General features: G+C 42.3%; 1 protein-coding gene across 1 annotated transcript; it reads right to left on the reverse strand.

The window, feature by feature from the left end:
* Positions 1-10,620: 10,620 nt before the first annotated feature.
* Positions 10,621-54,819, reverse strand: LOC126484825 (probable cytochrome P450 6a14). The gene is made up of 4 exons (XM_050108421.1): positions 54,225-54,819; positions 45,472-45,708; positions 20,151-20,402; positions 10,621-10,670 (listed from the first exon to the last, which is right to left on the reverse strand). Exons 1-4 carry the CDS (start codon positions 54,817-54,819, stop codon positions 10,621-10,623), a joined length of 1,134 nt encoding a protein of 377 aa, XP_049964378.1.
* Positions 54,820-72,089: the final 17,270 nt, after the last annotated feature.

The raw sequence follows: 72,089 nt of genomic DNA on the forward strand, positions 1-72,089 counted from the left end.
TCCTAAACAGGCCTCTGCAGTATATTCTTATAACACGTTCCTAGACTTGGAAAACTTAAGCATGGCTTGATGATTTACCCTGAAAAATAATCGTGTATGATATTTTCGTACATAAGTAACCATGGTTTGCAGCTTTACTATTTTTATACCACCTATGTCTGAGAACATTCACATTGCAAATAGAAGTTTGTTCAGGCGCTTCACCAGTTCTGTGATACGCTCCTCCCACTTGAATCTGTTATCGTGCTGTAATCTCAAGAATATAACGCTATCAACTTCTTCTATCTGTTTGTCATATTTTAGACATATACTGGCAGAAAACCAATTACAGGTTGTAATGGTTCTTTATTTATGTGACCATTACGACACTCCAACCCTAGTTCTCGATACCAGTAATATTGTACTACTTTTCTGCGAAGTAACAGACATATTTTTGTGACAATATTCACATTTGGTTTTATTAATGTATAGGTACTCCGATGTATCGACATACACTCCTGGAAATGGAAAAAAGAACACATTGACACTGGTGTGTCAGACCCACCATACTTGCTCCGGCCACTGCGAGAGGGCTGTACAAGCAATGATCACACGCACGGCACAGCGGACACACCAGGAACCGCGGTGTTGGCCGTCGAATGGCGCTAGCTGCGCAGCATTTGTGCACCGCCGCCGTCAGTGTCAGCCAGTTTGCCGTGGCATACGGAGCTCCATCGCAGTCTTTAACACTGGTAGCATGCCGCGACAGCGTGGACGTGAACCGTATGTGCAGTTGACGGACTTTGAGCGAGGGCGTATAGTGGGCATGCGGGAGGCCGGGTGGACGTACCGCCGAAATGCTCAACACGTGGGGCGTGAGGTCTCCACAGTACATCGATGTTGTCGCCAGTGGTCGGCGGAAGGTGCACGTGCCCGTCGACCTGGGACCGGACCGCAGCGACGCACGGATGCACGCCAAGACCGTAGGATCCTACGCAGTGCCGTAGGGGACCGCACCGCCACTTCCCAGCAAATTAGGGACACTGTTGCTCCTGGGGTATCGGCGAGGACCATTCGCAACCGTCTCCATGAAGCTGGGCTACGGTCCCGCACGCCGTTAGGCCGTCTTCCGCTCACGCCCCAACATCGTGGAGGGACGAATGGAGACGTGTCGTCTTCAGCGATGAGAGTCGCTTCTGCCTTGGTGCCAATGATGGTCGTATGGGTGTTTGGCGCCGTGCAGGTGAGCGCCACAATCAGGACTGCATACGACCGAGGCACACAGGGCCAACACCCGGCATCATGGTGTGGGGAGCGATCTCCTACACTGGCCGTACACCAATGGTGATCGTCGAGGGGACACTGAATAGTGCACGGTACATCCAAACCGTCATCGAACCCATCGTTCTACCATTCCTAGACCGGCAAGGGAACTTGCTGTTCCAACAGGACAATGCACGTCCGCATGTATCCCGTGCCATCCAACGTGCTCTAGAAGGTGTAAGTCAACTACCCTGGCCAGCAAGATCTCCGGATCTGTCCCCCATTGAGCATGTTTGGGACTGGATGAAGCGTCGTCTCACGCGGTCTGCACGTCCAGCACGAACGCTGGTCCAACTGAGGCGCCAGGTGGAAATGGCATGGCAAGCCGTTCCACAGGACTACATCCAGCAACTCTACGATCATCTCCATGGGAGAATAACAGCCTGCATTGCTGCGAAAGGTGGATATACACTGTACTAGTGCCGACATTGTGCATGCTCTGTTGCCTGTGTCTATGTGCCTGTGGTTCTGTCAGTGTGATCATGTGATGTATCTGACCCCAGGAATGTGTCAATAAAGTTTCCCCTTCCTGGGACAATGAATTCACGGTGTTCTTATTTCAATTTCCAGGAGTGTATTACAGTGATATGATTCTTGTGTTTATTCATTTATGTGAGACTGTCATAATCTTTGACTTACTTGTAACCGTTTTGGAGCGAATACGCACAGAGCAGTCTTTGTTTCACTTTGCAGAAGTTAAGTTGTTATTACGATTTGTAAAAGAACAGTCAAGTCTTGTGTTTGCTTAAAGTGAAAATTAAATATATGAAAATTGATACAAAACCGTTTTCTTGATGATGTGACAGTTAAGAAGAAGTATATGTGAATTTACAAGAAGTTTAATAAAAATGTGGATCGTGAACACCAAGTCAAAAATTATTTCTGCCATACCATTGTTCTGATCTGGGATTGTTTGATCGTTAAGAATTTCCTGAAAAACGCATTTGTTAGGTCTTCAAATATTGCTAAAATACAGATCTGGACCTTCTAGCAGTCAAAGTGGAATCACCCTAGAATCAACAAGATGAGCCATAACAACATGGACGAAATCCACATGGGAATCCATTCAAGATAAGTGCCAAAATTAATGACTTTTTTACAGTGACTTCATAATTTCCATTTTGACGATACCATCCACAGTCAATAACTTTGTTGTTGCCCAATAAAGCGAACATATGCTGCGTGAGCAACATTATTAATCTGATTTCTAACCTACTTTGCAAGTGGTGGTATTGTTAGAAGGTTCTAAACTGTATGTAGTGTGTTTTTTGAAAGTTGTTTGACAAATGGCTCTGAGCACTATGGGACTTAACAGCGAAGGTCATCAGTCCCCTAGAACTTAGAACTACTTAAACCTAACTAACTTAAGGACATCACACACATCCATGCCCGACGCAGGATTCGACCCTGCGACCGTAGCGGTCGCGCGGTTCCAGACTGACGCACCTAGAACCGCTCGGCCACATTAGCCGGCTGTTTGACAAAGAATTAGCTAGGAATTATTTATTAATGTCCATGGTAATTTCATTAACCCAGCCTTCTAAGATTATACTTGATTTGTATTTGATGGAAATGTTTGCGTCATCTGCATCAAAACTAATTTGGTATAGTTACAGATGAAAGATCATTGATACACACAAGAAAAAGTAAGGGTCCTGAGATGTAACCTTATGGGACACTACATGTATTTAATTCTGAGTTGGGACATATCTGATAGTTAATGCCCATCTCTTTTCTAATGACACTCTTTGTTTACTGTTAGATAATATGGAGTTTGAACCATTTGGCAGCATTTCCTATTTCCTGTAAAATTGTAATTGACTTATATGGTGTTATGATTTCCAGTCAAATGCCATTGACAGATCGCAAAATATACGAGTAGCTTGTAATTTACCGTCTAATTAATTAAGTACATTCTTGGTGCCTGTGTAGATAGCCTTCTCAATATCTGAACCCTTTATGAAGCGAAACTATGACTTCCACATTATATCATTTGTTGTGAGGTGCTTACGAAGCCAACTGTATACTACCTTTTCTTAAATTTTCGAGATTCTGACATAGGTGGAATTGGAGGAAAATATGTATTTTTTATCTCATTTGTTTAAGACTGGCTTAAATTCAATGTACGAGGTGCATTCAAGTTCTAAAGCCTCCGATTTTTTTTCTAATTAACTACTCACCCGAAATCGATGAAACTGGCGTTACTTCTCGACGTAATCGCCCTGCTGACGTACACATTTTTCACAACGCTGACGCCATGATTCCGTGGCAGCGGCGAAGGCTTCTTTAGGAGTCTGTTTTGACCACTGGAAAATCGCTGAGGCAATAGCAAAAAAATGGTTCAAATGGCTCTGAGCACTATGAGACTCAACTGCTGAGGTCATTAGTCCCCTAGAACTTAGAACTAGTTAAACCTAACTAACCTAAGGACATCACAAACATCCATGCCCGAGGCAGGATTCGAACCTGCGACTGTAGCGGTCTTGCGGTTCCAGACTGCAGCGCCTTTAACCGCACGGCCACTTCGGCCGGCTTGGCAATAGCAGCACGGCTGGAAAATGTGCGGCCACAGAGAGTGTCTTTCATTGTTGGAAAAAGCCAAAAGTCACTAGGAGCCAGGTCAGGTGAGTAGGGAGCACGAGGAATCACTTCAAAGTTGTTATCACGAAGAAACTGTTGCGTAACGTTAGCTCGATGTGCGGGTGCGTTGTCTTGGTGAAACAGCACAAGTGCAGCCCTTCCCGGACGTTTTTGTTGCAGTGCAGGAAGGTATTGTTCTTTAAAACAATTTCGTAGGATGCACCTGTTACCGTAGTGCCCTTTGGAACGCAATGGGTAAGGATTACGCCCTCGCTGTCCCAGAACATGGACACCATCATTTTTTCAGCGCTGGCGGTTACCCGAAATTTTTTTGGTGGCGGTGAATCTGTGTGCTTCCATTGAGCTGACTGGCGCTTTTGTTTCTGGATTGAAAAATGGCATCCACGTCTCATCCATTGTCACAACCAACGAAAAGAGAGTCCCATTCATGCTGTCGTTGTGCGTCAACATTGCTTGGCAACATGCCATACGGGCAGCCATGTGGTCGTCCGTCAGCATTGTGGCACCCACCTGGATGACACTTTTCACATTTTCAGGTCGTCATGCCGGATTGTATGCACAGAACCAACAGAAACGCCAACTCTGGAGGCGATCTGTTCAACAGTCATTCGGCGATCCCCCAAAACAATTCTCTCCACTTTCTCGATCATGTCGTCAGACCGGCTGGTGCGAGCCCGAGGTTGTTTCGGTTTGTTGTCACATGATGTTCTGCCTTCATTAAACTGTCGTACCCACGAACGCACTTTCAACACATCCATAACTCCATCACCACATGTCTCCTTCAACTGTCGATGAATTTGAATTGGTTTCACACCACGCAAATTCAGAAAACGAATGATTGCACGCTGTTCAAGTAAGGAAAACGTCGCCATTTTAAGTATTTAAAACAGTTCTCATTCTCGCCACTGGCGGTGAAATTCCATCTGCCGTACGGTGCTGGCATCTCTGGGACATATTGACAATGAACGCGGCCTCATTTTAAAACAATGAGCATGTTTCTATCTCTTTCCAGTCCAGAGAAAAAAAATCGGAGGCTTTAGAACTTGAATGCACCTCGTATTTCTTTCATTCACGAAATGATCCTCTAATAGATGACTGGTTACACAAGTAACTTAATATGTTACTAAATTCAGAAGCATGCTATTTAATTAACTTTATTGATGTTCTGTCATAACCACCAATTTTTTATTTTAATGGTTATATTCCATGGCAGCATCTACTGAACCTCACAACCCCATCTTTTCAGTAAGGGTTATGAAATGTTTATTAACAAGTTTTGCAATGTTGCACTCATTTGTTACCAATGCATCATCTACTCCTCACAAGGTCGTCCTGTTGTCAAGATGAGTTGGGCATAGTGTCTGCCGGCCAAGTCTCATTCACACATCATGCACTATGGACCATGGATTCGATGCCCGCTACCCTCTGCCTGTTTGACATGGTCACAAGTCATTTGTAATAAACTGTTGAGAAATAAGTAAAGGCTTTAAGTGCTTTCGATCTGTCTGCGAATTATGCTGCTTCACCAGAAAACCAATGCACATCCTACAAAAAATGTGATGTGAGTCATGTAACCAGGTAAATCTGAGTATTTGTAAAGATGTAGCTGAAGTTAATTAATATTTGCGTCTATATCGAATGACCATTTACTTCTTCTGAACAACTTCTTGTATGCTGGTAATGGAAACAACCTGCACTTTGTTCACATCAGAAAGGTGTGTACTGTGTGGCTGTTCCCTGGCAAATGTAGCAGTTCTTCATGTCTCTATGTACACTGCAAAGACGACCTGATTAAGCCATTGTCCTGTAGTGTGAGATGTGGGGAGTACAGTAACAGGCTGTTCTAAATGCACAGTAAAATGATTATTATTGCTATCGATGAACCATCAATACCGTAATTCATGTGATAGAATGTGTTTTTAATTTTCACTTAATAAAACCACCCTTGACTGTTTTGTTTTGCTCCAAGGAAATTATCAGATTAGGTCTGACGTCTATAAAGGTATGAAAATGGTGCATAAATCATAGTAAAATTATTTGAACTTTCATAAAAAATTAGTGGTAGTCTCATTTAAGAACCTGAGATTAGGAACAAAGAGCCAAATATCCAAATATTGAAATAGATAGAACGCAAATCTTCATCATGTGAGAATGTACACATGTATATAGCTTCATTTTAAGTGGTAATAGCTCAGGCGAGTTCCATAAAATAATGCATGAATAAAATTTAAACAAAGCCCAAATGTTTTAAACTAAAACAACACATAGTTAAACTGGACTATCAGTCCTGAATATAAAATAAATCACACATAACCAGCAATATAGTAGTCATAAATTACTAAGAGGAATCAAACCCGATTTATAGGAACTAGACAACTTGGCTTGACTAACTGTGGCATAAGAAGTTTTAGCAGTGTAATTTAGCCAAGTAGTTACCGATAAACTGTTTAAATAAAATCAGGGTTAACTCAAACTTAAAACAATATAACACACATAGTTTAAAGACCCCTTCAGCATGGCTGATAGCTCAGAATAACTGTTTGTACAATCTACACGCAAATGTGCTACAAAAATGGTATAACGAGCGCCGATGTTTGTAGCTCACTAATCCCACTTTGCCTATGAAACATACAGATACAAATAACAAAGTTCCAATGCTATCCTACAACAAATCCAAGTGACACGCTTCTCGGCTATGTAAGTTGATAAAACAGAGTATCACACATGCACTCAAAGTCATATTCAGCTTTGGCAAATATTCACAGCGTACACATGGCTTACACCACTTGTCCCTGGATGGTCATCCTTAGGTTATCGGTGGTAAACGACTGAACAAGTGCTCATGACCAACTCCATTAAGTCGGCATAGTGGAGAGTGCACAGATGGGACGCAAAGGAGACAGTTGCTTAGGTAAACAGGCAAAGAGATCATACCATGCTTCGAATTCATATCGAAGCACCGCACATGTCACTGTACTTGAGAGATCGAATTTATCCTTACTCGTATTTGTTCTGATGGAGTAACTTCAATGAAAGGGATGCCCTATTCTACATTCAGGGTACCCTTTCGCGCCCACCAATAGTTTTGGGGCGTGGCAGTTGATCAGTCGATCCTGCAGGATAGGTCCTGGGTGCATGCGCTTAAAAAGTGAGATAGTTTCGTAGGAAGATTAATATTGGCGACGTAATATAATATCTGAGTATTTATAGTCTGAGTCTGGTCGCTATGCTGAGCGTATCGTGTGCACGATTGGTGTGCAAAGTCCCATCTACAAGTGCATAATTTGTTGAACATATTGAGGCGAACAGAAATGGCAAACTCTGAAGAAATATGTAAACGAGCAATTTAACTGCGAAAGTAGTGTGATTACGTCAAGTAGGGACAATGTATATGCTTAAAGAAAGATAAATTGCAGTGTTAACTTAAACTGACGTTTTTCCAGAAACCCATTCATCATATTTTATTATTTTGTTGTAAATTCATGGGTAGAAGGCGATTAAGATTGATAGGACACATGTCAGTAGGCACACAGATAGGAACTTTAGCAAACAGGTATATGTGCTTTGGGAGTAAGTTTCATAACAGGGTAAGAGGAGTAAATGGCGAACGCAGAACGGTCTTCCCCACGGCAGTGTGCTCGCTCCAGCACTGTACAATATCTACACAAATTATCAGCCAATACCAGCAAGTACTAGGCTCTTCATCTATGCCTATGACATAGCAGTAGCTATTCAGGGGCCAACCTGTAAAGAAGTAGAGGGAAAACTGTCTCTAGCAATGGATAAACTCTCCAAGTACTGTGATGCCAACCACCTGAAGTCCAATTCCAGTAAAACTCAAGTGAACAACTTCCACTTACGAAACAGGGAAGCGCAGCAAAAGCTGGACATCACATGGCGACGAGAGCAACTGAAACATTGCCCAACATCAGTCTACCTAGGTATCACACTGGACAGGGCTCTAACGTACAGGCAGCAATGTCTAAACGTGAAACAGAAAGTCATTGCTCGCAATGGGATACTTAAGGAGCTGATTGGCAGCCGCTGGGGAGCCAATCCGCACCTCCTAAGGACTTCTGCACTAGCGGTTTGTGTGTCAGCCGCTGAGTATGGAGCTCCTGTGTAGAACGCTTCATCTCATGCTAAGCAAGTCGATACTGCAAGGACCATCTCAGGATGCTTGAGGCCAACACCTGTGCAGAAATTGTATCCGATTGTTGGAATAGACCCACCCAACATCCCGAGGGCCATTGCTGCAGACAATGAGAGAACAAAGCAGTAGAATGGCCGCCGACATCCTCTGCATGGTCATCAGGCAGCAACATCCCGCCTTAAATCCCGCAAGAGTTTCCTTGCTAGGACTGCGCCACTGGAGGGAGCACCAGAGGCAATTCGTCTCGCAACATGGAAGAGCTCACTGCCCGTAGACGTCTCACCAAAAGAAGAACTAGCTCGTGGTGCAAACCTACAATACCCTGTGTGGAGGTCCCACAACCGCCTAGGAGTGGGCGTCCCCCGATGCGAGACCAACTTGAAGAAATAAGGAATCCTTCCAGCGAGCGCTGACACCTTTTGCGACTGCATGGCTGAAGAAGATCCAAGCCACCTACTTGTATGCCCCCTCCTGGACAACCCGTGCACAATACAAGATGTTTACGAAGAAAACGACAAAGCTATCGCAGCTGCTATTTTTTAGAAATGCTGACCAGACACGGAAATGAAGAATGATTAAAGTTATTTCTATAACAATCAGGGGTTAACAATGCTGCAACCAACAGTTTTGATCACTTACCCATTGACATAAAATGCCTGACACATAGCAAAATAAAATTTGAAACTAAACTGAAAACGTTTCTCTTTAGTAACTCCTCCTATTCCGCATAAAATTATGTATTACTGTAATGAGTGAATTATTATGGGTAGAAATTACTAACATCTGCCTGTCTTTAATTTAAAAAATATAAAAACTAATAAATGATCAACATCGAGGCATATTTACAATTTATCGTGCAAATGATACATGTAACATGAAACTAAGTAACTATTGGTATATCACAGAGCATGGTATATATACTTTGAAATCCTCAAAACGAAATTCAAAAGTAAAATGGAGCAGATGCTCAAAGTAGACGTACATTCCAGTTGTACTGTGTTTGGTTACTTCTGAAAACCTGATGAAGTTACTGGCTAGAAATATTCCGGGAGAAGAATCAAACAGGCTGCTGTTGGGAAGGTAGGCCTACATCTTACACAGTTTAGGTTACCATTACTAAAAAGTTACTCATATACATGTTAAAGCAAAATATCGACCTTAAGGGGTCTTACGCGTTTGATGTCATCCTCTAAATCACATTTATAGCATACCACAATGGTGGAAGATGTTTAAAAAGTTATTTATTTATTTTTTTACTCTGTAAGTTTCTGTTATTGGCCACACACTGAATGACGCATCGTAGTTAAGATTCGAAGTGAGGAGATAGCTAAACTACAGCCAGTGAGACTAATGCGCTGACAATCTAATAGAACAAGAACTCTGTTCTGCGTGGAGGTATACCTGTATACAGTTCTGTTTCTTTGACATTTCAATAATCATTCACTTTGTTGACATGCATGCTTTGCTTCTGTCCTCACACGTTTATGGGCTAGCGAAGAACACGGAGGTAAGTTTTTTGCAAACGTGAACACAAAAAATGTTGTGCGTACGAGTTGAAAGCTGAAAATCTAACGACCAAAAAGCAGTAGTGAAACGACACATTTGGCCTCGTTAATGTATCTTGTCTTCGTTAATATATTTCGAATAATCAAGAGGAGAAATATGTGATGTGAAAAAGTTGTTTTCGTAATCCAATCAATTCCACTTTTATTATATTTGTATCGTTAGCAAACGAAGCTGGAACTCCGAAACCAATGATTGCTTACTGGTACAGCTTCTTTTTTGTCACATTTTCTGCTTTCTGCCCGTATGCTCAACATTTTTAATAGTCACGTTTGCAAGAAACTTACCAACATGCTCTTCGTTGGCCCAAAAACGTGACCAATGAGGAAAGAAGCAAGGCACGCTACTGTATTTGTGCATGTCAACAAAGTGAACGATTTTTGAAATGTCAGAGAACCTAGACTGCGTAGAGGTACACCTACATGCACTCCATGCAGAATACTATTCTTGTTTTATTAGTTTGTCACTGCATTAATCTCACTGCAGTTTACACCTCGTCTCACTTTGAAATCTTCTATGATGCGTCATTCAATGTGTGGGAAACAATAGCAATTAACAGGGTAAAAAAAGAAAACAATTTTTTCAAATATCTTCCAGCACTGTGCAACGTTACAAATGTGATTAAGGAAATGCTCTCCAACGCTTAGGTCTCGTAAAATGTTACTTGAATGGCTCCACTTACGAATGAAATGTGATTTCTTCAAACTTTAGATAACGATCGGATCGATTAGCTCACCCATGAACGACACAAGCTGGAATTTTTGATGAAACAGCTACGTTTCCACACAACCAAAACGCAAGATGCTATTTGGGATACGACTATGAAAGTCGACAGATATCCCAGGTGGTCGAAACGTGAACCACGGAGGTATAAATGCGGTAAACCTAGTGTTTTGGGCTATGTAGGTGATGGACGCCAGCTTCAAGTCTGTGACTAAATGACAACTCCCTTCTTTTTTTACCTACCTGGTATTAGGTTGTGACTTAACACACGAGCATCACTATTGGTAGACGGCAGCAATGATATGCAACCGCATAGCAGCCACAACAACTGAAACACGGAAGTACGTTTTGCACAAATTCATCTTATACTCACGACGCCTTGGGTTTACAATTATTTAATACTGTGCTTGTGAGTCGTTGGTGACTACTAGCCATGTGCGCAGACGAATTGCAGAAACAGAAAACACTGATACTGACTAAATGCACGAGGCATTCGACATTCCTTGATGTTTGAGTGCTCAACATCTACTTATTCTTTTGTATGCTTCGTCATTTCTGTATAGCGAAATTTACCTCGTAATCATGGTAAAATTCTCGTAGCTTTAGAGATCCCTATGCCCATAAAGTATGAGCATAAGCTTACATGGACAAGCATGATAGATAAAATCGGCGTCAATGGTATTTGAGAGAGGCAACACGGTACTGCCACGAAACGAATAAGAGTGTTAACTCAGCATTGCAGGACTGTTTATGATCCTTACTTACCTCAAATACGAGGCAGTCTCATCCACTGCGCTGTCTCATTCAGTAAGGACAGAGTTTCGTTTCATCGTGGAGGGAAAAATAATACTTTGGAAATACCCAGCATTGTTGCTAATTAATTAAAATATGTTTTCGTCTTCACCTTTAAAGATAATTTTATCAAAAGCAGTCTCGTTGATATTCTGATTTATAGGCACAACTGTACATGAAAGAAATGATTGTGTAATAAAAGTAATACTGTAGAACAAAAGCAAACTAGTGCTTTTCATTTATTATAATGTTGTTCTACCAAGAACCGACAGAAGACTCAGTTAACATGATCAAAGAAGTGCTTTTGTCTGTAGGCCGACTGTATTCCTTTGATGTTTTCCTTTAATCTGACCTGGTGTGGAAATCGTACATTCGAGCAGTACTCAAGAATGGGTCGGACTAGCGTTCTGTATGTGGTCTCCTTTACAGATGAACCACACTTTCCTAAAACTTCCAAAAAGTCAGACTCAGACATTTCCCTTCTGTACTATCTGCTTTGCAATGTTATGCCAATTATTGAACCGATGTGGCGGTATCAAGTAGTACACTAGTAATCAGGTTACCCCCCCCCCCCCCTTCAGAGGCTATTGCACGCAGCAACTGTTGTATTGACTTGTAATTAATAGATTTCAACCATCAGTCGTCCTTTGGAATTTTTATTGGCACATCTAGATTTCAGCTAGAAACTAGCCATTCTCAATGTCTCCTTTTTGATCAATGAATGGATGAAGCCAGACCAACAGGCATTGCATGCATTGATCAAAAATGATACATTAAGAATGGCTAATTTCTAGCTGAACACTAGTAATGCTATAGTCGACCATAACTGGATTGTTTATCCTATTCATCTGCATTATTGTATATTTAGAGCATGCTACATGGTCAAATAAAGGGGGGGGGGTTAGTGATCGTTAAAGAAGAAGAATACATCAGCAAAACACTAGAACTTTTTGGTGAACACAGAGTAATGGAAATCCTAAAGATTTAACTATCGAGTTTCAAAAGGAACACAGTAGGGCTCTTAGGTGTATGTGTTTCCTGTTTATAATGCCGAGAAAGGTAAATGAAGCTGGCAACAGGGAAGTAAATATGAACAGTCAGACGTTTATAAAATGCATTGTTCATGGTGTAAAGCCAAATACCCTCTAAGCCAAAAAAAAAGAAGCGCCATGAGGGAATTATCTGAATGGGACAGAGATTGGTAAATGTGATGGAAATGCGCAGATGTACAGACAAACAAATGATTACAATTGTAGAGAAACTGAGCAAGTCAATAGTGTGTTAGTCCACCTCTAGCCCTTATGCAAGCAGTTATTTGGCTTGGCACTGATTGATAGAATTGTTGGACAACCTACTGATGGATATCCTGCCAAATTATGTCCGATTGGTGCAATAGATCGTCAAAATGCTGAGCTGTTAGGGGGACCCTACCCATAGGGATCTAAACGTTCTCAACTGGAAAGAGTTCTGGCGACATTGATGGCCAAGTTAGGGTTTGGTAAGCACAAAGACAACAGCATAAACTTTTGCCATCTGCAGGCAGGCATTATATTCCTGAAAATGTAAGCCCCGGATGGCTTTCCATGAAGGGCAACAGACGTGGTGCAGAGTATAATCGACATATCGCTGTGCTGCAAGGGTGCCTCAGATATGACAACCGAAGGGGTCCCAGTATGAAAAGAAAAGGCACCCGTGACAATCGTTACTGGTTGTTGGGCTGTATGGTGGGCGACAGTAAGGCTGATATATTCCTGCTGTCTGGGGCGTTCACAGACACGTCTTTACTGGTCATTGGGCCTATTTCGAAGCGGGACTCGTCACTGAAGACAGTTCTACTACAGTTAATGATATTCCTTGCCGAAGAGGTGTCTGGAGACTCTTTGGACAGTGCTAGGATACCAACCTGACTGTCGCCCACCGTATAGCCCTATAACCAGGAGAGATGGTCTGGGATCCCATTTCTTTCCATAGCAGGACCCCTTTAGTTGTTATCCGCGGCACTCTTGCAGCACAGCGGTACGTCAAAGATATTCTACTCCCCGTTTTGTTGCCCTTCATGGCAAGCCATCCTGGGCTTACATTCATTGGCTGCTTCCATGTGACAGCACAAAAGCACATGAACACCCTAATTTTTAGCACCTTGTAAATTTATTGGTTATTTTTCCTTGAATGCTATTAAACTTAACACACATGCAGTAACCTAAAATACAACCTCTGACAATAAAGTTTGGGGAATAGTCCTGTAACATTAACGTATATGAACTGCGAACTATAGTTATGTCACTGTCCTTCGAAATAGTCACCTCCCATAAATATGCACTGCTGAGCTCTACGATGGGGAAGGAAATCAGCCCTGCGCTTTCAAAGAAAACATCCCGTCATTTGCCTCAAACGATTTAGGGAAATCACGGAAAACTTAAATCAGGATGGCCGGACACGGGTTTGAGCCGTCATCCTTCCGAATGCGAGTCCAGTATGCTGACCACTGCGCCACCTCACTCAGTGCCAAGCTTAATACAGAACTTTAAATTGGTCCTTTGCTCGTTCATTGTCCAGTTCTCAGTTCAGAACCAACGCACTAAACAACCACTTCGTCCAAAAGGTCTAACACGGAACACACACGATGCTCAACTGATCTACGATAGGGGCAAGCTGTCAAAACCGGCTGCTACGCAGTTGCAGCGTTGTCAGTCGCCCGTGTTGCCCGATCGACCGCTCTGACTTCATTCACCAGACTTTATTGTTAGAGGTTGTATACGGCACTTAATCTACCGTGCTCTGCTACATTGCTACTCTTCTAGACTCACTGAAACTTGGCATCAGGGCAGCGAGCACACCTTCAGCTGTGCACGTTTTGAATGAGATTTTGCTGATGTGACACTGGCGTGACGTAATTGCCTTATGGGTCAAATACATAAGGATTTGATAAACCACGTGTCCGAAAGAACAGATACCATCTTCATATATAAGCATAAATGGTTGTGTGGGTGCAACGTAAAAATGTCTGATTTTCAGCCCAGAAATTAATTCGTGGACTTAGTGGACTTCCTTTCCTCGGCGGTTTCTGTCGGTCACGGTTACGACGGTACTCACATTATTGTAAGTCTCTTGAGGGACTGTGCTGCGCTGCTTATCGACCGCCATCGAACTATCGTCACTCATGGTTCGCTTTCGCTTGTAACCGTGGCAGTATTCTCGTTAAGGATCCGGTACACTTGTCTGGAAAAACAAATAACCACGAAAACTCCCACTCACACAAAAATGCGAAACAGAGAGTAACGAAAGTTTACACATTACTTCGCTCTTTCCCCAAACTGAATTACGTTCAAAACAACAAAATTCCACATAAACAATTCTTTTTATTGTCAAGCAATTTATGCTCATTATTAGTATTACTACCATTATTATTATTGGCAGTGGCTGCAGTGGTATTAATTTGTTCATACGCATAACTGTGATAGGCCTACGACATATTCTATTCCACTCTCAAATTTATCTAAATCTAAAAATTTGTGAACGGCCAGAATGTATACTCACGATTCGTCACTGCTTACATTTCAGGTTTGAACACTCTAAGGACTGTAATTTCATATGAATAAGCATTGAACTATGTTATATCAGTCACGGAACCGAAATTGTTCGAGGGTGTCACGAACTATTATATATTCCATAAATACGTCCGTGTCGCGTATTGTAAGGTGCACACTTCGGAATTTCAGTCCCACGATATTAAAGCTCACGACGACGGCTGCGAGTGTGCTGCAGTCCTACACCTGCGACAGATGTGTAACGGATCTGGTGACCTTATTTTAAACGCTGATTCGCTAAATACCAGCACCGCGCGTCATCGTCGCTACACTATCATGGAATCTTGCAACGAAGTGAGGTGCAATAAAAGTGGAGATTTTTAAAAAATACTGCTTCATGAAAACCGGCTCTAAATTATAAACATTGTGCAGTACCAGTTTTATCTTTAAAATAAAGTATTGAGGCAGTCGTAAAATTGTAATTTGTCGATCTATGACAACACGGGCGCATTAACGGTACCAACATGTAAATATACTGCTTGCTCCCCATCCTTCCCTACAATTTTTCTGATTATTTCGAAGAAAGTACTCACATGTGCTCCCATCGTTCTGTGCATTAACGTTATTTTACACATTCAAATTTCTCATACAGTAAATAAATTTTTTTTCTGAACACATTTGCAAACCACCATTGCATGAACCTGCAATAAATTTGCTCTTCTGATTGGCCAAGAACCGCAGCCCGCAGCTATTTGAAACTGACGTCTAATGTAGACGCGTTTGGGGCTGGTTTGTTTATAATATTACTCGAGGTGCATGGGTTTTGCACTCAGTGTATTGCGAGTATTGAATACACGCCTCACTCTGTGGATACTCATTATTCAACCAAATTGATAATATTGACTTGTGCGATCTATATTTAATGTCAGAGAATGATGTTTATTAAATGTTCTTGATCCTGATTCTTGAATGTTTGAATAAAGATACAGGGAGAGTATTTGAATATGGTTTTATTGCTTATGAGCGGCACAGTAAATTTTATTTCATTCCTTTGGCACAGAATCCCACAATGGAATTACTGGTTGTTAACTAACAAACTTAAGTTCTTCCAGCTAACACAACGAGATTAGGTCACCAGTTGATTACATGATCTTTTATACTATTTCAATATAAGACGGCCATCCTATTATGGTATAAGATGTCCACTGCAGCTCTTCAGCATGTAGGCACTTGTCGTAGTTCCACTCTCAGATCGATTCCGCCGATTGGTCTCAGCAAGAGGTTGTTGGAATCCATGCGTACTTCTACCTGCTTGTCTCCAACAGGCAGAAAATCAAATTTTGACAGTAGATGTATCATCGCCAACTTCACCAGCATGAATCCGAAACGCCTGCCTGCAACAAAATAGATGTGTCAGCCGTTCTTTGTAGGTGTGACTGATAATGCTACATGTTTTCAACATTGAATTTCCAGAATCAGTCAGAAACTTAATCCCATTCAACCCACATAAGACTGCAAAAAATTTTGAAATAATTCCTTATATTGAACATTTGTGGAATTGTATCAAGTCGTAGAGAGGCCAAAGAGGCCCTGCAGGAAAACTTCTTAAATTTATTCAGGGCGTACAGAAACTTGCATCCATTCTCTGTAGGGACAGTGCTGTTTCGAAAACTGTAACAAAATCACTCTGTCTTGTGTTTTCATTCCATCGTTTGCAGTAAGCCTTTTGATAAAATATACTGTTCAACAATGCGATACGATGACCTTCTTTCATTCATAAATGTCTTAATTGCATTTGTTGGATTTATGACAGTTTACCAGTTACATCAGAACTAGAACTCCAGAAGAAAACAAAAATTACTACTAAATATAATTAAAAGGTATTAAAAAAGTTAAGATAAAGAGAAAAAAGTATACCCGCTACCTTGTATGTGTTTATGGCTTTTTTCTTTTTATCTTGTACTTTTTAACATTTTTAACTGTTTCTATGTAACAGAAATTTTGCATTTTTGTTATTTCTGGCTAGTTAGTTATAATGATGACTCAGCAGAACCGAAAATAGTTGACTGTAATAAATCAACAAAATGCGAGCAACAAATTCGTGAAAAAGAAGCGTATTTCAAATAGATCACTTGCTCAGGTTAACAACGCAAAATGTTATTGCAGTAGTATAGGGAGCATGGTTTAATTTTTTTTCTCCACTCAAAATCTACTTCCACTACTTCCTGTTGTAGATGACTATTGAGGATCTGTGGTCTTTTCATCTTCTAAAACGAAGTATACACAATAGCACACAAACAAGAAACGTATTGAAAGTGCTTGTTTCAAACAGGTGAATGAAAGCATGAAAGGTCGGTAATATGGCTCCACCTAATGAAAATTTTGTGTTCAAATACCCATCAGTTCTAATAGATCTATTACCAATTGACTTAGCAGTGATCTGATTCTCACGTTGAAATTTGGCTTACTACACAAGAAGAAAATCAAAAGAAAATGAAACAAGACGTAAAGTCTTTGATCTGGCTTAGTTGCTGTGGTATGGTTGATTATTATTACTACACGTCAGAATTAATTAATACAAAGCTCGACAATAACAACATTTTGCTGTATTCCTGTTATCTTCCGCCACATCTCTCTGTTCAGGGCATTCTCATTACAAACATTGCGATGCTCCAGTATTTCATTGATGTGTTATTTCCAAGAACATCGTGTTCTGTGGCGTTTATGTATACCAGGCGATTTCCATTCAAACCCTACCAATAACCCGACATTCTCAACAACTCGGCATACCTCAGCAATGATATTGTTTCAGTTCCATCTATCACTCTTATATTTGCCCTCATTCTTGCTCTTAGTTCATCATTAATTTAATCTGTACCTTAACGTCTTTGTAGATTTCAATAATAATGAGTAAAATATGGACATCCCCATCTATATTTTTCATAGCCTCCCACAGTTAATCTGTACCTTATAATCTCTCTACATTTCGACAATAATCTGTAAAATATGGTTATCCATGTCTAAATTTTCCCTGCTTTCCACAGTTTTCCTCTAGGAAGTATGTCATAAGCTTTTGCTACATCTACAAAGGCGATATGTAAGTCCTTTCCTACTGCTATAAGTTTCTCCATTAGTTGTTGTAAAAGAAAGAGATTATTTGCACAGCATCTGTTCTGTCTGAACCGTCTTTCGTCTTCCCTAATAAAAAAGCCAACCCTCTGCGTTTTTTTCTCACAATAATTTTTCGGTAGACATTTTCATTATTTAAAAGACAAAACAGGAAACTTAAAAAGAAGGGCTCCTTAAATAAGTACATTTTTGGACATCCTCAGCGAAGGAAAGAGGTCAGGTTAACAAAATAAATATTCTGTAGTTCTGGAAAACAAAGTCAACGGTGCCTGAATCACGAAAAGAAGAAAAGAACTGGAAAGAAACATTAAAGTATTAAAATTACAGACAGAAACTCGTTTGAATTTAGGAGTCTCCCAAGTGAACGTAACAAACTTAAGAAAGAACATAGATGTAAGAAACTGAATGGCAATATGGTGGAGAAGTTTATGGAGTACTGAAAACTGGAAACTAGGAAAGTAGAAGAAATATGTTTTTTCTTAAACAGTCACATTCGTATTCCTGTATGACTGGCTTTAAACGTGTCAGATGATCATCTGAGCAACAGTAGGCAGTACTGTGGTCTTAGACTCAATGAAAAGCATTTATTGTCGCTCATTGAGTAACAATTGACGTTCCTGGAAGAGTTACAAGACCACAATGCTACATGTTGTTCTAAACATGACCATTTGACGGGTTGAAATCTGTCAAGTAATACACCATGGGTGGGTAGCGTCAGGAAAGAAAGAAATTTTCAACAAACAAATAAAGAAAAATTTAGCTTTTTTTTCAGTTGAAGAAATGAGATTAAAAACGCTGTTCGTTCTATTTTTACGAAATAAATGTGCATCCACAGTTTCCCAACACACCAGTGTTGCCCAAATTTCTGTTTGTCGAATCACATTCATTACACTGATGGTTCATAATTTCTAAATTGATTTCAGAGATTTTAGTTTATGTTACTCCATTTTATTTAGTGTATCGCCGTTGATTCCATTCTGTTTATCTGAGTAAATTTCATCCAATTAACCAGTAAGAAGCGCTTCTCCCCTTTTTAATACAAGTGAATCAGTTGTAACATTTTGTGCACAAATCAACATTATCTATGACAGGTGTTGATAGACGACTTGTTGCTAATCTATTTGTGCATAACACTCTGAAGATAGTCTCAGTTTTATTCAATCTGTACACTGACTCGGTTGTGAACGAAACAAATGAGAAATTTGGAAAATAAATTAAAGTTCAGGGAGAAGAAATGAACACTTTGCAGTTTGTTGATGGCGTTGTAACTGTTGCAAGGGACTTGGAAGAGAAGATGAACGAAATGGATAACGTCCTGAAAAGTGGTTATGAGATGTACAGTAGCAGAAGTAGAACAAGGGTAATGGAACGTAGTCGAGTTAATTCAGGCAGTGTTGAGAGACTTAGATTAGGCGGCAGAATACCTGATGATGGCCGACTGGCAACAGGAAGAAAATCACTTCTGAAGAAGATAAATTTATAACATCAGGTACATATTTAATTGTTAGAAAGTCTTTTCTGAAGTGTGACCATGTATGGAAGTGAGACATGGACAATAAACAGCGGGCAAGTGCTCTACCATCTGAGCTATCGAAGCACAACTCACGCCCGGTCCTCACAGCTTTACTTCTGCCAGTATCTCGTTGCCCGCGAAAGGCAAAGGTCCCGAGTTCGAGTCTCGGTCGGGCACAGTTTTAATCTGCCAGGAAGTTTCATATCAGCGCACACCCCGCTGCAGAGTGAAAATCTCATTCTGGAAAGATGAGGAGATACTTAATCGAATTGGGGAAGAAAGAAATTTATGGTGGAACCTGACTAAAAGAAAGGATCAGTTAGTAGAATACATGCTGAGACATCAAAGAACCGTCAGATAGGTAATGGAGGAGACTGCGGGTGTATATGATGAGGGATACAGGGATAAAAAATGTTGAGGGAGACAGAGGCTGGAATATAGTGAACAGAATCAGATGAGTGTAGGTAGCAATACTCAGAGACACTCGGAGAGCTGCATCATTATCATACTCATCATCATCAACATCATTAACAACAACAATAGCAGTATTAGTGTTCGAACATTTGGCGTGATTTAGTATTGTAGTTTTTCACAATTACCTCCAGTGCACTAAATATATTTATCTCAGGTACTTACATTTCTGGATGTTTTGGAAAAATCATAGTTGACACTATTTGTCATTTTATTAGGAGTTACATTAAACGTAGTTATCCACCAACGTGTTACACACATGCGTGACTGATCTTTTTCGATACTTTTGTATTTGTTACTCTATATGCAACAACATATTCATATAAATTATGAAAAAAATTAACAAACAATAAAGAAGAAACTTGGAGAAACTCACCAATGCAGATGCGTGGTCCTTCCCCAAAGGGCAGATAGGAAAAGGGATGCCTTGATACCTTCTGCTCGTCGGAAAAGTGTTCCGGGTCGAAATTTTCAGGATTGCGAAAGAACTTTCTGTCATAATGGAGTCCCATAATTGGAATGACCACCTTAGTCCCTTTCTCCAAGACACAGTCATATCTTGACAGTTTATAATCTTGCGCCACCTCGCGATTGAGAACCGGAACGGGCGGGTACATACGAAGGGTTTCTGAAAAAAAGGACGGATGTCAAAAAGATGTCCTAATAACTATTCTATAACGGTGCTCCATGTTAAGTTTTAAATCGTCTCATGGCGACCATAGTTAATTTGTAGACTGAAATTAAATCACAGAAAATATATGATTGCGATAGTCTCACTACAGCAAGGGAAAACTGTTAGTTACTAGTTTGTAGACCATTTGGTATATGACCATTTGGTATATCTGATATAACAAGTTTTTTCTTCTCAACGATCAACAAGGAAATTAACCAAGTGGGACGCTATGAACGAGACAGTGATCGAATTATTCTCCTGAGTATTGAAAATGGGCCAACACCAGCCATTATCGAGCACGTTTTCAAGTCCATATCACACACTGATGATGAGAAAAGAGAGAGAATATATGTGGAAATAGAGCAACTGAGAAAATGGATAAGGGCGATAGAAATTTGATTGTCCTAAGCCAGTGGTCGGCAAACCGCAGCTCGCGAGGCACAACCCTTCGGTGTGTCTCTTCCACAAAATACAAACGTGCGGTGGCATAACAACCTCTTAACGCTGCTGTAACACAATTAAGTTTTTCTCCTTTTAATATTTAAATGGGCAACTTTGAAATGCAGTTGCTAGAATTGAAAAACAAACAATTGCGGAACTCGAAATTTGAATGCCTTTGTACTGATACAGAAACATTTTAGAAAAAAAAGGTGAACTTAGTTCTCCGCACAAGGGATCTGCTTTAGAAGACTTGGAGAAGATTCTTGACAACTGGAATAGTACTCCTGACTCATGTAATCAGTTTCTGTTCTTTTTGTATTCGGGACTACATATTATGCAAACAGTCATTTTGAAGCGTGAACCCTATCAGGAGTAAATTGAGAAATCGTCTTATTGATGAGAACCTGAAATCTTCCCCCAAAATTAAATACAAATTACGAACTTCCTAGGAGATGCAAGGCCACTGTTTACATTAGTGTTTGTCAGTCACTGTCATGATTTAATTTTATGGATGCATTACAGTTTAATTTTATCGATAAATACCGTCGTTATTATGTATTGTGTCAAGATCGATTCAAAGTACCTATAGTTTAACTGAGACTTAAAACATTATACAAAGTTTATTAAATTGTTTTAGGGTGCATTGTGAAGTATTGAGAGAGCTATTTGAGATGGTTTAGACACACAGGGAGGATGAACGAAATGAGACAGACGAAACAAATATACAAGGTGAGTGTAGATGGGGGAGTGAACGGGTCGACCTCAGCGAAAGTACCTCAATGATTGTGGGCGTTTCGAGCAAAACACAACTTGGAGGTCCTCTAATTAAGTTGATAACAATGTACCTGCCTATATAGTTTAGGTTTAAAAAAATTGACTCTAAATAGAAATTTCAGTCGTTGTGCTACTGATATTTGGCTCTGCTGACTAATGAGTTTGTTGACCTCTGTCCTAAGCGACTGTAATGCTACTACAGTGTAGCCGATGCGAAGTAAGGTTGCTAGAGAGTAGGATACTCATCAAAAGCAGTGAGTGAATAAGAAATTCAAATGAAAACCATAAAAGTTCGGAGAGGAACTGTAACTGGTGCTAATATCTCTTTGCAGCATTTCATATTCTCCCTTTATGATCCATATGCATTGTTACAATCACGCAATTCTTCTTAATCTTAACACTATAATGAACTTGCCCACTCTCGTCCCACACGGTAATAACTTGTGTGCCCTTAGATGATTAATAACAACTTGGAAAAAAAACTGTGCACCATATCTTCTAGAAACTATAATAGTTAACTGAGATCCAAAATGTTCTGATAAGTGGTTTAAGGTGCTGTTACAGCAAACCTTGTTGTACTCTGTGGCTGAAAACATGAGTGCATAAGGCACTTTGTGGGAAAACAGTTACAAACCTTCGGTGCTGAATAAATGCACGAATAAAAAAGGCTCTCTCTCTCTGTCTTTGCGGGTGGGCGGGTGGTTGGGTGCGTGTGTGCGCACGTGTATGTAGGACGTAGGATATAGTTGTATGAGATTAGTGTGTACCTAAACAATCTGTAATAGAATCGGCTAATGCAGGTAGCGACGAGTCAGGGTATTCTTGGACACGTAGGCAACTTCTAACGCTGGGACAGGATGATGGCGAAGTAAGAGTTGTGGATTGTTTGGCATCTTTGTTTCTATTTTAGTTTTCCCGTTGTAAAATTGTCATTGCTTCTGTAAAATGCTTTGACTTTTGTGTCCAATGATCATACGTCAGCCTATATTATGAACATATGAGTATGAAGTACAAGTGAATGTCAATAAACAGTTATTATGTACCGAATGATGTCGTAATAAGTAAACAAGGAATGTATACAGGACGTTGCGTAATTCTACAGTGTTTTAGCCTAATTTTTACGAGGCGTAGCTATAAAGCATTAATTATCACCTCAAAAAATTAAGTCACACAATTATTTTTTCCAGTTGTATGCCGACAATACCGGTACGGAGTGAATTCGTCACAACAGAACGCCACTAGAGGAGTCAAAGCAAAATAGTCCCTGCTACTGATGAAGTGGGAATGGGCTGCCTCATTTTGTTCTGTATACTGTAGCGGCGTGGGGATTTCTTTGTTTATCAGGACTGCGGGCGAGGATCTGCAAACAAAACAGTAGCTTCGATTAATAATGTAGCTGTAAGCCTCTGGTCCACTTTTCGGACGTTGTTGTTGTGATCTTCAGTCATGAGACTGGTTTGATGCAGCTCTCCATGCCACTCTATTCTGTGCAAGCTTCTTCATCTCCCAGTACCTACTGCAACCTACATCCTTCTGAATCTGTTCAGTGTATTCATCTCTTGGTCTCCCTCTACGATTTTTACCCTCCACGCTGCCCTTCAATGCTAAATTTGTGACCCCTTGATGCCTCAGAACATATCCTACCAACCGGTCCCTTCTTCTTGTCAAGTTGTGCCACAAACTCCTCTTCTCCCCAATTCTATTCAATACCTCCTCATTAGTTATGTGATCTACCCATCTCATCTTCAGCATTCTTCTGTAGCACCACATTTCGAAAGCTTCTTTTCTCTTCTTGTCCAAACGATTTATCGTCCATGTTTCGCTTCATTACATGGCTACACTCCATACAAATACTTTCAGAAACGATTTCCTGACTCTTAAATCTATACTCGATGTTAACAAATGTCTCTTCTTCAGAAACGCTTTCCTTGCCATTGACAGTCTACATTTTGTATCCTCTCTACTTCGACCATCATCAGTTATTTTGCTCCCCAAATAGCAAAACTCTTTTACTACTTTAAGTGTCTCATTTCCTAATCTAATTCCCTCAGCATCACCCAACTTAATTCGACTACATTCAATTACCTCGTTTTGCATTTGTTAATGTTCATCTTATATCCTCCTTTCAAGACACTGCCCATTCCGTTCAACTGCTCTTCCAGGTCCTTTGCTGTCTCTGAAAGAATTACAATGTCATTGGTGAACCTCAAAGTTTTTATTTCTTCTCCATGGATTTTAATTCCTACTCCGAATTTTTCTTTTGCTTCCTTTACTGCTTGCTCAATATACAGATTGAATAACATCGGGGAGAGGCTACAACCCTGTCTCAATCCCTTCCCAACCACTGCTTCCCTTTCATGCCCCTCCACTCTTATAACTGCCACCTGGTTTCTGTACAAATTGTAAATAGCCTTTCACTCCCTGTATTTTACCCCTGCCACCCTTAGAATTTGAAAGAGAGTATTCCAGTCAACATTGTCAAAAACTTTCTCTAAGTCTACAAATGCTAGAAACGTAGGTTTGCCTTTCCTTAATCTTTCCTCTATGATAAGTCGTAAGGTCAGTATTGCCTCACGTGTTCCAATATTTCTACGGAATCCAAGCTGATCTACCCTGAGGTCAGCTTCTACCAGTTTCTCGGACGTGTCGTACCGTAAACATACCGCACCCATGACGTCAGAAGCACAGGTTGCCTGCATGCAGTACAACGATGTAGCCAGCGGTGAGTCCAGGGGGTCCGGAGCCCCATATCACCCAAATGAAGTTACGCACGATCTAGTCGCCGTTTAGGGAAACTTAAGATGTTTTGATTTTTAGTCATACGACGAAAACGGGATACAAACTATCGATAGTCAGCAAGACCAACCACGGATTTAAACTATCTACACATCCATAGCACTATCGGCTATCGCCCATCCCTATTTTAGCCGAGACCGGTTGTTGTCCTTGCTTGAGCTCAGTTGTTGTTTGTTAATGAACTCAGTTCTTACTTGCAGCTGAATTTAATGTGTTACCGTTAATTGTTTTTTGTGTTGTGTGCTACTGTGATAGTTTATAATTACGGATAAGTTTGTAAGAAGAAAGAAGAGGAAAATCGATTCTGATTCGTCCGCTAGTGTTGTGGTAAGTTAAAAGCACACACACTTCTATAATAGCCTAATTACCTATCTATAGCAGTTTAATGTTAGCACTGGAATTGTTTTTGGAGTCTGGTAGTACTTACACGATTTCCTTTGTTGTTATTGTTTTCGTTTGTTCCCTTGTTGTATTTTTGTGAAGGCACAATGAGACGGAACAAAATTTTGTGGATAGAATGCGACAGATTATTACCAGATTCGATGAACTGACAGCGAACGACGGAGCGAACGAAATTATTCTACAGGAGGCAAAACGCAGGATCCTACATGTATTCCTAACAAGAGTGACACCCGATATGTTAAGAAGGATGCGGGCAAAATGCTCAAAGGACCTGGTTGCCGCCAGCAGGATGGCCACAGGACTCGAAGGGAGAGGTATAGTAACAAGAGTGTGGACAGAAGGAATGTCTTTTCTGCTGATGTGATGTGTTATCGATGTTGGCGTTCAGGTCACATGCAGAGTGTTGCCAATCACAGCGAAAAAAGTGTGGAGTTGTCAGGCACTGAAAACAGGTCTGTAGGAATAAAGGGTATATATCGAGTGACAGAGTAAGAATAACCGATGGTTAAACACCAACAGTAGCTCCAAAACCGCCAGATGACGTTCCCAGTAAGATTTATGCAGGTACAGAGTATTGCTTAATGGAAGTAATAGATGGTAGAGAGCACAGTTTATTATTAGATAAAGAGGCCCACATGCCTGTGGTGAACTGGGACCTCTTGGTCACATGAATGAGGGGTAATGCTGTATAGTCGCTAGATTCAGCGATGTCAAGTGTTTAGGTTGGAGCAAAAAAGTTCCAGGAAATTATGGAAGTTTGTTTAATGTAAGTGAACGGTACTGTGCATTCAGTCAGCGACTAGTGGCTGTCACTCTGATGATATAAATTTGTCACAAGGATTTTCATTTGCCAATTTAGGTGTTGGAGGCAAGGATGACATAAATTGCTCAAGTTAGGACGTTAGCCATAAGCAAACCGCAGAAATAAGTGCATTACACGTGAAAGTGGAAAATTTGGAAGGGGCGGAGAGAGTACCAATGAAGAAGCTATTGTTAGCATTTGAGGACTTACTTAATCCTCCTGGTCCATTACCAGTAACTTCAGTATTGCAGACCAGTATTCCAACCAGAGATAAATCACCTGGTCCCAGAAGCAATATAGAGAATCTTATCACTTAAAACCAATTATGGAAGAATTCATTAACCAAACATTGAACAATGGCATCGTTGAGGAAAGTATTAATCCATGGAGTGCAACTGTCGTCATCGCTGCAGGAAAATTCTCAGATGGGACAAAGAAACAGAGATTCTACTTTAACTACCGCTATTTGAATAGTAGGGCAGTTACAGATGCATTTGGGATTAAGAATATTATGGAAGCCCCAGATAACTTGGAACAGTGTAGATACTAGTTCACAGTAGATATGAAAAGTGGATATCATCAATTAGAAGTAGTGCCAGAGGGCCAATCAAAAACTAAATTTAGAGTTCCTTGATGTTATTACCAGTATTGGCAAATGCTGTTTTATTTTTAAAATGTACCATCCGTATTTCAACAGCTGTTGGATAGGGTTTTGAGCAGCTGAAACCGAGACAGTGTATGATGTACCTCAATGATACTGTAGTAGCTGTAAAAGATTGGGAAGTATATGTGCAATAGCTGAAGGTTTTTTTAGGGGTTACATTTTGCATACCTTGCCCTAAGCATCAAACAGTGCCTTTCTGCATAAAAAGAATTACTTAGGACATATGATTAGCCGAGATCGATTAAAAACATATCTGAGATAGATGCATGTGGTACAAATTATACCCATACCAGCGAGGAGTAAGAAATTATAGGCTTTTTGGGACTAGCTAATTACTGTACGAAATTTGTAATGGGTTTTGCGGATATTTCGGAGCCACTCAATCATTTGTTGAAGAAGGGCATAAGTTCCAATGGACAGCAGAATGTCAAGAAGTGTTTGAAAAACTGAGAGAATTATTAACAGCTAGTGTTGTGTTAATCTACCTGGATCATGAAAATGAATTTATTTAATCATGCAATGCAAGCAACAATGCTGTAGGTTATGTCTTAAGTCAGGAAGAGCAGGGCAAGGAGCATCCAGTTGCTTACACTTCAAGACAACTGAACAAAGCTGAGAAAAATTACTCTTACACTGAGAAGGAGGCGTTAAGCTTGACAAATAGCATAACATTCTTGCAGTGTTATTTGTATGGTAAGAAATTTGAGGAACTGACAGATCATCCGTCATTGAAGTTCTGTTAAGTTTGAAGTATCCATCAAATAGATTTACACTATGGGCATTAAAACGCAGTAAGTTTGACTTCTAGGTGATTAACAAACCCAGTAGGAAGCATGGTAATGAAGATGGGCTTAGTAGAAAAATTTCTGTAGTATCAGCACTGGGTCATAACCTTATGAAATGGTAGAGAGCACAAGCTGCTGACGCAGACTGCAAACGTTTCAAAACACAATCACAGTTCATGGAAGGTGTTATGTAGGACAATTAGACAGGAGTACATGTTCATTGCCTGCCCCTTTGCGAGAGGAAGTAGTGAGGGAAGCAAACAAACTAGACATGAGGATCATACAACCTCAGATCAGAGAGTAGATGAACATTATTGATGGAGAACACTAAAGTAAGATGTAGATAAGTACGTGAAAAACTATGTGCCATGTGCACATTAACAGATTCAAGTCATTAGCAGCTACTACAGAGACTGTCAGAGGCAACTAAACCTATTGAGATGATATGAAAGGATATTTTAGTACCTTTTAGCCGAACATCAGTGGAGAACTGTTGTATGCTATTACAGATCTTTTCTCTTGCTATATTGCAAATATTGCTATTCCAAACCAGCAGATGGACGCAGTAGCACGCGCAGTGGTAAATAATTAGTTTTTAAAGTTGAGTATTCTGGAGATCAGGGCAACAACTTCACATCATAGCTGATGAAGCAGTTATTAAGCATTTTCAGATTCAGAATGAGCCCACTACGGTCGCAGGTTCGAATCCTGCCTCGGGCATGGCTGTGTGTGATGTCCTTAGGTTAGTTAGTTTCAGTAGTTCCACGTTCTAGGGGACTGATGACCTCAGATGTTAAGTCCCATAGTGCTCAGAGTCATTTGAACCATTTTTGTCCTATCACAGTTCCTTGGGGTACACCGGAAATCACCTTTACATCTGTCGATTTTGTTCCGTTAAGAGCGACGTGTTGAGTTCTGTCTGCAAGGAAGTCTTGAATCAAGTCGCAAATCTTTTCCGATACTCGATAAGCTCGTATTTTTTTCTCTAAACGACAGTGCGGGACGGTGTCAAGTGCCTTATTGAAATCAAGGAACCCGGCATCTAATCTAATCTAACCTGAGCGCCGTTGTTCACGGAGCTGTGGACCTCATGGAGGAACAGAGCGAACTGAGTTTCGCAGGATCTCTGTTTGCGGAATCCATGTTGATTTTTATTCAAAAGATCTTTGGTCTCCAAGAACGTCATAATTCTTGAGCTCAAAGCATGTTCCATAATTCTACAACAGACTGACGACAATATAAGTCTATAATTGTGTGCATCTGCGTACGGCCCTCCTTAAAAACGGGAATGACCTGCGCTTTCTTCCAGTGGCTAGGTACCCTACGTTGTTCAAGTTGTCTACGATAAATTACTGCTAGAAGGGGAGCAACTTCGTTCGCATAATCTTTGTAGAATCTTACAGATAGCTTATGTGGTACTGACGCCTTTCTACTACTAAGTGTTTGTAGTTGTTTTTCTATTCCGCGATCGGTTATCTCATTATCTGCCATTTCGACGTTCGTACGACGATTGAAAGGCGTGACCGTGTTAAATTTTCGACGGTGAAATAATTTCGGAAGTCCGAATTCAGTATTTCAGCCTTCTCTCTGTTAACTTCCATTTCCTTGCCAGTATTGTCGCTGAGTGAATGAATAGATGATTTTGACCCACTTACTGATTTTACATACGACCAAAACCTTTTAGGGATTTAACTCAGGCCGGTTGACATAGTTTTACTTTCAAAGCCATTGAACGTTTCTCTCATTGCTCTCCCTACGCTCATTTTCGCTTCGTTCAGCTTTTGTTTGTCAGCTAAGTTCTTACTTCTCTTGAATCTGAGATGGAGTTCCCTTTGGTCATGCAGCAGTTTTCTAACACGGGTGTTAAACCATGGTGGGTCTTTCCCATCCCTTAAGGCCTTACGCGGAACATATTTGTGTAGTGCATACTGCACGATTCCTTTGATTTTTTCCATTTGTTTTCCACATTTTCGTTCTCATCACTGAATATTTGACACTGACTGCTCAGATACTCTGAAAACTGTATCCCTTCACTCTTTCTAAGCAAAAGTATCTTCCTAGCTGTCTTAAAATCTTTTGTCAGACCCATTGTCATAGATGCTATCACAGCCTTATGATCACTCATACGTTCTCCTGCGTTAACTGATTTGATAAGTTCATATCTGTTTGTTGCCAGGAGGTTTAAGACGTTACCGTCACGAACTGGTCCCCTAACTATGCTCAAAGTAATTTTCGGACAAGACATCCAGAATAGTGTCGCAGCAATCCCTGTCTCTGGCACCAGTTTTGATAGCATGATACTCCCAGTCTATAAACGGCAACCTCAAGTCATCCCCAATTACAACGGCATGGTCAGGAAAATTACTAACGATATTTTTCAAGTTCTGTCTGAAGCGCTCTACCACTAGAGCTTCTGACCCAGGCCGTCTATAAAGCATCCGATTACGATTTTTGACCAACCTTCCATACTTAACTTCACACATAATTCACGATCGGAATCCCTGATAACCTTACTAGATTTTATCGAATTCTTTACTGTAATAAACACAGCGGCACCATTTGCGGGCCGGCCGCGGTGGCCGAGCGGTTCTAGGCGCTTCAGTCCGGAACCGCGCGACTGCTACGGTCGCAGGTTCGAATCCTGTCTCGGGCATGGATGTCTGTGCTGTCCTTAGGTGAGTTAGGTTTAAGTAGTTCTAAGTTCTGGGGACTGATAACCTCAGATGTTAAGTCCCATGGTGCTCAGAGCCATTTTTGAACCACTGGCGGCTAACCTATCCTTACGACAAATATTCCAATATGAACTTAATATTTCGTTGTCATTAACGTCTTGTTTCAACCAGCTTTCTGTTCCTAATACTATCTGTGCATTGTAACCTTCAGAAAGCTATACTAATTCTTGGAATTTTCCTTGGCTGCTCTTGCGGTTTACTAAAATTATATTAAGCTTTTCTATCTGCGATCTGCGACGACAAACGTTCTCTGTGGATATTGTGGCTAATTTATCAGGCAAATCGTCTTTGATCCTAGGGAGGTTTCTCTAACTTAAAAAAGCCTCATGTGCACGCTCTATATACTCCGTACCCTAGTAGCCGCTTCCTGCGTGTAGTGCACATATAAAGGGGAACACTGTACCCGATAGTGGAGGTGCAGAAATTCGCGTCCGATACCGTCGCAGAGCCGTCTGAGCCTCTGGTTTAGACCTTCCACTCTGCTCCAAACCAGAGGACCGCAATCAACACTGGGTACGATGCTACAAATAGACAGCTTAGCCTCCAGCCCATGTGGGATGTTAGTTGCCTTCACCAAATCAGCCATCCGCCGAAAGGAACCGAGGATGCCCTCAGAACCCAAGCGGCAGGTATCATTCGTGCTGACATGTGCCACTATGTGTAGTCGGTTGCACCCTGTGTGCGCTCGACAGCCGCCGGCAGGGCCTCTTCCACATCACGGACGAGACCCCGGCAAACACATTTTTTTTCTTTTTTTGGGTCATCAGTCTTCTGACTGATTTGATACGGTCCGCCACGAATTCCTCTCCTGTGCAAACCTGTTCATCTCAGAGTAGCACTTGCAACCTATGTCCTCTTTTTATCTGTCTTCCTCTACAGTTTTTTCCGTCTATCGCGCCCTCTAGTATCAGGGAAGTCATTCCCTCCTGTCTTAACAGATGTCCTATCATCCTTCTCCTTATCAGTGTTTTCCACATATTCCGTTCCTCTCCGATTCTGCACAGAACCTCCTCATTCCTTACCTTATCAGTCTACCTAATTTTCGACTTTCATCTGTAGCACCACATCTCAAAAGCTTCGATTATCTTCTGTTCCGGTTTTCCCACAGTCCATGTTTCACTACCATCCAATGTTGTAGTCCAGACGTAAATTCTCAGAAATTTCTTCCTCAAATTAAGGCCGATACTTGATGTTAGTAGACTTCTCTTAGACAGGAATGCCCTTTTTGCCACTGCCACTCTGCTTTTGATGTCCTCTTTGCTCCTTCCGTTGCTCGTTAGTTTACTGCCTAGGTAGCTGAATTCCTTAATTTCATCTACTTCGTGACCATCGATCCTGATATTAAGTTTCTCGCTGTTCTCATTTCTACTAATTCTCATTACCTTTGTCTTTCTTCGATTTACTCTCAATCCATACTCTGTACTCATTTAACTGTCCATTTCATTCAGCAGATCATGTAATTATTCTTTACTTTCACTCAGGATAGCAATGTCATCAGCGAATCGTATCACTGATATCCTTTCATCTTGAATGTTAATTCCACTCCTGAACCTTTCTTTTATTTCCGTCATTGCTTCCTCGGTGTACAGATCGAACAGTAGGGGCGAAAGACTACATCTTTGTCTTACACCCTTTTTAAAACGAGCACTTCGTTCTTGGTCGTCCACTCTTATTATTCCCCCTTGGCTGTTGTACATATTGTATATGACCCGCCTCTCCCTATAGCTTACCCCTATTTTCCTCAGAATTTCGAACATCTTGCACCATTTTAAATTGTCGAACACTTTTTCCAGGTCGACAAATCGTATGAACGTGTCTTGATTTTTCTTTAGTCTTGCTTCCATTATTAACCGTAACGTCAGAATTGCCTCTCTCGTGCCTTTGCCTTTTCTAAAGCCAAACTCATCGTCATCTAGCGCATCCTCAATTTTCTTTTCCGTTCTTCTGTATATTATTCTTGTCAGCAACTTGGATGCATGAGCTCCTAAGCTGATTATACGATATTTCTCGCACTTGTCAGCTCTTGTCGTCTTCGGAATTGTGTGTATGATGTTTTTCCGAAAGTCAGATAGTACGTCGCCAGACTCATACGTTCTACACACCAACGTGAATAGTCGTCTTGTTGCCACCTTCCCCAACGATTTTAGATATTCCGATGGAATGTTGTCTATCGCTTCTGCCTTATTTGATCTTAAGTCCTCCAAAGCTCTTTGAAATTCTGATTCTAATACCGGGTACCATATCTCTTCTAAATCGACTCCTGCTTCTTCTTCAATCACATCAGACAAATCTTCCCCCTCATAGAGGGTTTCAATGTATTCTTTCCACCTGTCCGCTCTCTCGTCTGCATTTAACAGTGGAATTCCCGTTGCACTCTTAATCTTGTCACCCTTGCTTTTAAAGTCGGCGAAGGTTGTTTTGACTTTCCTGTATGCTGAGTCAGTCCTACCGACAATCATTTCTTTATCGATTTCTTCATATTTTTCAGGCAGCCATTTCGTCTTAGCTTCCCTGCACTTCCTATTTATTTCGTTCCTCAGCGACTTGTCTTTCTGTATTCCTGAGCCGGCCGGTGTGGCCGTGCGGTTCTAAGAGCGTCAGTTTGGAACCGCGTGACCGCTACGGTCGCAGGTTCGAATCCTGCCTCGGGCATGGATGTGTGTGATATCCTTAGGTTAGTTAGGTTTAAGTAGTTCTAAGTTCTAGGGGACTGATGACCTCAGTAGTTAAGTCCCATAGTGCTCAGAGCCGTTTGAACCATTTTTTTTTTTTTTTTTTTTTTTGTATTCCTGAGACTCCCGGAACATTTTTGTACTTCCTCCGTTCATCGATCAATTGAAGTATTTCTTCTGTTACCCATGGTTTCTTTGCAGTTATCTTCTTTCTACCTCTGTTCTCCTTCACAAGTTCTGTTTTTCCCTTTTTAGGGATGTCCATTCCTCTTCAACTGTACTGCCTACTGAGCTGTATTGCTGTATCTGCAGCCTTAGAGAACTTCAAGCGTATCACGTCATTCCTTAGTACTTCCGTATCCCACTTCTTTGCGTATTGATTCTTTTTGACTAATGACTTGAACTTCAGCCTACTCTTCATCACTACTATATTGTGATCTGAGTCTATATCTGCTCCTGGGTACGCCTTACAATCCAGTATCTGATTTCGGAATCTGTGTCTGACCATGATGTAATCTAACTGAAATCTTACCGTACCACCCGACCCTCCTCCTCTTGTGATTTTTGAACAGTGTATTAGCTATTACTAGCTGAAATTTATTACAGAACTCAATTAATCTTTTCCTCTCTCATTCCTTGTCGCAAGCCCATAGTCTCCTGTAACCTTTTCTTCTGCTCCTTCCCCTACAACTGCATTCCAATCCCCCAAGACTGTTACATTTTCATCCCCCTTACATACTGTGTTACCCTTTCAATATCCTCATACACTTTCTCTATCTGTTCATCTTCAGGTTGCGACGTCGGCATGTATACCTGAACTATCGTAGTCGGTGTTGGTTTGCTGTGAATTCTGATAAGAACGACCCTGTTACCGAACTGTTCACAGTAACACACTCTCATGAATCCTACTCCCGTTTACCAATCTCTGCTGCTGCTGATATTACCCTATACTCATCTGACCAGAAATCCTTGTCTTCTTTCCACTTCACTTCACTGACCCCTACTACATCTAGATTGAACCTTTGCATTTCGCTTTTCAGATTTTCTAATTGACCTACCACGTTCAAGCTTCTGACACTCCACGCCCCGACTCGTAGAATGTTATTACTTCGTTGATTATTCGATCTTTCTCTCATGGTTACCTCCCCCTTGGGAGTCCCCTCCCGGAGATCCGAATGGGGGACTATTCCGGAATCTTTTGCTAAAGGAGAGAGCATCATGACACTTCTTCAGTTACAGGCCACATGTTCTGTGAATACACGTTACGTGTCTTTAATGCAGTGATTTCCACTGCCTTCTGCATCGTCATGCCGTTGATCTTTGTTGGTTCTTCCGCCTTCACGGGCAGTTTCCCACTCCTCGGACAAGAGTGCCCTGAACCTCTGTCTGCTCCTCCGCCCTCTTTAACAAGGCCGTTGGCAGGATGAGGGTGACTTCTTATGCCGGAAGTCTTCGGCTGCCAATACTGATTATTAATCCAAATTTAAGCAGCGGCGGGATTCGAACCTGGGTCCGAAGACGTTTTGATTATGAATCAAAGACGCTACCTCAAAACCACGGCTGCACTCCGAGTACATATTGGCATTCTTCCCGCCTTGCAGGCTCTTTCCCTGAACGGCTTCATCACCCGCCTAACGTTGGATCTCCCAGTGACAAGCATTCCCATTCTCTGCACTTGTCCGGACTGGGCAGGAAAATCGTCCGCTGGACCAACATGAGAGGCACCCCGTGCTGACTCAGAGTTATCATCAACACTGGGTAACACCTCGTGCCTGTTACTAAGGCGAAGGGAGCCAGCTGCGCGGTCTGTTCCCTCTTTCACCTTCCACCCAGTGCCACAAGAACCCACTACTGTCTGCCACCTACTCTCGAGTATGGACGGATCGGTCAGATGTCGTGTATCAGAGGATGCAGCGACACCCGTGTCACCAGGGCATTCCAACGGCACAGAGGTGTAACAGCTCTCGTGTCTCGTCACTAAGAGCTCAGATGTCGCCGCAACACCGAGCATTAGCCAGAAGCAAGGCGACGGTAGCCGACGCTGCTTCCACCTGTTTACGGACAGCAGCCAATTCTCCATGTGTCTGCTCACAACAAGCACAGTCGCTAGCCATATAGTAGTGTGTAAAAATAGTTATAAGATTTCAAATGGCGCTATTGAGTTTTGAACATACGCAAAATATAACGAAGAGAATAAGGAAACACTAAAAACTGCTCTGCAGGTTTCTCACTATGCCCAGAGACGGAAACCTCTTAAACAAAGATGAATTTCTCTACTGAAGTGGATGTATCTACAGTTATCTGTTACGAGAAACTCTGCTTACCCGAAAGTTACTGCGTGAGATAAGTATGCAAACTAGAATGCACTGGTCTAAACTACATACTATGTAACAGTACGAGATTTGAACTTCGTGGCGTGGCGTGGCGGTCTGACGGGGGGAAAGTTACATTAGGAAGCCGCCTTACACAAGGACACGCACCAAGATTTACGCAAAAACAAACACTTACAGTAATTTCCTAACCACTAGAGTACAAAGTAAAGTACACAAGTATAGTTCACTTCTTTGCAGAAGCACGTGAAAAAAAAAACTAAAACTAAACTAAATTACTGTGCGTCAGGCGACTGCCGCTCTGTTATCGCCGCTGGTGCATCTGCTCGGCTCGGCGCTTGCCGGTGCACGCCACATGGTCTTTCTGAACGTACTAACAGCATCACGATGGATGCTCTTGAAAAACAATGTAACTTTTAGTCCATTAGGTAAAAAGTCGATTATATCTGCTGCGTTTAACACCACGCTGAATTTGTCTTTTCATATGTTCAAAAATTTCCGTACCCGACTTCTTTACCCATAATTCAATAGTGAATGTAATGCCAAGAAAAAATAATTTCTACTTTTGTAATCAGGCGAGATGGAAATTCTGGACTGAGTTACTTTAAAACGTGGAACTTTTGAGCGTAATAAGATTAATTCCACCTTGTTGTAGGCGACAGGGTAATAAAACGTCAAAAACGATTAGGAAGATTTTGCGGGGAAAACAAAAAAAAATTATGTAACACGCAACCATTGTTACAATAAAACTCTCAAACGATGCGAGATGAGGAGTAATGTATATGTTTATTTTAAGCTGGATAATAATACATGATAAGTATTAGTTTTTGAAAGAAATTTAACTCAAAACGTTCCTTAAAGACAGCATAACATCCAATAAAAACTCTACATCTGCACCAGCACTGCACCAGCCGCTTAACAGTGTATGGCAGAGCGTACTTCTTGTACCTCTAACTGATCCCCCCTTCTTTGTTCCATTTGTGAATGGCGCTTGGGATGAATTATTGTCGGTAAACCTACGTATTAGCTTTAATTTTTCGAATTTTGTCGAAGTGATCATTTCGCGAGACACATGTAGATGAAAGTAATATATTGCCCGGCTCTTCTCAGAAAGTTAACGTCTTATGCTTTAATTGTAACACTTCTGACGATTCATTCCACAACACTGCTACTAGGCACATGGTACATCAGTTCTGATCTGCAGTACCACCTGGATATAAGATTGTGGAATCACCAAATCCGCCCACTTACATGCCATTCACAATTAAGTATATCAATCACAGATGAAAAAGCAAATTTTGTGGATTTCGATGATGAAGAAATAATTGTTCGATATAAAGTAAGGAAATGTAATGGGAATATTACGCCTGAAGAGAAGAAAACGAATTACAAGAAGAACAACAACAACCAAGTGAAAAATATGTTAACTCTCTCAATTGATAAACACTATCATCACTAGCACACACAGTGCTGTATATACTAACATCATTCTTGTGAGCTCTCATCCGAAATTGTGGTGAGTCAAGAATACTTGAATCATATTGGATGTTCCACAGTTTCGCGTAAGGAGGATGTAATATCACCCAATTAACAGCTACCGTTTTCAATTTTTTTGATGACATTGCCTATGATAAGAAAGATCATATGAAGGGCATTATCATATTAATTTTGATGCGTATCTTGATATTTAATAGAGTAAAAGAAGGGCAAAGACATCACGGAAATGTCTTATGGTATAAATTGAGATGCTTGCTTTTAATTAATTCAGACGCTAATTGAGCTGTATTTGTGAACAACAGCAACATGCTTCACAATTTCATTGAATGTCAGATTAGTCTTAAAAGTTATGCGTTGAAGTCTTGATGAAACGTCTGCAAAAAGCTGTCTTTGCTGCAAAAGTGGGAAGCTGAAATAGAGTCTGTACTGAAATAAGCATTTAAACAGATTTCTCAACCCTAAAGACATTGATTCACGGAGGGCAGCTATTTGAAATGGAAAAGGAGAAAAACCAATATGAAGAAGATGAAGATGTTAAAATCAAAGAAGACAATGTATTTCTACAGTCAGAAACAAGGAAGGAGGTGGAGACATTGGAGGAGAAGAAAATGAATATAACCAGAAAGACAATGATGACAAAAATTATGACAATGATGATGAAAAAGAGAATGAAGAGTTATGAAGAAAATTATAGAAGAGAGAATAGGTAGACGGCAGTATAATTTAAAAAAAAAGTTAGAAAAAGTAATGATACTGTATATGGACTCAGATTCAATCAGATAGCAAGAGTGTGGATGACAGCTGGTTAAATGGTAGATACTGATTGAGATGATTTAATAAATCACAATGTAAGATAATCAGGAATGAGAGAATATATAAAATAATTAAAACCAATAAAAAGGGTTAGACAACATATGATCTTAAAAATTAAGCTGACATTCTCAGGACTATCAGTGCTCATAAACGAAACTATCTCTCCTGGAGACAATTTCCAACAGATGCTACGTGTATATTAACATCGTTAAGCCTACAATATATAAAAGTGGCAAATCATTATTGACAGAAGATATTGTGCATATCAGCATGGGAATGTATAAGCATGGAAAGAACGAAAATTACACTGACGTGCTGACACTGAAGCCTGGAAAATGGTCTCCAACAAATCATCAGCACATATCGGCTGTATCCACTAGAATAATCTGAATTAATTGGTATAGCTATTAGTTTCCTTGCTAGCTTCAAAAGTGGCTGGCAGTATTTACATGCTAATGAAACAATGTCTAAAAAAGGGAAACATTGTCTGTTGTAGGCTGTATAGTGTTTTATTAAAATACATTTGCTATGTCTTGTATTACATTTGTGCTCATCACATTCTTTTATGTCACGTATATAAAACCAGAAGTCGTTCTCCAGCACAACATACCCTGCTGTATATTGAAGAGGAAGTTCAGGAAGTGGCAGTTTTGCGTAAAGTTTATGATGGGTGCAGAAAATGAAATGAAAGACTCAGTTATACAATAGGAAAACATTCCGTCAGTTGAAAGGCAGCCATGATGGGTGCGATTCAAAATTCCAGAATGAGATTTTCACTCTGCAGCGGAGTGTGCGCTGATATGAAGCTTCCTGTCAGATCAAAACTGTGTGCCGGACCGAGACTCGAACTCGGGACCTTGCCTTTTGCGGACAAGTGCTCTACCAACTTTTCTTTTTTTTTTTTTTACGGCGATTACCACTTTTTTTCCAATGTCAGGTAACACCTTTCCTGACATGCATTTTGTTGTACTACCGCATAAATAGTGTCTACAATGCCCATATGTTGACAAATAGTGGCTAATTAGAAAATTAATTAATTAAGGAAATGAATAAAACTGAAAATGCCCAAATGAAAGACATGAAGACATTGCGGATAGTACAAATACAAAAGAAACATGCTCCTGTAGCAATGAAATGAAATTCGTGTCGGGGGCGACACCTGCTCACGACCCGACGTTGGACAGAGCAAGAGAGCCATCTATCGACTCGTTCTCCAGGCGTTGGTGTAAGACTGAGTCGTCTTCTCGAAATCAACCAAGGGTCCGTAAGTGTGATCGATGTCTATCTCGGGTTATTCGTCTATCTCATCTCTCACCCGTCACACCCCATCTGGCTGGCGGGTCGGTAAATGTAAGTCGCAAGTAATTAGCGAAGTCTTGTCCATATTTCTTATGCTGTGCCAAAAATCAATTTTGTTCTTTTCCGATTCGTTACACACGTAGCCCACCACCATTCCCCGTACCCATGTCACTGCGTTGGGTTTTTGGACCGGAAAATAAGATTCTTGGGGGAAAAAAAGTGTGTCTGATGAAATTGTGTGTGGGGCGGAGCGTAACAGGAACGCCAATATCTGTTGTGCCAAGTGCCACACTGGAGCCGTCCCACTACATGCTAAACGATGTTCATCAGTGTCCACTGTTGCGCAGCCTAAACATAGTGGAGTGTCTGCCAAATGAATCGCGTGCCGCCGTTGATTCGTTGCGAACTTCCTATTTACCACCACATACCATGTTGAGCGTACCGACGTTGGGAGGTAAACGTTCCGTATAACGCGCCATATCTGTCGCCAGTTCTTGTCTGGGTACTTCTTTTCCAGGGTATTCCTGGGGCACCGGCGTAGTGAGAGTTGGTATACATCTCGCGTCGTCGGTAGTCGTGTTGTTGGGAAGGAATCTCTGACATAGCTAAGCTCAAAAAAAAAAAAAAAAAAAAAAAAATATGACCCACATTGACTGGGGGCAGCATTGAAGTGGGCGCTAGTAAATCGGTCAACGCACCCGAGATATTGCGAAATTGACCGCGCCACTGTCGGAAAATCGTACTGACGAATAACGCCCGTGCCTTTTCATATACGTTCACTAGACCAAGTCCACCCTCTCCAGGTGGTAGCGTAAGCGTTGTGTATTGGATCTTAAACAGGTGTCCCACACTCACGTAGGTTCCGAAAGTTGCTTGTATCCGTGATGCCATTGTGCGCGTTAAAGGCAGGACATGCGCTACGTGAGTGAGTCTCGGTGCTAGGTATACGTTAACATAGGTCACCCTCTGAATCATATCCAACGCTCTTAATTTCTGTAACAGCACCATTGTCCGCATCAGCTTCAATATGCGTCGGTAGTTATCCGCTGCTGTCCGCTGCACATCCGTGTGGAACGTAACACCTAGACATTTTATGGTCTTAACTAACATGAGCGGGCCTTCCTCCCCCGGTTGTAATCCTCGACCGACATTCAAGCAGCGTGATTTCTGTACATTAAGCACGCTTCCTGCCGCCATCCCGTATAGCTGTATCCATGCCAACGCCGTACGTACTTCGTCGCCTGTCCTTGCCACCAGCATCACATCGTCAGCATAAGCGCGGCAATAAAAGGTCAGTTGTGGCAACGGCACTCCCTCCAACCGTCTTCGGAGACCATATAGACAGGGTTCCAAAGCCATTGCATACAAAAATATCGAAAGGGGGTAACCTTGACGAACTGACCTTGAAATAACAATGTAGTCAGTGCCCCGCCCATTCACCGAGACCTTTGATCGCACGCCGTGTAACAGTCGCATTTTCACTAGAATGAAGGCCTGTGGGATTCCCAATCTGCCCATCACCGCATGCAAAAAGGTATGATCCACTCTGTCGAACGCATGATCGAAGTCAATAGCGACGAGTGCCCCACGCACTCGGCATGCCGCTGCTAATGCGATGATATCTCGGTAGTCACCGAGCACCGTATGTACGTTACTCTTACCGCCGAGGCAAGTTTGATCTATGAGGAGTCTATCAGAAATTGAAGACCGCAGGCGAGCCCCAAGGATGCGAGCGAAAATCTTATAGTCGCAGTTCAAGAGAGTGAGTGGTCTATAATCTCCTGGCCTTCTGCCACCGCGTGGTTTGGGTATTTGGATGATGATACCCTCCGTGAATTCGGCAGGTATCTCAGTCTGCGGTAACAGGAGTTCGTTATACATCTGAATCCAGGTCCGTCCCATGAGGTATGCAAAGGCGCGGTAAAATTCAATTGGGAAGCCGTCCTGTCCTGGGGACTTGTTCGGAGCCCCCCTGGCAATTGCATCTGTCAGCTCGTCGTCTGTTATCGCTGTGATGAAAGTCTCTGCATCCAGAGGTGGTCCTCTATCTGGCATTTCCGAGATGACATCATGTAGTGTCTTGTGGTTCACTTGTACAGGTCCATATAACTGGCGGAAATAGAAAGTGAACACATGCGCAATATCAAGCTGGTTCACAACTTGCTGGCCAGTTTCAGAGATTAGTTCCCTGATCAATGTCCTGCATCGTCGTTGGCGTTCACGTACTACGTGGTGCATGGAGGGGGTTTCGGCAGCAACTGTGTCCGCCAATCTCGCCCGGACCATTATACCTTCCATTCTTAGTCTCGTCAGCTGTAATAACTTGGCTTTTATCCTGCGCATGGCCGTGTGCCTTTCCGGTGATGGTTGTTGGGCCATCAGCTCCCTCAGGGCTGTAAAATAAAAATCAGCCGTCGTGCGGTTCCACTGCGATTTGTCCTGCCCGTATCGTATCAACGTTCTCCGTAACGTTGGTTTTGCGCATTTGATCCACCACTGGAGAACCGAGGTGTATGCTCGTTGGCGGCGAACGCAGGTCTCCCAGGCCGCCTCTATCGACCGGCGACATGCAGTGTCACGTAAAAGTGCACAATTCATTTTCCAGTGACCCTTACTCCATCATATCTTCTGACGCGTTAGTGAAATCGTACAGACGTACGCCATATGATCCGTAAAAGCCGCTGGCCAGATTTCGGCATCCAGTATCGCCGTCCGTAGAGCTCGTGTCACATACACTCTATCAAGTTTACTCGCCGAGTGTCCCGTTACAAACATATAACCCGGTCTGTCGCCATGCTGCAGTTCCCAGGCATCCAGAAGCGCCATTTCGGTAATCAACGCACGCAGTTCCATGCATGGCACATAATGAGGTACTTGGTCCTTTTTGTCGACGACACAATTAAAGTCGCCGCCCACTGTATAGTTATCATAGCGTCCAGCGAACAACGGTGCTATCTCTTCGGTGTAAAAGGTCGCCCTTTCTCTTCGTTTTGTGGAGCCAGATGGCGCGTATAAATTGATGAAACGAACGCCGTCGACAGTGATCGCTATGCCACGTGCCGAAGGGAGAGACGTGACGTCCTCCAGTCCTATTCCTTCCCTGGTGAGAATCGCCACACCGCATCCACTTTCATCGTGCACTGAATAATGTGCCTCGTAGCCGTAGAACTCTGGCGGTTCAAAAAATAGTTCAAATGGCTCTGAGCACTATGGGACTTAACAGCTATGGTCATCAGTCCCCTAGAACTTAGAACTACTTAAACCTAACTAACCTAAGGACATCACACAACACCCAGTCATCACGAGGCAGAGAAAATCCCTGACCCCGCCGGGAATACTCTGGCGGCGATGTGAAACGTACTTCTTGTAGGAGGACAATATCCACGTCCGCAGGGCGTAACATATCTTTCAGCATTTGAATTTTAAGCGGTGTCAGAATGCCATTAATGTTTATCGTTGCAATGCGGTACGCCTGGAGTGTGTTCATCAGTTGTAGGGCGGTGTCATTAAGCGTCTATCTGCACCCCCGGCGCTCCTCACCACACTAAGTTGTTCAACATTTCCCGACCTCTCCCGGCCTCTGGCCAGGACTATCCCCAATCGTCGCGTTCGTATTTTCATTCTGTTCCTGTTGGTCCATTTCTTGCTCCCAGTCCCCCAGCATATTTCCGGAACTGGTCGAAGGATGGGAGGCAACGTTGTCACCGCTCTGATGCTGGACAATTGTCATCTCCACTTCTGCCTTCCGGTCGCCAGAAGGAGAGTTCAAGTTATCGTCGCTGTGCAATTCCTGCATCGTCATCTCGGTATCTGCTGAATCCACTGGCCTCAGGTCGACACTGCCGTCGTCGTCCACTGTCCCCTCGGGACTATGGCTATCGTCAGCAGAAGTCAGTCGACGCTTCTTTCTTCACTTCGGCGAACGCTGTTTCCGTTGCCTCGCTTCCGCATCGGCTGTTTGGGTTGCGTATCCTCCGTCTTGGGCCTGGCCTATCACGCTCCCGGTGGAAGCACTGGCAGCCACCACGGATGAGCCTGGATCGGCCGTCAGCTGCATCTCTTGTGTGGTGTCCTGTGTTTGCTGTGGTGGAACCGGTGGTCGGAGTTCCAGTCCGTTGGTGTCCATGTTCTCTATAGGGGGCAGCTGCTGGGGCCCATCGGAAATCTCCCTCACGTCGCCTCTCAGGGCATCCACATAGGTCAACGGTAAGACAGTCATCTGTTGTGGCGCCTGGAGGCATTCCGAGCGGACGTGACCTTCTTTCCCGCACCCCGAGCAAGTGCGAGGTTGCCCATCATAGATTATAATCGCTCGACAATCTCCTATGTACAAATAAGAGGGGACGTGCTTTCGCAGTTCTATCCATATTTGTCTCACACCATTTAAAACGGGGTACGTGGTAAAACTCGCCCATTTTTCGGCCACATGGGATAGAACTGTACCGTATGGTCGAAAGGCGTCGGTAACAAGTTCAGACGGGACCTCAAACGGAAGTTCGAAGACTCGTATAGTGCGGATCCCCATTCCCGCGTGATCGACCGTAACCGCACCAACATTCCCGTCGGCATGACAGAAACGATACCCGTTCGGTGATCGTTGTAGAAGTCTTTCGCAGGCAGCCTCATCAACAAGCTTGACATAGACGACGCTTGAAACGATCGATAAATTGATTCCCACGATTTCCTGTGGATCGATTTTACCTCTTCTCTTAAGAAACGTTCAATCTCGTGTGCCTTTGGTCGTGTATAGTCGGTCGCAAAACTGAACTTCAAAGTCCTTTTTCTGTACGAGTGTGCCATCTCGTTCTAGACTCACAACATCGCACACGCGAAGCTGCTCCGGCGTAAACAAACAGGCGCGCGCATCACAGCGCGGCCGGCAGGCAACACGGTCCGCACTGTGTCACTGTCGAAGGCAGTCTGCCAACTGAGCTACTCAAGGACGACTCAGGCCCCGTTCTCACAGCTTTACTTCTGCCAGTATCTCGTCTCCTGCCCCCCCCAACTTTACTCATATCAGTGCACGCTCCGCTGCAGAGTGAAAAACTCATTCGGGAAACATCCCCCAGGCTGTGGCTAAGACATGTCTCCACAATATCCTTTCTTTCAGGAGTGCTAGTTCTGCAAGGTTCGCAGGAGAGCTTCTGTAAAGTTTGGAAGGTAGGAGACGAGATACTGGCAGAAGTAAAGCTGTGAGGACTGGGCGTGAGTCGTGCTTGGGTAGCTCAGTTGGTAGAGCACTTGCCAGCGAAAGGCATAGGTCCCGAGTTTGAGTCTCGGTCCGGCACACCGTTTTAATCTGCCAGGAAGTTTCATATTTGATTCACCAATTGTGTGTTTCAATTTCATATGTAGTGGGTTATTGGTTTGAATAAATAAATTTTGGGTTTAAAAATAAAATAAATAAATAATTTAAGAATACAAGCGTGACAATAGCAGAGGTTCCAAATGGTTCACTAACAGGACTTGAGAGGGCAACCCATGTACTGCCAAACCGAAGTTCATTTATCTTACATATTTAAATATTTTAACGCTTCTTAATTGACAATAGCTGTTTAATAAGCTAAGTTTAGTGTGTGTTTATTTTAATTCTTGGCAATGTTCTTTTAACTAAGAAATTTTACATTGTTATTCGACTTATAACTCATTGGTTAGTAATGACATCATGCCGTCAGAAGTGGGCGGAGCCTCCATTATATATAGTAAGACATGCACTGGTTTCTTCAGTAGTGATCCTCCAGCTGAAAGAGGTTCCCACTCAATGGTAATTCATCGTCTTATAGCTTTATAACTTTATGTATTTTCTTTAATGTATGTAGCCCTGTAATTATAGCTTTGTATACTACTTGTAGGTCTGAAGATGACCGCAGCAGTGGTCGAAACCGGTGACCTTAATAAATATAAATCGTGATGAAGACTGTTTTTAATAGTAAATATTTGTAACACATTGATCACTGCCACTCCCATAATGTATTCAAAAGTAATTAGATGTGGATATACTGTAAGTTGCACCAGTCAATCTCTTTACAAATTTGTTACAGACATTTTAGACATGGAAGTAACATTGTGGCATTCAAATAAACATTAAATATGTTGCTAATGAAACTTATGTATGTTTGATAAGTGATACAGATATTTTAGATGATGAACTGCTATAAGTTACATTAGTATTGTAAATATCTTTGTTTTGGACAGATATTTTATAGTTGGAAATAGCAATGTGACACTTGTGTGTTTTGTTGATGAAGCTTACATATTTTTGATAAATATTACAGACACTTTAGACTTGGAAATACTGTTACATCATTATTGTCAATATCTTTATGTATTTTTTTTATAAATAATTCAGGTCTACCGAATACTTTTGAATATGCCATCAATTTACGCTATTCATGTCGTTTGAACACTTTTAAATATGGCCAAGATGGTCCCTCTGGGCTACATATTGACTAGCTGTTTCTTTTACGCAGTTCAGCTCGTTTGGATACTTTTGAATGTGGCGTTATTTACCCAATGCAGATCGTTCAGATACTTATGAACATAGCCAAGTTAGTGGCTCTTGGGCTATATACTGTTCAGCTGTTTCATTTTAGTGGGTGATAAAATACTGGGCTGTGACTGCGAGATCTAAATGTGTGCGTGCATGTGTGTGTGTGTGTGTGTGTGTGTGTGTGTGTGTATGAGAGAGAGAGAGAGAGAGAGAAATGAAAGCTACTGATGAGGCAGAATTTTTGCAGATGAAAGTGTCAGGTTGCTGCTTACAGTGCATCTCACAACTCTCCTGCACAATCTGCACTTGTGATTTTGTGGGTGTGGCATGGATACGATACAGTATATATATAGTCTGAAAAGTACTACTGTTATGAGATTATAATTTTATGAGGCTATAATTAAAAGCTCACAATCACTCTTTGTAGTAAATTGAGTTCTCTTGTCTTAATGATTGTTAATGCATTCTGAACCAACCTTCGATTATCATAATGTATGAAAAATAACAATAAGAGGCAAACAACATACCGTTCACCACCTTTTCCAAGTATGGCATCTGGGTCATAATGACTTCATATGTCACATCACCGTTGGTCTTTTTCAGTACGTCGTCGATTTCTTCTTGTACTTTCTTCTGGATATCCGGGTGTCTAACAAGCTCATACAGGCAGAAGCTTACGGTGGTAGAGGAAGTTTCGAACCCAGCGATGAAAAACATCCACGCCTGTGCTGCCAATTCCTTGGTCGTCAGAGTCTTGCTTTTTTCTAGCAGGGACAAAATATGTTTTTAAGCAAATTGTAATATACCTTATAAAACGAATCAGCTTAAGGTTACGAACTATCTTCTTGCTGTGAGTTGTGGGAAATTAGGGTTTCTAATAATTTCCACTATGTCAGAGTAAAGAGGAGAAAGATAAGCTTTCAAAATGTTCTTATATTACCAAGAACTGAATAGCAAAAATAACTGCAAAAAAACATACCTCTAACTCATACTACCCCTAAATTCATAATAATTATGGAAAAAATGTTTCATAATCTTAAAGCTGATACACGTTCATTTATACAGCTTGTTTAAAACAGTGTGTCAGAAATCCTTGTAGGAGGTAGGGTTAGTGTAAACAAAAAAACAAAAAAAGACCTACAAATTTGTGCCTGGAAACAAATACTTGTTAAGTTACGGACAATTTTAATTGTTTCAAAAATGACGTTCATTGGTTATTTCTTACAGCTGATTGTGTCTGTATGTAGTCCTCTGACTGTGTTGTTAATGTCAGTTATGGCCAGATGTTGAGAATGACTAAGTAGTGAAGCGAAGTACTGAATATCTGCAGTTGAATGATTTCTTATTATTTACAGATCAGTCGAGTTTCACACAGAATAGTTTGATAAACTACCACAATCATCGTGTGTGGTCAGGTGATAACTTCGTCTAATCTTGGAATCAGAGCGTCACATTCCATTTTGTACCAGTGTGTGTCCACAAGGAGTGAGTGACTAGGCTCACAAGGCCATAACTACCAGAGCAATTTTCAAGTGGTGCTTATCGCCTAGACTGGTGTGCAGATCTTAAGGACGAAAGTAACTACTGCATGATGCATCACTGCCAAGTAACACAGCGAAATGAAACTTGATCATTCATAGAAAGAACTGCTACATTATAGTACAGAATGTAACTGAAAGAAATACGCAATGAGATGAAAAGAAGTGATACTTTTATTCAAAGTCAGTAATTACACTAAAGTCACTGCGATTCACGACTTTCCTGCGGATATTACAAAAGGGGGGACGTTGTTCTTAATACCACGGGCGTCGGTGCACGATCTACAGCGTCCTCCCATGCTGGCAACAAGGTTCATAAGGAGTTCTTGTGGCAGGGATTTCCAAACCTCCACCAGCGCTGTTGACACCAGCTGGGTGGTGCTTGAAGCCTGAGGACGTGCTGTAGTACGAGCCCCAGCGAATCCCAAACATGGTCGTGGGATTTAAATCGGGTGAACGGGCAGGCCAGTTCATTCGCCGAAAATCCTCTCGCGCCAAGAGCTCCTCAACTTGCAATTTTCGCCGTTCGATGTTCTCGCGCATTGTCATCCACAAAAATTAAGTCAGGGGCGCATGTATCTCTGAGAACACACAGATGGGGAAGGAATACAGTGTCACAATAACACTGACCGGTGAGTGCACTGTTTTCAAAGAACTGGAGGTAAGTATGCCCGTGCATTATTATGCTTCCCCACACTGTAACATCCGGAACACAAAAATTGTTATGTTAGACATCGTTCATAGGTGCATTACGCGTTCTCACTTCTCGCCGCATGAGGGTACGTCCAACATGACAATGAGCGGCCGATCACAACACAGGTAGAGAAGCTCTCGGAACGAATATTAGGCAAATGGACTGACCTGCCTCTTCCTCCTACTTCAGTCCCATTGCAGACATGTGGGACGCGTTGGAGAGACGTATTGCAGCACGTTCACATTCACCAACGATCGTCCAGCAGATGTCACCTGCATTAGTGAGGGAATAGAGCGCCCTACCGTAGTTACTTCCTATTGTGCGCCGGCCTGGTGACCGAGCGGTTCTAGGCGCTACAGTCTGGAGCCGCGCGACCGCTACGGACGCAGGTTCGAATCCTGCCTCGAGCACGGATGTGTGTGATGTCCTTAGGTTAGTTAGGTTTAAGTAGTTCTAAGTTCTAGGGGACTGATGACCTCAGAAATTAAGTCCCATAGTGCTCAGAGCCATTCGAACCTATTGTGCTTGTGACCAGCAAAGGAGCACGTTGCGAAGCGTGCATTGTTGTCTGTTGTGATCACAAACGCTATTAAGAATCTTATCCCGCCATTTGTAACGTCCAGGAGGCTTCATGAATCTTGGTAACTTCCGTGTAAGTACTGTCTTTGAATGAAAGTGTCTTTTCTGTGCATCTCATTTTTTCCGTTTCTTCCCGTACTACGCTGTAGCTGTTCTTTCTACGTATGGTTCGGTTTTCAGCGAGCTTTGCTACTTGTAAATGGCATACCCCGCGAAAGTTACTTCCGTCCTTAAGTTGTGTACACCAGCGTATTTTTGCGCGACGAAGTACCCACGCTGTTGGAGACCATTTGGCTTTCACAAGACAACGTACGGGGTACCGCCCAGTTTTCTGTATCTCTTGTGACAGCACGCAACAGAAACGTTTAATGAGCAATGGTTTGGTCACCCGCCCGGCCTGCCGCGCGGTCTAACACGCTGCGTCCCCAGCGGGATGGCGTGTCGGGCCCCGCCATGAATCCGCCCGGCGGTTGAGTGTCGAGGTCCTGTGTGCCGGCCAGCCTGTGGATGGTTTTTAAGGCGGTTTTCCATCTGCCCCGACGAATGCGGGCTGGTTCCCCTCATTTCGCCTCAGTTACACTATGTCGGCGATTGCTGTGCAAACACTGTCTCCACGTATGCGCGTACACCATAATTACTCTACCATGCAAACAATGGAGCTACACTCGACTCATATGAGACGTTCTGGGGGGGGGGGGGGGGGGGAGGGGGGTTCCACTGGGGGCCGAACCGCACAATAACTCTGGGTTCGGTGTGGGGCGTCTGTGAGGTGGTAGGACTGCTGTGGCCTGTTGTGGGGTTCTCAACCACTGACGGGTACGGCGGGACGAAGCCTCTCCGTCGTTTCTTGGTCCCCAGTTTAAGACATACATACATACGTACAATGGTTTACTCCAGACTTTTATCCTGCAGATTTGTGGCTTTGGAGACAAATGAATTGACCTAACAACAACGTGACAAAATCCGACGGCATGCCAATTTGTTCTCCTGAGCACATCAGTCTTTGAGAAGGTGTGCTGAGGGATGGGTGAGTAGTAAACACATTGAGCGCCGTTTTAAGATCAGGTGATTGCACAGTCCCTTCAACATGCTGAGGTTCAATGTTTCCACTCTCATGAGCATCAGTAATACAAACACAAACTTGCAGGCACCATGCTCCCATTACTGTCTTGTTTAGTAACACAGTAATACTTAAGACATTTGATGCAAAAGTTACAGAACTGTAGTCAAATAGGTAGGCTTGGTCCACGCCTCAGCCCGTAAGAAGAGGTGATAATAGTTGCTAAATGCGCCACCACACCACTATTAATGTTCATATACATACACTACAAAGTGCACTCTTTGGATTACCTTTTGCGAACATCATTGTACAATTCACAAGATACGCTTTATCTTCCTGCATTGCTGAGGTCACTAATGGATATATTTACATGTGGACTCTCGACCTGGAGAGAGCTTGGTTAGTGTTAGTGACTGCAGAAATTGTGATTACTATTAATTCATCAACAAGGGTACTGGAAAGACTCTTATCAACAGTGCTAGTGTCACTGTACTGCGTAACATCTCAAAATCTCCCCACATTATGGCGTGGAATGAGACAAGAGACACTGTTAATGGTGCAACAAAACCAGTTAGATGGATGACGCTGTAAATCTTTTTTCCAAAGACAACGCTCTCTAGGAAATAACATGCCAGCTACTGATAAGTGGAAAAAACTTTGCTTCATGATGCCCGACATCTCACACAACAGAAATGGTTCAAATGGCTCTAAGCACTATGGGACGTAATATCTGAGGTCATCAGTCCCCTAGACTTAGAAATACTTAAACCTAACTAACCTAAGGACATCACACACATCGATGCCCGAGGCAGGATTCGAACCTGCGACCGTAGCAGCAGCGCAGTTCCGGACTGAAGCGTGTTGAATTGCTCGATCACAGCGGCCGGTTTCTCACACAACAACTGACAATGAAAGAAGATTATACATGGAGATTATCAAAGAATTTTATTTGTCCTACTGCTTACTTCTACTGGAAAGTGTAGGGGTGGATAAGTGAAGATGTACCTGACAACTTGAAGGCAACCAACTGGTATAAATCACCCTCAAAGTATGGATTATTGGTAGACGATTTCAGAAACGGATGTTCTTCCAAACTACGCTGCGCTGTAAAACTTAAGGACAAGATACAGGGTGTTTCAAAAATGACCGATATATTTGAAACGGCAATAAAAACTAAACGAGCGGCGATAGAAATACACCGTTTGTTGCAATATGCTTGGGACAACAGTACATTTTCAGGCGGACAAACTTTCGAAATTACAGTAGTTACAATTTTCAACAACAGATGGCGCTGCAAGTGATGTGAAAGATATAGAAGACAACGCAGTCTGTGGGTGCGCCATTCTGTACGTCGTCTTTCTGCTGTAAGCGTGTGCTGTTCACAACGTGCAAGTGTGCTGTAGACAACATGGTTTATTCCTTAGAACAGAGGATTTTTCTGGTGTTGGAATTCCACCGCCTAGAACACAGTGTTGTTGCAAAAAGACGAAGTTTTCAACGGAGGTTTAATGTAACCAAAGGACCGAAAAGCGATACAATAAAGGATCTGTTTGAAAAATTTCAACGGACTGGGAACGTGACGGATGAACGTGCTGGAAAGGTAGGGCGACCGCGTACGGCAACCACAGAGGGCAACGCGCAGCTAGTGTAGCAGGTGATCCAACAGCGGCCTCGGGTTTCCGTTCGCCGTGTTGCAGCTGCGGTCCAAATGACGCCAACGTCCACGTATCGTCTCATGTGCCAGAGTTTACACCTCTATCCATACAAAATTCAAACGCGGCAACCCCTCAGCGCCGCTACCATTGCTGCACGAGAGACATTCGCTAACGATATAGTGCACAGGATTGATGACGGCGATATGCTTGTGGGCAGCATTTGGTTTACTGACGAAGCTTATTTTTACCTGGACGGCTTCGTCAATAAACAGAACTGGCGCATATGGGGAACCGAAAAGCCCCATGTTGCAGTCCCATCGTCCCTGCAGCCTCAAAAAGTACTGGTCTGGGCCGCCATTTCTTCCAAAGGAATCATTGGCCCATTTTTCAGATCCGAAACGATTACTGCATCACGCTATCTGGACATTCTTCGTGAATTTGTGGCGGTACAAACTGCCTTAGACGACACTGCGAACACCTCGTGGTTTATGCAAGATGGTGCCCGGCCACATCGCACGGCCGACGTCTTTAATTTCCTGAATGAATATTTCGATGATCGTGTGATTGCTTTGGGCTATCCGAAACACACAGGAGGCGGCGTGGATTGGCCTCCCTATTCGCCAGACATGAACCCCTGTGACTTCTTTCTGTGGAGACACTTAGAAGACCAGGTGTACCGCCAGAATCCAGAAACAATTGAACAGCTGAAGCAGTACATCTCATCTGCATGTGAAGCCATTCCGCCAGACACGTTGTCAAAGGTTTCGGATAATTTCATTCAGAGACTACGCCATATTATTGCTACGCATGGTGGATATGTGGAAAATATCGTACTATAGAGTTTCCCAGACCGCAGCGCCATCTGTTGTTGAAAATTGTAACTACTGTAATTTCGAAAGTTTGTCTGCCTGAAAATGTACTGTTGTCCCAAGCATATTGCAACAAACGGTATATTTCTATCGCTGCTCGTTTAGTTTTTATTGCCGTTTCAAATATACCGGTCATTTTTGAAACACCCTGTAGATAAAGTAATGACTGGGTACAAATGAGTGAAAGTATGTTGCCAGAGATCTCCCAGTCGTGCACAGAAAGCTGAATGTCACATGACAATAGGCGAGTGTGACTCTAGCGCGGAAAACTGGACGTCACGTGGCATGAGGTCAGCGCGATTATTGCGCCCAATGGGACTGGCCCAGCAACATGAGGTTGCTGAAGGACCGGGAAAAGACAGTGTTTGTCAATCGGCGAGTGATTACAGTGCACTGTTGTGGTATTCTTCATCAGAAGATGACCCAGAGACGACATTTTGATGGCTCCATAAGGAGAAGAATCATCGGGAAGCTGGATGAGGTATGACGAGTGTAATCCAATAGTTTGGCTTTGCTGACAGTATTGTTTCACGTGCATGGGGATTATTCCGAACCACAGGCACTTCTGCCCACAGGAGAGAGCCGGCCGCAGGTGGCCGAGCGGTTCGAGGCGCTTCAGTCTGGAACCGCGCCACCGCTACGGTCGCAGGTTCGAGTCCTGCCTCGGGCATGGATGTGTGTGATGTCTTTAGGTTAGTTTAAGTAGTTCTAAGTTCTAGGGGACTGATGACCTGAGATGTTAAGTCCCTTAGTGCTCAGAGCCATTTTAACCATTTGGAAATCAAAGGAGAGGAAGTGGTCTACGACGATCAACTACAGCAACATAAGATCGCTGAATTGTGCAAGAGGTAAGAAGGTTGCAATTGCAACCACATGTAACACCACTGCAAGGCACGCAGTCTCATTAGTCTCACGCTCCATACCGGTGTGGCGACTGCATGAGGGTGGTCTCTTTGCCAGACGACCAGTACACAGCATTCCGTTGACACCCGCACAGCGACTGCACCATTTGCAATGCTGCCAAGAGCATAACAGTTGGCCTGACAGAGCGCGTGGTCGCGTGCTTTCCTGGGTAGTGATTCTGGATGTACCCTCATATGGGGAGTGGTTGTAACACGTAATGCACCCAGGAAAATGATCGAACATGACCGTTTTTCTTGTCCAAGTGTTATGGTGTGAGGAGGCATAATGCTGCGTGGGCGTACTGACCTCCAGATCTTTAAACACTGATCGCTCACCGACCATCATTATTGTGACATTATACACCTTCCCCTTGTGCATCTTTTCATGAGTCTATTCGACTCTGACTTCACTTTTTACGGAAGACAATGTGCAACCGCGTCGAAGAGCGCACTTGGAGAAGCTCTTGGGACGAGAGAATATTCGGCGAATGGAAGTTGTGCGCGTTCCCCCAAGTTAAATCCCATCCAGCACGTGTGGGATGCATTGAGCAGACTTAACTGTAGCACGTCTACATGCACCAACGGCCATCAAGCAGTTGTCAGCCACGCTGATGGAGAAATGGAACACCCCCCACCACAAGAAATCTAACCAATCTTGTGGCTAGCATGAGCATCCATTGCTGTCCATGGTGATCACATACATACCCTTTAAGAACGATGTCCCGCCCTTTGTAACGCCCAGAGGACCATCATAAATCACGGTAACTTCATTTTGTATATTGTCTATGAATAAAAGTGCCATTTTTGTTCGTTTCATTGCGTATTTCTTGCGGTTGCCTTCTCTACAATACCAGTACTGTAGCAGTTCTTTCTATGTATAGTCCATGTTTCATCGAGCTAGGTTTCATGGTACTGACATATCATGCGAAAGTTACTGTCATCCTTAAGACTCGCACACCAGTGTATTGCCACATCTCAGAGACGGGTAAATGGTTAAATTAATTTGATTGACAGCTTCTAAATTAAGAGAGATAATCATTACAGTTTTACTTGAATAGTACAATAAGTAATGTCTTAGTTATGTATAACATTACATCCCCCACGAAGATGAAACCAGAACAACTATATCTTAATATAGAGACATTTAATGTTGACACCCTAGACAATACCCTAAATTAACATTTGAAGGCCGGCCGGAGTGGCAGAGCGGTTCTAGACGCTGCAGTCTGGAACCGCGCTACCGCTACGGTCGCAGGTTCGAATGCTGCCTCCGACATGGATGTGTGTGTTGTCCTTAGGTTAGTTAGGTTTAAGTAGTTCTAAGTTCTAGGGGACTGATGACCTCAGAAGTTGTCCCATAGTGCTAAGAGCCATTTGAACCATTTAACATTTGAACTTCTATGAAATTTTCTGACAGATTAAAACCGTGTACTGCACTAACACTCGAACTTGGGACATCTGCCTTTCCCAGGCAAGTGAACTACCAACTGAGCTACCCAAGCACGATTGATGACCCGCCCTCTCTCTTGACATCCTCGTCTCCCACCTTCCAAACTTCACAGAAGCTCTCCTGTGAAACTTACAAGACTAACACTCTTGGAAGAAAGGCTATTGCGGACACGTAGCTTAACCACAGTCTGGGGGATTTTTCCAGAGCAAGTACTCTACCGACTGAACTATCCAAACATATCAGAGCAGACTTCCTTGCAGAGTGAAACTTGCATGAAATTTGGAGGATAGGACACATGGTAACGGCGGGAGTAAAGCTATGAGGGCAGGTCGTGAGTATTCCGTGGGAGCTTAATCGGTAGAGCACTTGTTTGTCAAAATCAAAGGTGCCCCGTTCGAGTCTCGATCCGCCACATACTTTTAATCTGCCAGGAAATTTCATATCAGCACACACTCCACTGCAGACTGAAAATTTTATTCTTTTCTCCTTTGATGCTTTTGTAAAAATCATATACAATGAAGAACAGTGCTTACGTTCAGTTTTCGGCTGGCCAGTGATTGAGAAGCTGTCATCGACGTATCCATTGTTCTTCAGCTGAATCATCAGCTGCAGGAAGTCCTTCCTAATGACGCCTGTCTCCTCTCGGTGTTTGACTGTCTCGTCGACGACACGTGTGAAGTACTCTGTGAAGTCCTTTGGCGTGAAGGCTACCGGCAGCAGGGTGCGCAGTTTCGGATTAGAGAACCCCAGAGCCTGACTAAGATAAATGCGCAGCGACGACTTGAAGAAGCGCCGCCTCCACTGGCGAAACTCCGCGTCAGGGTTGTGCTGGCTGTCCACGTCGATGCCGAAGGCGCAGGAAGCGATGGCGTCAGTGGAGTAGCGGGCAACCAGCTCGCGGACTTCGACGACACTGCCCGCAGGAGTGACGTCAGCCAGAACGCGCGCGCAGTCGCGCACTATGCTGAACATTGCGCGCATTTTTCCCGATGTGAACGTGGGCGTCAGCTTCTGGCGCAGAGACTTCCACTTGGTGCCTCCAAGTAAGAAGAGGTGAGCCGACAGGTAATCTTTCTCCTCGTCTACATAGATCCCCCGGTCGGGAAAGTAGTTGAAATCCTTCACCATGATCGTTTTGATCAGCTCTGGATCCCGTAAGACGAGAAGCGGATTGTTTAGCGAGTAAATACCGACGACATCCTTGCCTTCTGCTGCAAAATATATGTCCTTCATATCCTCGCCAGGGCATTTCCTCATTAGTGTCGTGTTCCAGACATTTCCCAACGGAAAAGACGGCTCCATATATGGTAGACCTTTCTTCTTCCAGTAAGAGTAATTGATTTTAAATGTAACGTATAGTATCGCTAATAGTGTTGATAGGGGTGCCAACATTTCAGTCACCCACGAGTCAAAGAAGATAGCCATTTTGGTTCCTAAGGAAACAAAAAGGAGGAATGGAAAATTAGTATAACTGTTTTGAAAACATTGTTGGAGGAAATGAGTGATCACAATGTAATAATTGAAATTAATTGTAAAACAGTCTAACTCGCAAGGCACGTTTATTAAAAGGTGACCGACATTCAATGTGTTATGGTCATCTCGAAACCTTCAACCATATTGAAGGACAGTGACTCTGCATGGAACAGCAACCGCTGAATGATGATAGTCAACTACTCTATGCTCCTGCAATTTGCAGTCGTCATTTAGCAGTACCTGTTCCATGCACAGACATTGTAAATACATGGCCTGAAGGTCTGAAGATGATCATTAGACGTTCGAAACCGGTCGCCTCTTATCAAACGTCCTTGCGATCCAGATTGTTTTATAATTAATTTCAAAATTAGTATAACTGGACTATATCCATCACAATCTATTACCATTTATAAGCCAGCCAGTGTGTTCAAGCACTTGACTACCACAACTTACAAGGAAACATTACGAACTTGACCTGATACTGTAAGGAGGAAAAAAAGCATAATTGCAAGATATCAGTCCCAGCACTCGATCCTGCGCGGACATTTGGGCCACAATTCTGACAGTATGTAGTTATGATCTTCTGAAAGTACAGCTTTTAAACTTTTGCGAGCATTACTTGAGTGTCACTCGCTCCGCCCCGCTGCAGACGCCTAATGCCCGCGCACGAAGTGTTGTGCAGCAGAGTGACAACCGGAGTCCTGTTCACGGGATGTTGACGGTGAGGGATGCGATAAGGGCAGGTGAGCCACCTGCCCAACCTGATTTGAAGTCTTGTTCTATGCGAAAAACAGTAAGTTATATGTGTAAACAATATATCAACCTCACGCCTATACAGTATATGCTCAATATTAGTTTAACATTGTTCTCGTACCGATATTCTGCAGCTATAAATACGCCTCAAAATCAAAATGAATTAACCTAAGCAAATGAAGAATTACTATGAAACGGAGTTAATGTTTTTAGATTTATAGTTTAGTCATACAAATCACGTTTATGAACAGCACATCTCCCGCAATGTGCTTCACTTTCTGAGAACCATCTTTAGAATCCTAAGAAAATGACGCACAACAGCTAGGTTAATAATGAAATAGCGTTACCCTACTGTTTTAATGACACTCTAATCCGTTTAATTCATTTACACTGTGCTTGTGAGTCGCAACATGAAAATGTTCAAAGCAAAGAGATCTCTGGCACCAGCTGCGGGTTAGACACCGTGCACTTTGATACAATGAACAATGTTACCAAAGTCAAAGCACACCTGTTACTCACTCCACTGTACAGAACTTCTTGTTCAGGAATTAGGCGGTTGCAGTGGGGCGGAGCGAGTGACAAACAACCGGTCCACGTGAAAGTTTAAAAGTTGTACTTCCAGAAGTTCTTAACTGCGTATTGTTAACATTATGCCCCCAAATCTTCGGGCGGAATTGATTGCTGAGGCTGACGAAAGCGTGCTTTTTTCCTCCTTAACATGTGAGGTCGAGTTGGTGACGTTTCCTTATTAGTAGTAACAGTAAAGAGGACTATAGTTGTATTCCAGTGACTGAATAACCATATTGATTTGTACTTACTAATTTAAAATATATTTTACTTGTGGCTCCTTCAGTGAGTCTATTCCTTGACGTACAAAATGACCAGAAGTCCGTTAACATTTGAAAATTCAATACTTGACGGAATAATCAAGGTGGAGAGCGAAATATTGACGCACATACTTGAAATGACACAGGATCTTACTGATACCAAAAAAGTGCACAAATTACCAACAGATGGTGCTTCATATGATACATAAGCATTAATTACAATAACAATTGATTTTTAGCAAAGACGATATTCCTTACAACTTATGGTCAGCACTTCGGGCGTAATTCATCAACAGCACATGTAGTCGAGAGACAATGTTGTGAACAGGAGTGTACATCATATCGGCATGTACTGTGATAAACTGCCTCAGATGTTGTCTTTTAGAATCCCTAATGAGGCAGGTCGCGTGTAATATTTCTGGCTTATTCAGCCATCATATTAGCTCCAGGAAGCTATTCCCAGGGCAGTGAAGATGCAAGAAGCATAGAGATGACGCAATGCGGGATGAGGTATCGGTGACAGATGTTAAATTCGGTAACATTCCATTGAGAAAGACCGCCTGCATGATGCTGCTGCTCTGTGATTGGCTGCTGTGTTCGGCGGTAGGGCGCCAAAACGTTAAACTGTAGTTGCTATTATTAATTAAACCTGTCATCCAAATTACTTCATTTTTTTAAATAAACATCTCTCAACATCCAGCTATCAATCAGTCATTTCAAAATTATTAAAATCAAAGTATTACTAAAACAAAAGACTGACGATATTACTGCCGATGTACTTCGGTGGCGTTCGGGTCACGCCTTGCTGGCTTGGCGCACGAAGTGTCTCGGGCAGTCCGGCTCTCCATTTCTGACCGCTCCAATAGACAGACATGTTTTCTGTTATAGCAGTATTTGTTTCATGCAATTTTATTTACTACAGTTCTGACCGTCGCTAGGTACAGACATGTTGTCTGTAATAGTAGTATTTGATTCATGTAATTTTATTCTCCAGTTCTGAGGGTTCCAGTAGACAGACATGTTGTCTGTGGCAGGATGTATTTCATGTTATTTTAGCCAGTTATAATGAATGTGGAAAGATATGTTCAATACGTTGTGATCAATAATAGTTTCTCGTGTCTATATCAATAAAAACGCGAGTGGCATCCCAAATGAGTTATAGTTTATTCGTAGCAGCAGTTCCTTGCGAAGTTAATTTCAACCTCAAGAAAAAGAATCTACGAGCTGCGTGCTGTTTTCTGCACTGGGGACATCATCATCATGAAGACAGCAGGTTAGTGAAGTGTACAAGAGCTTATGTATTCCACACAGGGCAGTGGAGACACCTAGGCACCTCACGTATACTACATGCACAGTACAAATGTGCTCAGTGACACGTCATCTGCAGTAATGCAGAGGAGATAAAGAAGGATGAAAGTTTTAACACTATCTCACTTTTATTCCTTTTTTCTTACCGTATGCGGTAGACTTGTGACTTCAGGTAAACGCACAACCAAAAATCCCACGGATTGAGGTCTGGGGATCTGGGAGGCCAAGCACGGCGGAAGTGGCGCCTTGGGATGCGACCTTCACCAAACAATGTGCACAAGAGAACATTGACAAATGTAGCAATACGAGGTGGAGCGCCATGCTGCATAAAAGTCGTATGTTCGAGCAGGTGTTTTTCTGTCTGGCTAGGGATGATGCGAGTCTGTAACATATCGGCGTACCTCGCACACTTCACGATGACAGAGTGAAAAGCAGCTCAGCTCCCCGCATTTCCTCGAAAAAAAAAGGGTCTGAACACGACTGACGTGGTAATTCCACACCATACCGTGATTTTTCTGTCATTCAGTGGGTTTTCACGACAGTTCTAGGGTTTTCGGCAGCTCAAATTCTGCAATTGTGGGGTATGACACACCCTCGGAGTGTGAAATGGGCTTCGTCGATCCAGAATACGTTAGGTAACCAATCGTCATCTTCGCCCGTCTTTTGAAGTGCCCAGGCCGCCTCACAGATTCGGTGGCCAACAGTTCATGGTGAAACTGGATTTTCTACGTGTTGTTTTGGACGGTACACCATACTGCTCTCCAGACAGTAGGGTTTGGAATGCCAGTACGACGGGCGACTTAACGAGCTGATTTCACCATGCGAAAATGAAACCGCTAAGCTGTCCATTTCTTCCTGAACTGTTCGAGCAGTAGTAGGACTTGGTGTCTGGTGGCCCGCTATAGAGCCGATCGTCTAAACAACCCGTGGCTTCGAACTTCGTGATCATCTTCTTCACAGCGACACTTGCCACAGGACCTTCAACCTCTTCATACCCTTCTTATGGCGACAGGGTCGTCAAGCTGCAGTTCTGATAGTAAACCTTCACTAACGGTATCTTTTCTGGCACAGTCAACACGCTGCGATTGCTGGCGCAGCTGACTCCCTCTCTCACTACAGCTCATTTTATACGCGATTCTATTCAAATGGTTCAAATGGCTCTGAGCACTATGGGACTTAACATCTCGGGTCATCAGTTCCCTAGACTCAGAACTACTTAAACCTAACCAACCTAAGGACAGCACACACATCCATGCCCGAAGGAGGATTCGAACCTGTGACCGTAGCAGCAACGCGGTTCCGGACTGAGGCGCCTAGTACCGCTCGGCCACAACGGCCGGCTACGCGATTCTCATGGGGCCCCACTGACATATTGGTGTCCAGAGTTATCTGGTGGCCAGTTTTTGCACTCGTGGTTTCAATAAAACTTCATGTCATTTCAGGTATGTGCGTCAATTTTTGCCTGTCCACCTACATTATTTGAATCACTGCATTTTCAAATGTTAACGACCTTTTGTGTCACCCTGTACATTAGGAATGATTGTACATACAAGATAAAACAATGAACCTTTCAGAATTATTCATGACATTCGATTTTATTTTGTACACAACAACGCAGATTGCAAAACGATTTAGAAAAGATATCTGAATGGCGCGAAAATTGGCAATTGACCCTGAATAATGAAAAATGTAAGGTCACCCACATGCTAAAAGGAAACCGTTAAGCTTCGGTTACTCAATAAATCAGTCTAATGTAAAGCCCGTAAATTCAACTAAATACCTAGGAATTACAATTACGAACAATTATGTTGGAAAAACACATAGAAAACGTTGTGGGGAAGGCAAACCAGTTACTGGCTTTTATTGGGAGAACACTTAGAAAATGTAAAAGATCTACTAAAGATACTGCCAACACTATGCTTGTCTGTCTCTTTTGGAGCACTGCTGCTCGGTTTGGGATCCTTACCAGATAGCATTAACGGACTACATCGAGAAAGTTTAAAGAAGAGCAGCACGTTTTGTACTATCGCGGAATAGCGGAAAGAGTGTCACGGACATAATACAGGGTTTGGGATGAACACAATTAAAACAGAGATGTTTTTCGATGCGGTGGAGTATTCTCACGAAATTTCAGCCACCAACTTTCTCCTCCTAAAACTAAAATATTTTGTTGACGCCGACGTACACAGGGAGAAGCGATCATCATAATAAAATAAGGGAAATCAGAGTTCGCTATTCGAGAGTGGAATAATAGAGAATTATTGTGAAGGTGGTTCGATTAACCCTCTGCCAGGCACTCAAGTGTGATTTGCAGAGTGGCCATGTAGACGTGGATGTAGAAAAGCGAAGTAGTAAGATAACGATTGAAGAATATTGGATGTCCCTCAGCCCGTCTGTTTTGTAGTTTTAGAATATTTATGATTTCGCTATAAATTTTATGATACAAACATGAAAAAATTCTTTCCTTTGCTCATGACATCGTTTGGAAAAAGAAAATCATCCACAACAGACTTGGGTTTCATAAAGTTTGTGCAAGATGGGTCCCTAAACAACTCACACAGTTGCATAAACAAACACGCTTGGATATCTGCAAAAAACATTTGGATCGCTATGGTAACGAAGAGGGCACCTTCTTAGACAGGATCATTACTGGTGATGAAACATGGATCCATCATTTCGAGCCGGAGGCTAAACGGCAGAGTATGGAATGGAAGGATCCAAATTCGCCGTGCAAATAAAAAAAAAAAAAAAAAAAAAAAAAAAAAAAAAAAAAAAAAAAAAAAATTCAAGACGCAACCATCCGCAGGAAAACTGATGCGTACGATTTTTTGAGACGCACAAGGTCCAGTACTGGAACATTATGGGGAAAGGGGCACAACAATAAATAGAGTACGTTACAGTGAGATGCTTACTGCCAGGCTAAAGCCTGCAATTCGAAGCAAACGCCGAGGATTACTGTCAAAAGGTGTTTTGTTGTTGCACGACAATGCCCGTCCGATAACTGCTGCCCACGCTGCTGAAACGCTCCAGAAGCTCAAATTTGAAGTACTGGATCATCCTCCATATAGTCCCGATCTTGGCCCTTCTGGCTATCACTTGTTTGGTCGACTCAAACAGGTATTAAGGGGCCGTCGATTTGCCTCGGACGAAGAAGTGAAAGAAGCGGTGCATTCCTGACTCGCAGCTCAACTGAGAACCTTCTTTTATGAGGGAATCAGGAAGCTTGTACAACGATGGACCAATTGCGTTGAAACGCAAGGAGACTATGTCGAAAAATGATCTTCTTGTAAGTTCCCTATTTGATTACAATAAAATTTTATAACTATTTTGCGGATAATAATTAATTTACCCTCGTACGTATATAAATGCTATACTATGAAATTATTTCATTACTCACATGAGAATGACTCAGATAATGGTTTGAAAATGAACAGTTACTTTCTAAATTAGCCAACGTTAACTCAAATATGAAAGCAAGTAAGACAGAAAATTAAAGAAGTAGCAAATCACAATTGATGCTTAAAAATGAATAGATATAGATGATGATTTCTTGAAACCATGTCGATCACAGCATTGCTTGACAGTGTAATCAAAAGATACAGATGGAGAAGGTGAGGTTAGATTTGGACATATAAAATACCAGATAAGAAGGGGCTGAAAACGAGTCGAGAATAATTAGCGAGAAGGAGAAGTAAGCTAATTGCCAAGAAATCCAAAGTAAGTTTGGCATTGGAGGAACAGTAAAGGGCAAGAACTGTAGAGGAAGACAAATATTAGGGCATTTAACCAGTAACCAATTAATCGATTCTATTATATTGAAATATTCTGAGTCATCTTTTTTGTTACCAAAACACTTTGTACCTATGGTAACTTGACTTACTGGCTACGTTTATAATGTTAACATAAAACAGTGTAAGAACAGCAATTTGAAGGGTTGCAGAAACAGACTGAGCTCTTTAAGTTCAAAAACAGTTTCGAAACAATCCACTGACTAGTAAGATAACCAGTGTTAGACAGAGTATGTACGCTTATCAGCCAGAACATTATGACCACCGCCTACCGCGTCGTTGCTTGCCGCCTGGAGGCATTGCGGACATGTGACGCTAACGAAAGTACGTAACCCGAGCAGATACGGACGAGGGAGCACACTAGCAAAGATATGAGCTGTAAATAGGGAAACCATTGAGATAAGCGACTTTAACGAAGGGCAGATTATTATTTCGCAAAGTCTGTGAACGAATATCTCGAAAAGGGCAAAGCTGGTCGAATGTTCACATGCTACTATTGTCAGCATCTACGGAAACAGATAGGGTAGTGAAACTACCACTAGGCGCTAAATGATTGGACGTCCACGACTCTTTACAGAACGTGGTGTTCTGAACCTTGTCTGCTCTGTACAGTAGGATAGATCCTGTGGCATCTTGCCGAAAGAACACAAAGCTAGATATAGCAAAAGTGTTTCGAATCACACCGCTCATCGTACATTGTTGAACATGGAGCTCCACAGCAGACCATCCCTAAGTGTTCACATGTTGAGCCAACGACGTCATCAATTACGAATGCAGTGCGGAATCACAGTTTTGCTACACGAGGACTATGGTCGTCTCCACAAATGCCGTCATCGGGGTTAACAGCGGCTCGAAACGTACAACGCGCCACGGACACAGGTTTGTGGGAGCAATGTTTAGCTATGGGAGACAATTACTCAAATGGTTCCCATGACTCTGAGCACTATGGGACTTTGTGGTCATCATTCCCCTAGAACTTAGAACTAACTAACCTAAGGACATCACAAACATCCATGCCGAGGCAGCATTCGAACCTGCGACAGTAGCAGTCGCGCGGTTCCGGACTGAGCACCTAGAACCGCGAGACCACCGCGGCCGGCAGACAATACTTGGCGCTTGCATGGGACCTGTGGTAGTAATCGAAGACACGCTGACAGCGAACCACCTGCATCCTTCATGCTTGATATCTTTCAGCAGTATAATTGCCCGTGTCTCGAGGTCAGTACCGTGCCACAGTGGTTTTAGGAGCATTGTAGTGAACTCATGTTGGTGTCTCGGCAACGAAATTTGTCTGATGTCATTCTTATGGAACCCATCTGGGTCGCCATCGCTCGTCATGACCGCGTACGCAAATCAGTGGCTCGTTACTTACACGAATGATATGATCTGTGCGTAGACATCTAATGCCATATACCACCACAAACCTACCAACAAACTTTCGTATCCCTGATACGCCGAATCAGTGGTGTATTTCGTTCCCAAGACGAAGAAACAATCTATTAAGCAGGTGGTAATAATGTTTTGGCTTATCAGTGTAATTGCGTATTATTCTTTTTATCCGTGTGTAAGTTAATGTGTGATCAAATTATGCAGGCTTTTATTGCACTAAAAATATTCCTAAGAACGGAGTGGGAGTAAAATATCTGCCTGTGAATGCTGTTCTGCCACATTCCAATTTGTATTCGGAAGTTTAGTGGAAGATATCACATGCTTGTGACGGTCATACTGGTCGCTTCCTACACACGATGTCGCGTGAGAGCGGTTTGCTACAGTAACCTGAAAAGCGCGAGAGCATATATACCGGAATAAAACACTATGCTTTACCCTGCGCAAATACGAAATGAAGCACGTGTTTCACTGTTACTATTGCTGCATTCTAAACTGTTCAGAGGACGTTATATGGTGTTAAGCACATGTATGTTTCGTGTGTGTGTGTGTGTGTGTGTGTGTGTGTGTGTGTGTGTGTGTGTGTGTGCAAAAGAGGATCAACTTGGGAGAAAATTTTGCTGTATTTATTTGATTGCCAGTGTTTCAGTACGTACAGTAGGGGAGAATTTCGTACCTAGAGGATAGTATACCTAGAAACACACGTTGTTTTTCGGTCGGTACTTCAGTCTAGGGACTGATTTTGGAATCACGTGATGGACTGCGCACTAGAGAGCGCCATAAACAGTTTTTGCCATTTACCACAGTTTTTGTTGTTGTTAGACATAGGCTGTGTTTTGCGCAGCATTTGTAAACATTTTGAATTCTGCACATATAAGCGCTGTCTAATATATGAAAGCTAATTTGAATATATTGTTCATTCTTCAGGTACAGGATTTTATTGTGAGTAAAATGCAATATATTTTTAGAACTGTTTATGTAACATGTGGATAGTTTAGCCCTACTTCCTGTACGCAGTTAGTTTATTTAATTTCATAACAATTTTACCCGTTTTAAAAATGGTGGTCCGTGTTGGTTTCCAGTAGCATCTACTTCAAAATGTAATTAACTTGTAGCTGGTTTTTTTGTAACACCTTTGCTTAGTTTTGTATCAGTTACTAATTATTGGCGTGTAGTAGAGTATTACTGTAACAGATAGACTATTAAATACCGTGTTGACAAGAGTTTCTCTACTGTAATGTTTTTAAATTTCAGTCGAATATTTGAGGGTCCTAGGTACATGACCACTCTTTACCCTGGAAAATGTTTTCACATTTGTAAAAATCTTAATCTTCTGGAGTAATTTTCGTAATTTCTGAAAGAGATTGCAGTATATAGAAAGTGAATGCCATCACCCAAAAGTGGAATAAGAAAATACATTAACTTCTATTACAGGGTTGGCCACAGGCGGAAGTCTGGAAAGTGTACCAATAAGCAACACTTTCCCCTACTTCGATGGCACAGAAAGCACCAGTTTAGGAGACTGAGAAGAGCAGAAAAGATATTTAATAGAAAATTCTGTGGCAGTTGAATCGAAGTATAGTAGCACATCCTATTCTAAACTGCTATCGCTATATCTGACAGCCGCGTGGAGTGGCCACGTGGTTTAAGGCGCCATGTCACGGATTGCGCGGCCCCTCCCGCCTGAGGTTCGAGTCCTCCCTCGGGCATGGGTGTGTGTGTGTGTTGTTCTTAGCATAAGTTAGTTTAGGTAGTGTGTAAGTCTAGGGACCGATGACCTCAGCAGTTTGGTCCCTTAAAAATTCAAACATATTTGAACACTTGAACTTCTATATCTGACATTCCTGTCCGATTGAAACTAGGTTTTCACAAATCAGACAAGTGATAACTATTAACAAAAGCATTTACTGTGAGCGATTAGCTACAGTTTATTAATTATTCAGAAAAATAACAAACATAATCTCAGAGAACTTAACAGAAGTCCAGTTCTAATCTAAGCGTGTTGATTTAGTATGTTTCAAAAACCACTCACAGACTATCTGAGGAAGGGTCATTAATTGCGCTATTACCCTCACAGTATGAATGTGACTGATTATCACACTTTAGCTGGTAAATAAACCATTCAGGTGACTGATCCGACGGAACCTGTGGCATCATCTGAAGATAACAGTTTCATACCAAAGTCGACAATGAGCATCGGTACCACAGACATTAGCGATGTCTCGGTGCAGTCCGCAATGTCGAATGGGAGGCGATAGTGAAGACACGCCCGCTTTCTCAGCATTGCAGCGCCATCGCACGGAGGTCGATATAGAGCCGAGCATGGAGTCGCTCTGCCCCAGGTCATGACCTCCGATGAAGCAATCAGTATCATCTAGTTAGGTCTTCAGTGCTATTTAAGTCTCTGATGGAATTGTACTTTCGTAAATGTTGAACTTATACTTCAAGAGAAGAGTTTGTATTTGTATGCATCAAGCGATTCTTTACTGTTCAGAAGACAGTTGTATATACGAATATTCGACACACTCCTGTGGCAATGGTTTGTATAAAGTTAAGTAAAGCGTTTTATCTTTTGCATATTAAAGCGAACTAATATATCATATGTTATACTTACGATCAGTCGTCTCCCAGAGCAATCAAAGGACCTACAGTCATAACCTGACGTTTATAGATTCGTCATGTCATAACAGAATCAATTTTCTGCAAGCATATATGTCACACACATTTCGAAACAGTTGTCTGAACCGGTATGTATGCTGTACCCTAACAGCTTATAATTCTTTCACTTTTTTATCAGGATAATAAGAATAATATTTAAACTTACATAAGTAGTTAAATTTGAAGAAAATAGTTGAAGTTAATAAAAAATTGGGAGCAATTAATACATTAAGCTCTTCATACATAAGCATAGACACACGACTAGTATTCGATATTCTTCACGGCAACAAGGTCCCAATTTTGGGAGTACAGAATTCACTTCTGGAATGTATTCGAACAGAGTAAGCAAATAAGCTTGAAAGCATTCCGAAAACAACAAGCGAATTTGCATAAGCTCCTCTGAGGAACAACAGCAAGAGCAGAATTGGGTGAAATTTTATATCAATCTCTATGTTCACTAAATGTTCAAGTACTACAGAAAATTCACCTAAATTACAGGGTGTCCCATTCAAACCCCCCTGATTTCAAGGACCCAGGAGAGAAAAACCACAGAAGATATGAGATGAAAAATGCACCACATTGTAGAACATCTCAAAGAATTTATATTCCCTCGTCAGAAGAGCCAAGTATCGTCGCCAGAGTACAGTATGTTCGCATGAAGTGCAAATGGCGACTTCACAGCAGCGTGCGCAAGCAGTAGTGTGGTTTGCAGAAACAAAATCGCCGATTACTGTGCAAAGAAATTATCGTCTTATGTATGAGTGTGATCCACCTGATGTGAAAGGAACTAAGGAATGGTCTAGGAAGTTTCTGGCAACAGGAAGTGTTCTGAAACATTCTGGCAGTTCCGTTATGGTTATGGAGTTTCAGAGACAGAGGAGGACATCAGGCAAACGTTTCTCAGAAGCCCACGTAAATCAATTCGTCAAGCACCTAGGCAACTTGTGTACCTTGATCAACATTGCATCGTGTAGTTCACCAGCGTCTTTGTATGTGTGCTTGCAAAGTGCAAATTCTGCAACATCTGACGCCGAACGAAAAACCACGCTGACAACAATTTGCTGCGGATACGCTGCAGCATAATGATATGAGTGCCAGCTTCGTGGAAAGATGTTTATTCTCAGATGAGCCAACCTTTCATCTATCAGGAAGGGTTTATAGGCATAATGTTCGGATTTGGGGTTCGCAAAATACGCACGTCGTCATTGACATGTTTGTGATAGCCCTAACCTAAACGTCTGGTGCGGGCTAATGCACGGCAGGATTGCTGGACCGTTTATTCATTGCGGAGCAAACAGTGAATGGGTCAATGTATCTGGACATGGAGCAGTTCGTGTACCCTTAGGCACAAGACTTGCAACCCAACATCATTTTTCAACAAGATGTAGCTCCGCCGCTCTGGTCAACGGCTGTTCTCAAGTTCCTGGATAGGAAATTTCCCAATCGTTGGATCTGACGCAGAGGACACATTGTCTGGCCACCACGTTCACCCGACATTACGCCACTTGATTTCTTCATGTAGGGTTTCGTGAAGGATCGCGTGGATGCGACCAGATTCGACGATATTCCTACGTTGCGACATCGTATCACTAATGCGATTGCAACAATCACAGAGGAAATGTTACAAAGAACTTGGAAGAAATTGAATATAGACTCGATATTTTTCGTGCTACAAATGGTTCACAAGTAGAGGTGTATTGATGATAAATAAATAAATTCTTTGAGATGCTCTACAATGTGATTCACTTTTCATTGTCGTATCTACAGTGGCTTTTTTCCTGGGTCTTTGAAATCAGGGAGGTTTGAGTGGGACATCCTGTATTCTGTGCGTGCACAGCTACAAATGAAAAGGCAGAGAATGGGTGAAGGTAATGGAATTCCATGGTACCACAAATGTATCATCCTTTACAACCAGTTGAAGTAAAACATTATGCCCACTATGAGCACAGTAACGTAGTCTGCTATTGGTCAGTTTGTAAAAGTATTTCTTAAGCGGAAAATAAATATGACGTTATGCTCGACTTAAAATTCGAAACTTTCAATACAAATAAAATAACATTCAAATTATTTGCTGTAAATGTCGTCAAGCGAGCAGAATTAAATTGCCTGTTCGTTTTGCTATACGATTACTTGCAATGTCTCAATGGTGAATACGACTGCAGTAATGCTCACTAACAGCAAATACAAAAGCATTTACACCCTTCACAGAACGGAATCAGATTAAACGCCACGTTTTACGTTTATGTGATGGAAAATTGTGGGCTGGAATGTTACTCATTAGCTGACAATATGAATTAATGTTTTAAAGGAAGCCCTACCTCTAAATTGATGTGTAATGTAGTACGAGTGTTTGTGAGCATACGTGTGTTTGCTTCAAGCGAAAGAAAATTGGCGAGTTTGGAAGAGGGTCGATCACAGAATGAAAAACGCAAACCGTAACAATAGCGTAGAGCGATACTTGCCCGTTGCTGACCCACTTGCAGTTTTACAGTACTGTGTGATGTGTTCTGCACGCTGTTTATATATCCTGCCCAACGTCATCAGAGTTTTGCAAGTCGTTTGTCTCCCGGAGATACGGAGACACACGTGCATCGGCACTACTTAAAGCCTTCCATTTTTGTGCAGTATATGTTATCAGCAGGTGAATGACGTCGAAAGAAAACGTCTCTCTTGACGATTCTTTAAGAAAATTTTTACCTTTGTTGCCTCTGCGTCAGCTGCAAGTCGGAAGAGATAATCTGTTTCTTCACTTGTATTGGTACATGGAACTTCGGATCGTTGAGTGTATGATTTTACGCTGTACACAGAGTCATTCTATTAGCGTCTCCCAATAGAGTTTGTTGGGTAATTATATGTGGATCTCACACTCGCTGAATAGATTCGTAACATACGAGAAGAATTTGACAGAGTGTTAAAGACCTAAGTCGAAACAAGGTCGCTGATGCACCGATATGCTTAGTAGAGTCAACCATTACAAAACTATTCCACCTGGTATACAAAATGTATGGGACAGGCGAAATACTCTCAGACTTCAAGAAAAATATAAAAGTTCCAATTACAAACCATGCTGGTGCTGACAGATGTGAATGTTACCGAACTATCAGTTTAATAAGTCATGGTTGCAAAACACTAACACGAATTATTTACAGAAGAATGGTAAAACGGGTAAAAGCCGACCTGACCTCGGGTAAGATAAGTTTGAATTCCAGAGAAATGTAGGAACACGCGAAGCAGTATTGAGCCTACGACTTATCTTAGAAAACAGGTTAAGGAAAGGCAAACCTACATTCATAGCTTTTGTCGAATTGGAGAAAGCTTTTGACAGTGTCCGCTGGAATTCACTCTTTGAAATTCTGAAGATAGTAGCAATAAAATGCATGGAGCGAAGTGTTATATGCAACTTGTGCAGAAATCAGACGGCACTATTAGAGTCGAAGGGCATGAAAGGGAAGCAATGGTTGAGAAGGGAGGGTGTCAGGGTTGTAGCCTATCCCCAATGTTATTCAAATAAGAGCTGCGTGCTATGTTGTGTTGTTGATCCGGTCTTCAGTCGGAAGATTGGCTGATGCAGCTCTCCGAGCTATTCTATCTAGTGCAAGCCTTTTAATCTCTGAATAACTACTGCAACCTACATCCTTTTGAATGTGTTTACTGTACTTGGTGTCCCGCTATAATTTTAAAGTACATCAGGTGAAGACTTCAAATTAGTTCTCTCCCATATCAATAGGTATTTCATCGGTTGTCAATAATGGTCCACTACTTTTATTTACCTACTGCAAGGATTAACGATTTGGTATATTTATAAACTACATCTACTATAGTTTCTTTTGTGACTCTTCTTCAACATTTTCACCATCTTCTTCTTCTTCTCCACCTTCTCGTTTCCTGAATACATTGTTTTCTTCGGCCCCATCTCTTTAGTCTTGCTTTGTCTTCTTCTCCTTTCAGAATAACTGTCCCTATCACTCTAGCATTTTGGAAATGGGTCTGATGGGAGCTCGAAGCGCATGTTTCTCGTATTGCATCTTCAGACACATTCTAGCTACAGCTGTTTTAACATGATGTCCAGATTTCCTACTAAGCTTCCATCTGCATAATTTCCACTCTTTAATTTGATTTAAGTGTGCTGAAAGATATTTTAAAATTTTCAGCAGCCTTTCTACTGGGTAAACCTTCAGTAACAACTTTTTTTCTTTTTTAAAATCTTACACAGTCCTTTAGCTTTGTCTGTCTGCTTTATACATTTTCTAACCATCTCAGTATATATGTACACACAGTGACAGTCATTACCCTCCTGATACTGTTGGGTGGAGGAGTCATGATGACCAATTTACAGGGTGGCTGCCTTTACACCTGGCATACTCCTGAGGTGGGGTAATGATTGTCAGTTTACCTGGTGGTGCCATTATCCTGTGTGCTCAAAATTCTTAATAGGCAACCATGTGACACAATGAAATTCTTACCTTGATGTATGTTAGCAGATGCAGCGAAACATACAGTTAATTGTGAACTATTCTATGGGTTTGGTTACAACTAGCACTGTGACCCATGTAACATCCAAACAAAAATTGCCTTGATGGTCCACGCTACTCCGCTTAAATTTAGAAGACTGCTGGAATGCAGACACGAGTGTGAATGATATTCAGTTAATAGGGGGACTGCCGTTGCACCAGAAAAGAACACCATTATTTTCTCCCAAAACATGCTAGTAGTAGGTACACATTTTTCTTTTCATGATACTCAGTTTACGTTATTGATATCACAACGTACGGTGTATGCTCCTCCTCAGTAACATCTTGATGGAGTCATTTTCTCGAGAATTCTTTGTGTAATATCTAGATGTTCTATTCATCTCTTCCCAGGGTTTGCAGCTTTGGATGGAGTCTCCAGATTCAGGTCTGCAATTAGTTTATGGACACGTTATATTAGTTGACTTTTACTTGTAGGAATCCATTCTTTTGAATATCCAAGATCTGCTTAACAAATCGAGTTTCACTTTGACGTCTAGTTTACAGGAGGGGCCCATCTGTCTTTGAACTAGATGATTTCTTGAATTTTTTATACATCAGGGTGGGTCAATTTGTTACAGTTTTGTTGTAACATGGGACATTTTGTTGCAGTATGCTGTAACAGTTGCACTGCAACATTGAGCAACTTCTTACAGTTCTCGCCCAACTTGTGCAGTTTTTGGGCAACATGTTACAAGATTCAGGGCAAATTGTTACAAGTTTGGTTCAGCTTGTTACAGTTTTGGAGCAACTTGTTACAATTTTGCTGTAGCATTGAGGGCAATTTTTGATTTAAAATACCTGCACACATCTATGTAATGTGGAACTGAGCACCAGATGTCATGAGAGGCAAATCTGCCAGTGTAAAAGGAGTCATGAGGAGTATTGTGTTCCTAGTAAAAAAAAGCAGTAACAGCAAAGCTCGATCAGGAGAGCTCAGTGACTTCAAACATGAAGTACTCATTGTATATTAACTGAGTAAAAAATCTATCAGGGGTATATCAACAGTTCTAAAGCTGCTGAAGCTGACTGTGATGTGAAGTGAAAACAAGAAAGAATAACCACAGCTAAACTAGACCTTGTGTACTGACAGAAAAGGACCATCGAGCACTTCAGAGTTTGATTGTAGAAAATTACATGAAACAATCAGCAAGAATGTTTCAGGAGTCCCAGAGTGCTACTGGCAGTCGAGCCAGTACAGTGACTGTGCGTAGGTAGTTAAGAACAATGTGGTACAATGATCGAGCAGCTCCTTATAGGCCACACATTTCTGTAGTCAGTGCTAAGCAAAGCTTGAGGTGGCTGTAAAGTGGATCACTGGACACGAGCAACAATTAGGTACAGAACGTTGGCTGGCGCCATGTGTAGTGCCAACAGTGAAGTACAGAGGAGGAGGTTGGTTGGTTGGTTTGGGGAAGGAGACCAGACAGCGTGGTCATTGGTCTCATCGGATTAGGGAAGGATTGGGAAGGAAGTCGGCCGTGCCCTTTCAGAGGAACCATCCCGGCATTTGCCTGGAGTGATTTAGGGAAATCACGGAAAACCTAAATCAGGATGGCCGGACGCGGGATTGAACCGTCGTCCTCCCGAATGCGAGTCCAGTGTCTAACCGCTGCGCCACCCCGCTCGGTCAGAGGAGGAGGAGGAGGTGATGTTACGGAATGGGGGTGTTCCTCGTGGGTAGAGTGTGATCCCCT

The sequence above is a fragment of the Schistocerca serialis genome, chromosome 6 (assembly GCF_023864345.2).
Source record: "Schistocerca serialis cubense isolate TAMUIC-IGC-003099 chromosome 6, iqSchSeri2.2, whole genome shotgun sequence".
NCBI classification, from domain to species: domain Eukaryota; kingdom Metazoa; phylum Arthropoda; class Insecta; order Orthoptera; family Acrididae; genus Schistocerca; species Schistocerca serialis.

Bases quoted from the DNA above. Each gene is read 5' to 3' on its own strand.
- LOC126484825 (XM_050108421.1), bottom strand. From the start codon at position 54,819: ATGGTGAAGGATTTCAACTACTTTCCCGACCGGGGGATCTATGTAGAC. The intron at 20,403-45,471 runs GTATGTTGTTTG...CCTTTTTTTCAG, and splicing joins CTTGGAAAAGGTGGTGAACG to AAACCCTTCGTATGTACCCG. The intron at 10,671-20,150 runs GTGAGTTTCTCC...TCCGTGTTTCAG, and splicing joins AGGACCACGCATCTGCATTG to TTGTTGTGGCTGCTATGCGG.